The sequence below is a fragment of the Chiloscyllium punctatum genome, chromosome 37 (genome assembly GCF_047496795.1).
Source record: "Chiloscyllium punctatum isolate Juve2018m chromosome 37, sChiPun1.3, whole genome shotgun sequence".
Lineage (NCBI taxonomy): Eukaryota > Metazoa > Chordata > Chondrichthyes > Orectolobiformes > Hemiscylliidae > Chiloscyllium > Chiloscyllium punctatum.
The window spans coordinates 32,509,211-32,581,299 of record NC_092775.1 but is presented as its reverse complement, the minus strand read 5'-3'; the positions used below and the strand labels follow the sequence as shown (position 1 = coordinate 32,581,299).

General features: G+C 45.6%; 1 protein-coding gene across 1 annotated transcript; it reads right to left on the bottom strand.

Annotated features, from left to right (window-relative positions):
• Positions 1-23,458: 23,458 nt before the first annotated feature.
• LOC140462978 (plasmanylethanolamine desaturase 1-like) lies at positions 23,459-50,811 on the bottom strand. Its single transcript, XM_072556552.1, has 6 exons — positions 50,609-50,811; positions 44,095-44,214; positions 40,401-40,492; positions 38,331-38,475; positions 28,066-28,278; positions 23,459-27,253 (listed from the first exon to the last, which is right to left on the bottom strand). The coding sequence occupies exons 1-6, from the start codon at positions 50,790-50,792 to the stop codon at positions 27,132-27,134; spliced, it is 876 nt and encodes a 291-aa protein (XP_072412653.1). The 5' UTR covers positions 50,793-50,811; the 3' UTR covers positions 23,459-27,131.
• Positions 50,812-72,089: the final 21,278 nt, after the last annotated feature.

Genomic DNA, 72,089 nt, shown 5'->3' with positions numbered 1-72,089 from the left:
ACTGAGCTCGATCCACTCTGACTAAGCTCGATCAGCTCCCCTCCTGCTCTGACTGAGCTCAATCTGCTCCTCTCCCGCTCTGACTGAGCTCGATCCGCTCCCCTTCCGCTCCGACTGAACTCGATCCACTCCTATCCCGCTCCGACTGAGCTCAATCCGCTCCTCTCCCGCTCCGACTGAACTCGATCCGCTCCTCTCCCGCTGCGACTGAGCTCGATCCGCTCCTCTCCTGCTCCAACTGAGCTCGATCAACTCCTCTCCTGCTCCAACTGAGCTCGATCCGCTCCTCTCCCGCTCCGACTGAACTTGATCCGCTCCTCTCCCGCTCCGACAGAACTCGGTCCGCTCCTCTCCCGGACTGACTGAGCTCGATCCGCTCTGACTGAGCTCGATCCGCTCCCCTCCCGCTCCGACTGAACTCGATCCGTTCCCCTCCTGCTCTGACTGAGCTCAATCTGATCCTCTCCCGCTCCGACAGCTCGATCCGCTCCTCTCCCGCTCCGACTGAGCTCAATCCGCTCCTCTCGTGCTCTGACTGAGCTCAATCAGCTCCTCTCCTGCTCCGACTGAGCTCGATCCGCTCCTCTCCCGCTCGGAGTGAGCTCGATCTGCTCCTCTCCCGCTCCGACTGAGCTCGATCCATTCCTCTCCTGCTCTGACTGAGCTCGATCTGCTCCCCTCCCTCTCCGACTGAGTTCGATCCACTCCTCTCCTCCTCGAACTGCGCTCGATCCGCTCCTCTCCCGCTCTGACTGACCTCGATCCACTCCTCTCCCGCTCCGACTGAGCTTGATGAGGTCCTCTCCTGCTCCCACTGAGCTCGATCCGCTCCGACTGAGTCAATCCGCTCCCCTCCCGCTCCGACTGAGGTCGATCCGCTCCTCTCCTGCTCTGTCTGAGCACGATCAGTTCCTCTCCCGCTCCGACTGAGCTCGATCCGCTCCTCTCCCACTCTGACTGAGCTCGATCCACTCCACCCCGCTCCGAATGAGCTCGATCCGCTCCTCTCCCGCTCCGACTGAGTTCGATCCGCTCCTCTCCTGCTCGAACTGCGCTCGATTCACTCTGACTGAGCTCAATCTGCTCCGACTGATCTCAATCCGCTCCTCTCCCACTCGGACTGAGCTCGATACACTCTGACTAATCTCAATCCGCTCCTCTCCCGCTCTGACTGAGCTCGATCCACTCCTCTCCCGCTCCGACAGAGATCGATCCGCTCCCCTTCCGCTCCGACTGATCTCAATCCGCTCCTCTCCCGCTCCGACTGAGCTCGATCCACTCCTCTCCTGCTCTGACTGAGCTCAATCCTCTCCTCTCCCGCTCCGACTGAGCTCGATCCGCTACTCTCCGGCTCTGACTGAGCTCGATCAGGTCCTCTCCCGCTCTGACTGAGCTCAATCTGCTCCTCTCCCGCTCCGACTGAGCTCGATCCGCTCCTCTCCCGCTCCGCTCCTCTCCCGCTCCGACTGAGATCGATCCGCTCCGACTGAGCTCGATCCGCTCCTCTCCTGCTCCGACTGAGCTCGCTCCGCTCCGACTGAACTCGATCCGCTCCGACTGAACGCGATCCGCTCCTCTCCCGCTCCGACTGAACTCGATGCGCTCCGACTGAACTCGATCCGCTCCTCTCCCACTCCGACTGAACTCGATCCGCTCCTCCCCTGCTCCGACTGAGCTCGATCAGCTCCTCTCCCACTCCGACTGAGTTTGATCCGTTCCTCTCCCGCTCCTACTGAGCAAGATCCGTTCCTCTCCCGCTCTGACTGAGCTCGATCAGCTCCTCTCCCGCTCCTACTGAGCTCGATCCGTTCCTCTCCCGCTCCGACTGAGCAAGATCCGCACCTCTCCCGCTCCGGCTAAGCTCGATCAGCACCTCTCCCGCTCCCACTGAGATCGATCCGCTCCCCTCCCGCTCCGACTAAGCTCGATCCGCTCCTCTCCCGTTCTGACTGAGCTCAATCCACTCCAACTGAGCTCGTTCTGCTCCTCTCCCGCTCTGTCTGAGCTCAATCCGCTCCCCTTCCGCTCCGACTGAACTCGATCCGCTCCGACTGAACTCGATCCGCTCCTCTCCCGTTGCGTCTAAGTTTGATCAGCTCCTATCCCGCTCCGACTGAGCTCGATCCGCTCCGACTGAGCTCCATACGCTCCACTCCTGCTCCAACTGAGCTCGATCAACTCCTCTCCCGCTCTGACTGAGCTCAATCCGCTTCTCCCGCTCTGACTGAGCTCGATGCGCTCCTCTCCCGGACTGACTGAGCTCGATCCGCTCTGACTGAGCTCGATCCGCTCCCCTCCCACTCCGACTGAACTCGATCCGTTCCCCTCCGGCTCTGACTGAGCTCAATCTGCTCCTCTCCCGCTCCGACTGAGCTCGATCCGCTCCTCTCCCGCTCCGACTGAGATTGATCCGCTCCGACTGAGCTCGATCCGCTCCTCTCCCGCTCTGACTGAGCTCGTTCCGCTCCGACTGAACTCGATCCGCTCCGACTGAACTCGATCCGCTCCTCTCCCGCTCTGACTGAACTCGATCCGCTCCGACTGAACTCTATCCGCTCCTCCCCCGCTCCGACTGAACTCGATCCGCTCCTCTCCTGCTCCGACTGAGCTCGATCAGCTCCTCTCCCGCTCCGAGTGAGCTCGATCAGCACCTCTCCCGCTCCCACTGAGATCGATCCGCTCCCCTCCCGCTCCGACTGTGCTCGATCCGCTCCTCTCCTGCTCTGACTGAGCTCAATCCGTTCCTCTCCTGCTCTGACTGACCTCGATCCACTCCTCTCCCGTTCCGACTGAGCTTGATCAGGTCCTCTCCCGCTCCCACTGAGCTCGATCCGCTCCGACTGAGCTCAATCTGCTCCTCTCCCGCTGCGACTGAGCCCGATCCGCTCCTCTCCTGGTCTGTCTGAGCTCGATCAGCTCCTCTCCCGCTCCAACTGAGCTCGATCAGTTCCTCTCCTGCTCTGACTGAGCTCAATCCGCTCCTCTCCCGCTCTGACTGAGCTCGATCCACTCCCCCCCGCTCCGAATGAGCTCGATCCGCTCCCCTCCCGCTCTGACTGAGTTCGATCCGCTCCTCTCCTGCTCGAACTGCGCTCGATCCACTCTGACTGAGCTCAATCTGCTCCGACTGATCTCAATCCGCTCCTCTCCCACTCGGACTGAGCTCGATACACTCTGACTGATCTCAATCCGCTCCTCTCCCGCTCCGACTGAGCTCGATCCATTCCTCTCCCGCTCTGACTGATCTCAATCCGCTCCTCTCCCGGACTGACTGAGCTCGATCCGCTCTGACTGAGCTCGCTCCGCTCCCCTCCCACTCCGACTGAACTCGATCCGTTCCCCTCCTGCTCTGACTGAGCTCAATCTGCTCCTCTCCCGCTCCGACTGAGCTCGATCCGCTCCTCTCCCGCTCCGACTGAGCTCGATCCGCTCCTCTCCCGCACCGACTGAGATCGATCCGCTCCGACTGAGCTCGATCCGCTCCTCTCCCGCTCTGACTGAGCTCGCTCCGCTCCGACTGAACTCGATCCGCTCCGACTGAACTCGATCAGCTCCTCTCCCGCTCCGACTCAACTCGATCCGCTCCGACTGAACTCGATCCGCTCCTCTCCCGCTCCGACTGAACTCGATCCGCTCCTCTCCCGCTCCGACTGAGCTCGATCCGCTCCTCTCCCGCTCCGACTGAGCTCGCTCCGCTCCGACTGAACTCGATCCGCTCCGACTGAACTCGATCCGCTCCTCTCCCGCTCCGACTGAACTCGATCCGCTCCTCTCCTGCTCCGACTGAGCTCGATCAGCTCCTCTCCCACTCCGAGTGAGCTCGATCAATTCCTCTCCCGCTCCGACTGAACAAGATCCGCTCCTCTCCCGCTCCGAGTGAGCTCGATCAACTCCTCTCCCGCTCCTACTGAGCAAGATCAGCTCCTCTCCCGCTCCGACTGAGCTCGATCAGCACCTCTCCCGCTCCCACTGAGATCGATCCGCTCCCCTCCCGCTCCGACTGTGCTCGATCCGCTCCTCTCCTGCTCTGACTGAGCTCAATCCGTTCCTCTCCTGCTCTGACTGAGCTCAATCCGTTCCTCTCCCGCTCTGACTGAGCTCGATCCGCTCCCCTTCCGCTCCGACTGAGCTCGATCCGCTCCGACTGAACTCGATCCGCTCATCTCCTGCTCCGACTGAACTCAATCCGCTCCTCTCCCGCTCCGACTGAACTTGATCCGCTCCTCTCCCACTCCGACTGAGCTCGATCAGCTCCTCTCCCGCTCCGACTGAGCTCGATCAGCTCCTCTCCTGCTCTGACTGAGCTCAATCCGTTCCTCGCCCGCTCTGACTGAGCTTGATCCACTCCCCTTCCGCTCCGACTGAACTCGATCCACTCCGATCCCGCTCCGACTGAGCTCGATCCGCTCCTCTCCCGCTCCGACTAAACTCGATCCGCTCCTCTCCCGCTGCGACTAAGCTCGATCCGCTCCGACTGTGCTCCATACACTCCACTCCTGCTCCAACTGAGCTCGATCAATTCCTCTCCTGCTCCGACTGAGCTCGATCCACTCCTCTCCCGCTCTGACTGAGCTAGATCCGCTCCTCTCCCGCTCCGAGTGAGCTCGATCAGCTCCTCTCCCGCTCCGACTGAGCTCGATCAGCTCCTCTCCCGCTCCGACTGAGCTCGATCTGCTCCTCTCCCGCTCCGACTGAGTTCGATCCGCTCCTCTCCTGCTCGAACTGCGGTCGATCCACTCTGACTGAGCTCAATCTGCTCCGACTGATCTCAATCCGCTCCTATTCCGCTCCGACTGAGCTCGATACACTCTGACTGAGCTCAATCTGCTCCGACTGATCTCAATCCGCTCCTCTCCCGTTCTGACTGAGCTCGATCTGCTCCTCTCCCGCTCCGACTGAACTCGATCCGCTCCTCTCCCGCTGCGACTAAGCTCGATCCGCTCCTCTCCCGCTCCGACTGAGTTCGATCCGCTCCACTCCTGCTCGAACTGCGGTCGATCCACTCTGACTGAGCTCAATCTGCTCCGACTGATCTCAATCCGCTCCTATCCCACTCCGACTGAGCTCGATACACTCTGACTGAGCTCAGTCTGCTCCCCTCCCACTCTGACTGACCTCAATCAGCTCGTCTCCCGCTCCGACTGAGCTCGATCCGTTCCTCTCCCGCTCCGACTGAGCTCGATCAGGTTCACTCCCGCTCCAGCTAAGCTCGATCAGCACCTCTCCCGCTCCGACTGAGCTCGGTCCGCTCCCCTCCAGCTCCGACTGAGCCCGATCCGCTCCTCTCCTGCTCTGTCTGAGCTCGATCAACTCCTCTCCCGCTCCCATTGAGCTCGATCCGTTCCTCTCCCGCTCTGATTGAGCTCGATCAGCTCCTCTCCCTCTCCAACTGAGCTCGATCAGGTCTTCTCCCACTCCGACTGAGCTCGATCAGCTCCTCTCCCGCTCCGACTGAGCTCGATCAGCTCCTCTCCCGCTCCGACTGAGCTCGATCAGCTCCTCTCCTGCTCTGACTGAGCTCAATCCGTTCCTCTCCCGCTCTGACTGAGCTCGATCCACTCCCCTTCCGCTCCGACTGAACTCAATCCGCTCCTCTCCCACTGCGACTGAGTTCGATCCGCTCCGACTGAACTCGATCCACTCCGATCCCGCTCCGACTGAGCTCAATCCGCTCCTCTCCCGCTCCGACTAAACTCGATCCACTCCTCTCCCGCTGCGACTAAGCTCGATCCGCTCCGACTGTGCTCCATACACTCCACTCCTGCTCCAACTGAGCTCGATCAATTCCTTTCCCGCTCTGACTGAGCTCGATCCGCTCCTCTCCCGCTCCGCTCCTCTCCCGCTCCGACTGAGATCGATCCGCTCCGACTGAGCTTGATCCGCTCCTCTCCCGCTCCGACTGAACTCGATCCGCTCCGACTGAACGCGATCCGCTCCGACAGAACTCGATGCGCTCCGACTGGACTCGATCCGCTCCTCTCCCACTCCGACTGAACTCGATCCGCTCCTCCCCTGCTCCGACTGAGCTCGATCAGCTCCTCTCCCACTCCGACTGAGCTTGATCCGTTCCTCTCCCGCTCCTACTGAGCAAGATCCGCTCCTCTCCCGCTCTGACTGAGCTCGATCAACTCCTCTCCCGCTCTGACTGAGCTCGATCAGCTCCTCTCCCGCTCCTACTGAGCTCGATCCGTTCCTCTCCCGCTCCGACTGAGCAAGATCCGCACCTCTCCCGCTCCGGCTAAGCTCGATCAGCAACTCTCCCGCTCCCACTGAGATCGATCCGCTCCCCTCCCGCTCCGACTGAGCTCGATCCACTACTCTCCCGTTCTGACTGAGCTCAATCCACTCCAACTGAGCTCGTTCTGCTCCTCTCCCGCTCTGACTGAGCTCAATCCGCTCCCCTCCCGCTCCGACTGAGCTCGATCCGCTCCTCTCCTGCTCTGTCTGAGCTCAATCCGCTCCCCTTCCGCTCCGACTGAACTCGATCCGCTCCTCTCCCGCTCCGACTGAGCTCGCTCCGCTCCGACTGAACTCGATCCACTCCTCTCCCGCTGCGTCTAAGTTTGATCAGCTCCTATCCCGCTCCGACTGAGCTCGATCCGCTCCGACTGAGCTCCATACGGTCCACTCCTGCTCCAACTGAGCTCGATCAACTCCTCTCCCGCTCCAACTGAGCTCGATCAACTCCTCTCCCGCTCTGACTGAGCTCAATCCGCTTCTCCCGCTCTGACTGAGCTCGATGCACTCCTCTCCCGGACTGACTGAGCTCGATCCGCTCTGACTGAGCTCGATCCGCTCCCCTCCCACTCCGACTGAACTCGATCCGTTCCCCTCCGGCTCTGACTGAGCTCAATCTGCTCCTCTCCCGCTCCGACTGAGCTCGATCCGCTCCTCTCCCGCTCCGACTGAGATTGATCCGCTCCGACTGAGCTCGATCCGCTCCTCTCCCGCTCTGACTGAGCTCGCTCCGCTCCGACTGAACTCGATCCGCTCCGACTGAACTCGATCCGCTCCTCTCCTGCTCCGACTGAGCTCGATCAGCTCCTCTCCCACTCCGAGTGAGCTCGATCAATTCCTCTCCCGCTCCGACTGAACAAGATCCGCTCCTCTCCCGCTCCGAGTGAGCTCGATCAACTCCTCTCCCGCTCCGACTGAGCTCGATCAGCACCTCTCCCGCTCCCACTGAGATCGATACGCTCCCCTCCCGCTCCGACTGTGCTCAATCCGCTCCTCTCCTGTTCTGACTGAGCTCGATCTGCTCCTCTCCCGCTCTGACTGAGCTCGATCTGCTCCTCTCCCGCTCTGACTGAGCTCGATCTGCTCCTCTCCCGCTCTGACTGAGCTCGATCTGCTCCTCTCCCGCTCTGACTGAGCTCGATCCGCTCCCCTTCCGCTCCGACTGAGCTCGATCCACTCCGACTGAGCTCCATACGCTCCTCTCCTGCTCCGACTGAGCTCGATCCATTCCTCTCCCGCTCTGACTGAGCTCGATCTGCTCCCCTCCCTCTCCGACTGAGTTTGATCCACTCCTCTCCTGCTCGAACTGCGCTCGATCCGCTCCTCTCCCGCTCTGACTGACCTCGATCCACTCCTCTCCCGCTCCGACTGAGCTTGATCAGCTCCTCTCCCGCTCCCACTGAGCTCGATCCACTCCGACTGAGCTCAATCTGCTCCTCTCCCGCTCCGACTGAGCTCGGTCCGCTCCCCTCCCGCTCCGACTGAGCTCGATCCGCTCCTCTCCTGCTCTGTCTGAACTCGATCAGCTCCTCTCCCGCTCCAACTGAGCTCGATCAGTTCCTCTCCTGCTCTGACTGAGCTCGATCCACTCCCCCCCGCTCCGAATGAGCTCGATCCGCTCCCCTCCCGCTCCGACTGAGTTCGATCCGCTCCTCTCCTGCTCGAACTGCGCTCGATCCGCTCCGACTGTGCTCCATACACTCCACTCCTGCTCCAACTGAGCTCGATCAATTCCTCTCCCGCTCTGACTGAGCTCGATCAACTCCTCTCCCACTCGGACTGAGCTCGATACACTCTGACTGATCTCAATCCGCTCCTCTCCCGCTCCGACTGAGCTCGATCCATTCCTCTCCCGCTCTGACTGATCTCAATCCGCTCCTCTCCCGCTCTGACTGAGCTCGTTCAGCTCCTCTCCCGCTCTGACTGAGCTCGATGCGCTCCTCTCCCGGACTGACTGAGCTCGATCCGCTCTGACTGAGCTCGCTCCGCTCCCCTCCCACTCCGACTGAACTCGATCCGTTCCCCTCCTGCTCTGACTGAGCTCAATCTGCTCCTCTCCCGCTCCGACTGAGCTCGATCCGCTCCTCTCCCGCTCCGACTGAGGTCGATCCGCTCCAACTGAGCTCGATCCGCTCCGACTGAACTCGATCCGCTCCTCTCCCGCTCCGACTGAACTCGATCCGCTCCGACTGAACTCGATCCGCTCCTCTCCCGCTCCGACTGAACTCGATCCGCTCCTCTCCTGCTCCGAGTGAGCTCGATCAATTCCTCTCCCGCTCCGACTGAACAAGATCCGCTCCTCTCCCGCTCCGAGTGAGCTCGATCAACTCCTCTCCCGCTCCTACTGAGCTCGATCAGCACCTCTCCCGCTCCCACTGAGATCGATCCGCTCCCCTCCCGCTCCGACTGTGCTCGATCCGCTCCTCTCCTGCTCTGACTGAGCTCAATCCGTTCCTCTCCTGCTCTGACTGAGCTCAATCCGTTCCTCTCCTGCTCTGACTGAGCTCGATCCGCTCCTCTCCCGCTCTGACTGAGCTCGATCCGCTCCCCTTCCGCTCCGACTGAGCTTGATCCGCTCCGACTGAACTCGATCCGCTCATCTCCTGCTCCGACTGAACTCGATCAGCTCCTCTCCCACTCCGACTGAGCTCGATCAACTCCTCTCCTGCTCCGACTGAGCAAGATCAGCTCCTCTCCCGCTCCGACTGAGCTCGATCAGCACCTCTCCCGCTCCCACTGAGATCGATCCGCTCCCCTCCCGCTCCGACTGAACTCGATCCGCTCCTCTCCTGCTCTGACTGAGCTCAATCCGTTCCTCTCCTGCTCTGACTGAGCTCGATCCGCTCCCCTTCCACTCCGACTGAGCTCGATCCGCTCCTCTCCCGCTCTGACTGAGCTTGATCCGTTCCTCTCCCGCTCCTACTGAACAAGATCCGCTCCTCTCCCGCTCTGACTGAGCTCGATCAGCTCCTCTCCCGCTCCTACTGAGCTCGATCCGTTCCTCTCCCGCTCCGACTGAGCAAGATCCGCTCCTCTCCCGCTCCGGCTAAGCTCGATCAGCTCCTCTCCCGCTCAGACTGAGCTCGATCCGCTCCTCTCCCGTTCTGACTGAGCTCGATCCGCTCCTCTCCCGCTCAGACTGAGCTCGATCCACTCCTCTCCCGTTCTGACTGAGCTCGATCCGCTCCTCTCCCGCTCCGACTGAGCTCGATCCACTCCTCTCCCGCTCTGACTGAGCTCGATCCGCTCCTCTCCCGCCCTGACTGAGCTCGATCCACTCCTCTCCCGCTCTGACTGAGCTCGATCCGCTCCTCTCCCGCTCAGACTGAGCTCGATCCGCTCCTCTCCCGCTCAGACTGAGCTCGATTCTCTCCTCTCCCGTTCTGACTGAGCTCGATCCGCTCCTCTCCCGCTCAGACTGAGCTCGATCCACTCCTCTCCCGTTCTGACTGAGCTCGATCCGCTCCTCTCCCACTCTGACTGAGCTCAATCCGCTCCCCTTCCGCTCCGACTGAGCTCGATCCGCTCCTCTCCCGCTCCGACTGAGCTCGATCCGCTCCGACTGAGCTCCATACGCACCACTCCTGCTCCAACTGAGCTCGATCCACTCCTCTCCCGTTCTGACTGAGCTCGATCCGCTCCTCTCCCACTCTGACTGAGCTCGATCCACTCCCCTTCCGCTCCGACTGAACTCGATCCGCTCCGACTGAACTCGATCCGCTCCGACTGAGCTCGATCCGCTCCCCTTCCGCTCCGACTGAGCTCGATCCGCTCCGACTGAACTCGATCCGCTCCTCTCCCGCTCTGACTGAGCTCGATCCGCTCCCCTTCCGCTCTGACTGAGCTCGATCCGCTCCGACTGAACTCGATCCGCTCCGACTGAGCTCGATCCGCTCCGACTGAGCTCCATACGCTTCACTCCTGCTCCAACTGAGCTCGATCCACTCCTCTCCCGCTCTGACTGAGCTCGATCTGCTCCCCTCCCTCTCCGACTGAGTTCGATCCACTCCTCTCCTGCTCGAACTGCGCTCGATCCGCTCCTCTCCCGCTCTGACTGACCTCAATCCACTCCTCTCCCACTCCGACTGAGCTTGATCAGGTCCTCTCCCGCTCCCACTGAGCTCGATCCGCTCTGACTGAGCTCAATCTGCTCCTCTCCCGCTCCGACTGAGCTCGATCCGTTCCTCTCCCGCTCCGACTGAGCAAGATCCGCTCCTCTCCCGCTCCGGCTAAGCTCGATCAGCACCTCTCCCGCTCCCACTGAGATCGATCCGCTCCCCTCCCGCTCCGACTGAGCTCGATCCGCTCCTCTCCCGTTCTGACTGAGCTCGATCTGCTCCTCTCCCGTTCTGACTGAGCTCGATCCGCTCCTCTCCTGCTCTGTCTGAGCTCAATCCACTCCAACTGAGCTCGTTCTGCTCCTCTCCCGCTCCGACTGAACTCGATCCGCTCCTCTCCCGCTCCGACTGAGCTCGCTCCGCTCCGACTGATCGATCCGCTCCTCTCCCGCTGCGTCTAAGTTTGATCAGCTCCTATCCCGCTCCGACTGAGCTCGATCCGCTCCGACTGAGCTCCATACGCTCCACTCCTGCTCCAACTGAGCTCGATCAACTCCTCTCCCGCTCTGACTGAGCTCGTTCAGCTCCTCTCCCGCTCCCACTGAGCTCGATCCGCTCCTCTCCCGGACTGACTGAGCTCGATCCGCTCTGACTGAGCTCGATCCACTCCCCTCCCACTCCGACTGAACTCGATCCGCTCCGACTGAGCTCGATCCGCTCCTCTCCTGCTCTGACTGAGCTCAATCTGCTCCTCTCCCGCTCCGACTGAGCTCGATCAGCTCCTCTCCCGCTCCGACTGAGATCGATCCGCTCTGACTGAGCTCGATCCGCTCCTCTCCCGCTCTGACTGAGCTCGCTCCGCTCCGACTGAACGCGATCCGCTCCGACTGAACTCGATCCGCTCCTCTCCCGCTCCGACTGAACTCGATCCGCTCCTCTCCCGCTCTGACTGAGCTCGCTCCGCTCCGACTGAACTCGATCCGCTCCGACTGAACTCGATCCGCTCCTCTCCTGCTCCGACTGAGCTCGATCAGCTCCTCTCCCACTCCGAGTGAGCTCGATCAATTCCTCTCCCGCTCCGACTGAACAAGATCCGCTCCTCTCCCGCTCCGAGTGAGCTCGATCAACTCCTCTCCCGCTCCGACTGAGCTCGATCAGCACCTCTCCCGCTCCCACTGAGATCGATCCGCTCCCCTCCCGCTCCGACTGTGCTCGATCCGCTCCTCTCCTGTTCTGACTGAGCTCGATCTGCTCCTCTCCCGCTCTGACTGAGCTCGATCTGCTCCTCTCCCGCTCTGACTGAGCTCGATCTGCTCCTCTCCCGCTCTGACTGAGCTTGATCTGCTCCTCTCCCGCTCTGACTGAGCTCGATCCGCTCCCCTTCCGCTCCGACTGAGCTCGATCCACTCCGACTGAGCTCCATACGCTCCTCTCCTGCTCCGACTGAGCTCGATCCATTCCTCTCCCGCTCTGACTGAGCTCGATCTGCTCCCCTCCCTCTCCGACTGAGTTTGATCCACTCCTCTCCTGCTCGAACTGCGCTCGATCCGCTCCTCTCCCGCTCTGACTGACCTCGATCCACTCCTCTCCCGCTCCGACTGAGCTTGATCAGCTCCTCTCCCGCTCCCACTGAGCTCGATCCACTCCGACTGAGCTCAATCTGCTCCTCTCCCGCTCCGACTGAGCTCGGTCCGCTCCCCTCCCGCTCCGACTGAGCTCGATCCGCTCCTCTCCTGCTCTGTCTGAACTCGATCAGCTCCTCTCCCGCTCCAACTGAGCTCGATCAGTTCCTCTCCTGCTCTGACTGAGCTCGATCCACTCCCCCCCGCTCCGAATGAGCTCGATCCGCTCCCCTCCCGCTCCGACTGAGTTCGATCCGCTCCTCTCCTGCTCGAACTGCGCTCGATCCGCTCCGACTGTGCTCCATACACTCCACTCCTGTTCCAACTGAGCTCGATCAATTCCTCTCCCGCTCTGACTGAGCTCGATCAACTCCTCTCCCACTCGGACTGAGCTCGATACACTCTGACTGATCTCAATCCGCTCCTCTCCCGCTCCGACTGAGCTCGATCCATTCCTCTCCCGCTCTGACTGATCTCAATCCGCTCCTCTCCCGCTCTGACTGAGCTCGTTCAGCTCCTCTCCCGCTCTGACTGAGCTCGATGCGCTCCTCTCCCGGACTGACTGAGCTCGATCCGCTCTGACTGAGCTCGCTCCGCTCCCCTCCCACTCCGACTGAACTCGATCCGTTCCCCTCCTGCTCTGACTGAGCTCAATCTGCTCCTCTCCCGCTCCGACTGAGCTCGATCCGCTCCTCTCCCGCTCCGACTGAGGTCGATCCGCTCCAACTGAGCTCGATCCGCTCCGACTGAACTCGATCCGCTCCTCTCCCGCTCCGACTGAACTCGATCCGCTCCGACTGAACTCGATCCGCTCCTCTCCCGCTCCGACTGAACTCGATCCGCTCCTCTCCTGCTCCGAGTGAGCTCGATCAATTCCTCTCCCGCTCCGACTGAACAAGATCCGCTCCTCTCCCGCTCCGAGTGAGCTCGATCAACTCCTCTCCCGCTCCTACTGAGCTCGATCAGCACCTCTCCCGCTCCCACTGAGATCGATCCGCTCCCCTCCCGCTCCGACTGTGCTCGATCCGCTCCTCTCCTGCTCTGACTGAGCTCAATCCGTTCCTCTCCTGCTCTGACTGAGCTCGATCCGCTCCTCTCCCGCTCTGACTGAGCTCGATCCGCTCCCCTTCCGCTCCGACTGAGCTCGATCCGCTCCGACTGAACTCGATCCGCTCATCTCCTGCTCCGACTGAACTCGATCAGCTCCTCTCCCACTCCGACTGAGCTCGATCAACTCCTCTCCTGCTCCGACTGAGCAAGATCAGCTCCTCTCCCGCTCCGACTGAGCTCGATCAGCACCTCTCCCGCTCCCACTGAGATCGATCCGCTCCCCTCCCGCTCCGACTGAACTCGATCCGCTCCTCTCCTGCTCTGACTGAGCTCAATCCGTTCCTCTCCTGCTCTGACTGAGCTCGATCCGCTCCCCTTCCACTCCGACTGAGCTCGATCCGCTCCTCTCCCGCTCTGACTGAGCTTGATCCGTTCCTCTCCCGCTCCTACTGAACAAGATCCGCTCCTCTCCCGCTCTGACTGAGCTCGATCAGCTCCTCTCCCGCTCCTACTGAGCTCGATCCGTTCCTCTCCCGCTCCGACTGAGCAAGATCCGCTCCTCTCCCGCTCCGGCTAAGCTCGATCAGCACCTCTCCCGCTCTAACTGAGATCGATCCACTCCTCTCCCGTTCTGACTGAGCTCGATCCGCTCCTCTCCCGTTCTGACTGAGCTCGATCAGCTCCTCTCCCGCTCAGACTGAGCTCGATCCGCTCCTCTCCCGTTCTGACTGAGCTCGATCCGCTCCTCTCCCGCTCAGACTGAGCTCGATCCACTCCTCTCCCGTTCTGACTGAGCTCGATCCGCTCCTCTCCCGCTCCGACTGAGCTCGATCCACTCCTCTCCCGCTCTGACTGAGCTCGATCCGCTCCTCTCCCGCCCTGACTGAGCTCGATCCACTCCTCTCCCGCTCTGACTGAGCTCGATCCGCTCCTCTCCCGCTCAGACTGAGCTCGATTCTCTCCTCTCCCGTTCTGACTGAGCTCGATCCGCTCCTCTCCCGCTCAGACTGAGCTCGATCCACTCCTCTCCCGTTCTGACTGAGCTCGATCCGCTCCTCTCCCACTCTGACTGAGCTCAATCCGCTCCCCTTCCGCTCCGACTGAGCTCGATCCGCTCCTCTCCCGCTCCGACTGAGCTCGATCCGCTCCGACTGAGCTCCATACGCACCACTCCTGCTCCAACTGAGCTCGATCCACTCCTCTCCCGTTCTGACTGAGCTCGATCCGCTCCTCTCCCACTCTGACTGAGCTCGATCCACTCCCCTTCCGCTCCGACTGAACTCGATCCGCTCCGACTGAACTCGATCCGCTCCGACTGAGCTCGATCCGCTCCCCTTCCGCTCCGACTGAGCTCGATCCGCTCCGACTGAACTCGATCCGCTCCTCTCCCGCTCTGACTGAGCTCGATCCGCTCCCCTTCCGCTCTGACTGAGCTCGATCCGCTCCGACTGAACTCGATCCGCTCCGACTGAGCTCGATCCGCTCCGACTGAGCTCCATACGCTTCACTCCTGCTCCAACTGAGCTCGATCCACTCCTCTCCCGCTCTGACTGAGCTCGATCTGCTCCCCTCCCTCTCCGACTGAGTTCGATCCACTCCTCTCCTGCTCGAACTGCGCTCGATCCGCTCCTCTCCCGCTCTGACTGACCTCAATCCACTCCTCTCCCACTCCGACTGAGCTTGATCAGGTCCTCTCCCGCTCCCACTGAGCTCGATCCGCTCTGACTGAGCTCAATCTGCTCCTCTCCCGCTCCGACTGAGCTCGATCCGTTCCTCTCCCGCTCCGACTGAGCAAGATCCGCTCCTCTCCCGCTCCGGCTAAGCTCGATCAGCACCTCTCCCGCTCCCACTGAGATCGATCCGCTCCCCTCCCGCTCCGACTGAGCTCGATCCGCTCCTCTCCCGTTCTGACTGAGCTCGATCTGCTCCTCTCCCGTTCTGACTGAGCTCGATCCGCTCCTCTCCTGCTCTGTCTGAGCTCAATCCACTCCAACTGAGCTCGTTCTGCTCCTCTCCCGCTCCGACTGAACTCGATCCGCTCCTCTCCCGCTCCGACTGAGCTCGCTCCGCTCCGACTGATCGATCCGCTCCTCTCCCGCTGCGTCTAAGTTTGATCAGCTCCTATCCCGCTCCGACTGAGCTCGATCCGCTCCGACTGAGCTCCATACGCTCCACTCCTGCTCCAACTGAGCTCGATCAACTCCTCTCCCGCTCTGACTGAGCTCGATCCGCTCCTCTCCCTCTCTGACTGAGCTCGTTCAGCTCCTCTCCCGCTCCCACTGAGCTCGATCCGCTCCTCTCCCGGACTGACTGAGCTCGATCCGCTCTGACTGAGCTCGATCCACTCCCCTCCCACTCCGACTGAACTCGATCCGCTCCGACTGAGCTCGATCCGCTCCTCTCCTGCTCTGACTGAGCTCAATCTGCTCCTCTCCCGCTCCGACTGAGCTCGATCAGCTCCTCTCCCGCTCCGACTGAGATCGATCCGCTCTGACTGAGCTCGATCCGCTCCTCTCCCGCTCTGACTGAGCTCGCTCCGCTCCGACTGAACGCGATCCGCTCCGACTGAACTCGATCCGCTCCTCTCCCGCTCCGACTGAACTCGATCCGCTCCTCTCCTGCTCCGACTGAGCTCGATCAGCTCCTCTCCCGCTCCGAGTGAGCTCGATCAATTCCTCTCCCGCTCCTACTGAACAAGATCCGCTCCTCTCCCACTCTGACTGAGCTCGATCCGCTCCCCTTCCGCTCCGACTGAGCTCGATCCGCTCCGACTGAACTCGATCCGCTCCTCTCCCGCTGCGTCTAAGCTTGATCAGCTCCTATCCCGCTCCGACTGAGCTCGATCCGCTCCGACTGAGCTCCATACGCTCCACTCCTGCTCCAACTGAGCTCGATCAACTCCTCTCCCGCTCTGACTGAGCTCGATCAACTCCTCTCCCGCTCTGACTGAGCTTGATCCGCTCTGACTGAGCTCAATCCGCTCCCCTCCCACTCTGATTGAGCTCGATCTGCACCTCTCCCGGACTGACTGAGCTCGATCCGCTCTGACTGAGCTCGATACGCTCCCCTCCCACTCCGACTGAGCTCGATCCGCTCCTCTCCCGCTCCGACTGAGATCGATCCGCTCCGACTGAGCTCGATCCGCTCCTCTCCCGCTCTGACTGACGTCAATCCGCTCCTCTCCTGCTCTGACTGAGCTCGATCCGTTCCTCTCCCGCTCCGACTGAGCTCGATCAGCTCCTCTCCCGCTCTGACTGAGCTCGATCCGCTCCTCTCCCGCTCCGACTGAGCTCGATCAGCTCCTCTCCCGCTCTGACTGAGCTCAATCCGCTCTGACTGACCTCAATCCGCTCCTCTCCCGCTCTGACTGACCTCAATCCGCTCCTCTCCCGCTCTGACTGAGCTCGATCCGCTCCTCTCCCGCTCTGACTGAGCTCGATCCGCTCCTCTCCCGCTCTGACTGAGCTCGATCAGCTCCTCTCCCCCTCTGACTGAGCTGGATCCGCTCCGACTGAACTTGATCCGCTCCCCTTCCGCTCCGACTGAGCTCGATCCGCTCCTCTCCCGCTCCGACTGAGCTCGATCCGCTCCTCTCCCGCTCCGACTGAGCTCGATCCGCTCCTCTCCCGCTCCGAATGAACTCGATCCGCTCCTCTCCTGTTCCGACTGAGCTCCATCAGCTCCTCTCCTGCTCCGACTGAGCTTGATCCGTTCCTCTCCCGCTCTGACTGAGCTTGATCTGCTCCTGTCCTGCTCTGATTGACCTCGATCTGCTCTGACCTCCATGGATATCCAATCCCTCTACACCTCCATCCGCCATGACCAGGGCCTCCAAGCCCTCCGTGTTTTCCTCTCCAGACTTCCCCAACAGTACCCTTCCCCACCGACACTCTCATTCGTTTCACCGAACTGGTCCTCACTCTTAACAATTTCTCCTTTGAATCCTCCCACTTCCTCCAGACCAAAGGGGTAGCCATGGGCACACGTATGGGCCCCAGCTATGCCTGTCTCTTTGTTGGCTATGTAGAGCAGTTGATCTTCCGTAATTACACCGGCACCACTCCCCACCTCTTCCTCCGCTACATTGGTGACTGCATTGGTGCCACCTCGTGCTCCCGCGAGGAGGTTGAGCAATTCATCAACTTCACCAACACATTCCACCCTGACCTTAAATTTACCTGGACCATCTCTGACACCTCCCTCCCCTTCCTGGACCTCTCCATCTCCATTATGACAACCAAGTTTACACTGACATTTTTTACAAACCCACTGACTCCCACAGCTACGTGGATTACACCTCTTCCCACCCTACCTCTTGCAAAAATACCATCCCGTATTCCCAATTCCTCCGCCTCCACCGGATCTGCTCCCAGGAAGACCAGTTCCACCACAGAACACACCAGATGGCCTCCTTCTTTAGAGACCGCAATTTCCCTTCCCACATGGTTAATGATGCCCTCCAATGCATCTCGTCCACATCCCGCACCTCCGCCCTCAGACCCCACCCCTCCAACCATAACAAGGAGAGAACGCCCCTGGTGCTCACCTTCCACCCTACCAACCTTCGCATAAACCAAATCATCCGCCGACATTTCCGCCACCTCCAAACAGACCCCACCACCATGGATATATTTCCCTCCCCACCCCTTTCTGCCTTCTGCAAAGACTGGTCCCTCCGTGACTACCTGGTCAGGTCCATGTCCCCCTACAACCCACCCTCCCATTCTGGCACTTTCCCCTGCCACCGCAGGAACTGTAAAACCTGCGCCCACACCTCCTCCCTCACCTCTATCCAAGGCCCTAAAGGAGCCTTCCACATCCATCAAAGTCTTACTTGCACATCCACTAATATCATTTATTGTATCCGTTGCTCCCGATGCGGTCTCTTCTCTGTTGGGGAAACTGGGCGCCTCCTAGCAGAGCGCTTTAGGGAACATCTCCGGGTCACCCTCACCAATCAAACACACCGTGGCCCAACATTTCAACTCCCCCTCCCACTCTGCCGAGGACATGGAGGTCCTGGGCCTCCTTCACCGCCGCTCCCTCACCACCAGACGCCTGGAGGAAAAACGCCTCATCTTCCACCTCGGAACACTTCAACCTCAGGGCATCAATGTGGACTTCAACAGTTTCCTCATTTCCCCTTCCCCCACCTCACCCTAGTTCTACACTTCCAGCTCAGTAACTGTCCCCATGACTTGCCCAGACTTGTCCTACCTGCCTATCTCCTTTTCGACCTATCCACTCCACCCTCTCCTCCCTGACCTATTACCATCATCCCCTCCCCCACTCACCCATTGTATTCTATGCTACTTTCTCCCCATGCCCACCCTCCTCTAGCTTATCTCTCCACGCTTCAGGCTCACTGCCTTTATTTCTGATGAAGGGTTTTTGCCCGAAACGTTGATTTCGAAGCTCCTTGGATGCTGCCTCAACTGCTGTGCTCTTCCAGCACCACTAATCCAGAATCTGACTGAGCTCGACCCGCTCTGACTGAGCTCGACCCGCACTGACTGAGCTCAATCTGCTCTGACTGAGCTCGATCTGCTCCTCTCCCGCTCCGACTGAGCTCAATCTGCTCCTCTCCCGCTCCGACTGAGCTCAATCCGCTCCCCTCCCGCTCTGACTGAGCTCGATCTGCTCCTTTCCTGCTTCTGCTGTTGGTCTGACTGAGCTTCATCTGGGCTCCAGTCTTCAGGTTTTTATTTGGAGTCTCTGCTGCTGCCACTCACCCCAGAGTTCGCTCCATTCTTATCACTGCGCTAACCAAGCTGATAATGAAACAATATTTCACACCGTTCGCAATTACTCAGATAGTGAAGCAGTTATCAAACATAGAGCAGTATAGCACAGGAACAAGTCCTTTGGCCCACCATGTCTGCTGACCACAACACCATTCTAAATTAATCCCATCTTTCAGCACAGGGTTCATATCCCTCTATTCTCTGCCTGTTCATATGTCTGGCAGAATGCTTCTTAAATATGGTTATCCTAACAAGCTTGTAGATGGTGGGTGGCATGATAGCTCAGTGGTTAGCACTACAGTCTCACAGAGTCAGGAACCTGGGCTCAATTCCAGCTTCAGGCAACTGTCTATTTGGGTTTCCTTCCACAATCCAAAAGATGTGCAGGCCAGGTGGATTGGCCAAGCTAAATTACCCCATAGTGTCAGGCGCATTAATCAGAGGGAAATGGAACTGGATGGGTTACTCTTCGGAGGGTCTGTGTGGACTGGTGGGACCGAATGGCCTGTTTCCACACTTTAGGAAATCTAGCCTAACCGTTTCTATCATTTCCAGGCACCCACCACCCTCTGTGTTAAAAGAAACTTGCTTTGCACATGTCTTTTCAACATTCTCCCTTTCACTTTAAACCTACACCCCCTAGAATGTGACATTTCTACCCTAGGAGCCCTTGCCAAATGTGGCAAGATTTGCAATAATAACTAGGTTTGGACTGGCAAGTAGCCAGTACTGTTTATGCCACAAGTGTCAGGCAATGACCACCTTCAACAGAAGAGAATCTAACCATTGCCTATTGGCATTCAGTGGATTACTTTCACTGATCCTCACTGTCAACATCTTGAGGTTAATGTTGATCATCAGTTGAACTGGACTTGCCAGTTAAATGTCTACAAGAGCAGGTCAGATGCTAGTAATCCTTCAGCGAGTAACTCTGCTCATGAGACCGCAATACCTATTAACCATGTATAAGGCACAGTTCAGGAGTGTGATGGAATACTCCCTACTTACCTGGATAAGGGCAGCTCCAACAACACTCAAGAAGCTTGACATCATTTCAGGCAGAGTATTCTGTCCACCCCCTCCAGCATTGATACTCACTAGCTACAAATTAGACTAGATTAAATTAACTACAGTGCAGAAACTGGCAATTCGGCCCAACAAGCCCATTCTGACCCTCCGAAGCGTAACCCACCTGGACCCATTCCCCTACCCTATATTTACTTATGCACCTAACACGATAGGCAATTTAACTTGGCTAATTCATCTAACATGTACATCTTTGGATTGTGGGAGGAAACCGGAGCACCCAAAGGAAACCCATGCAGATGCGGGGAGAATGTGCAAACCCCACACAGACAGTTGCCCAAGGCTGAAATTGAACCCGGTTCCCTGATGCTGTGAGGCAGCAGTGTTAACCATCGAGTCACCATGCTGCCCGTAGATGCCCTGCAGTAATTCACCCAGGCTCCTTAGACAGTATCTTCCAAATCCACAACCACTCAACTAGAGGGACAGATGAAGCAGGTACAAGCAAATACTACAACCTGCAAGTTCCTGTCCAAGCTGCTCACCACCCTGCCTTTGAAATACATTGCTCTTTCTTCAGTGTTGCTGCACCAAAATTCTGGAACATCCTCCTTAATGGCATTGTCGGTCCACCTTCACCAAACGGACTGCAGTCAGTCAAAAAGGCAGCCCATCACAACCTTCTTAAGGGCAACTAGAGTTGGACAATAAATTCTAGCCCAGCTGGAAGTAGCACGTTTCCACAAATGAAAAGAAATGTACACATGGAAGCAAAGAAGAAAGCTGAGATATTGAATAAATATCAAGGAAATGATATCCAGTCCAAGGCTAATGAGGTAATTAGTGTCTGTTTACCCATCCACATTTCCAAAGAGTTAGGAAGTTTGGTCTATGCTTATGCTCCCACTCTTCCCATTTATCAGGTATATTAGAAGGATTTATCGGCTGACAATCAACCTGTTCAGCAATGTTAAAAAGCATACTTTCCATGGCCGATCAGTTCTCATGTGGTTCTCAAAACTTGTCCTTCTGGCCCAGGGGAAAAGACACCACCACTGTACCACAAAACAACTTAGCACACCAGAAGGATTCAAAATCGATAAAGAAGTCAGTATTAGATATGCTGTTTATACTTAAAGTTGACAAAACACGCAGAACAAATGAGATACATCAAAGGATACTGCAGCAACAAAAAGTGGAAATTGTAAATTAACTAATCATTATTTTCCAATCTTCTCTAGGCTCAGTCGGTGTCAGAGGATTGGAACATTGTAAATATAGAGATAAGTCCAGGAACCACAGGCTATTCAGCCTAATTTTAGCTATGGCGATCTTTTAGAAACAATAAGTCGGAACAAAGTTTGTCACAAATTAAGGAAAGGCAATGTGATTTTCAAGGGAAAACCATGTTTAACTGACTTGCTGGATTTTTCTGAAGTAACCGAGATGGTTAATGAGGGTATGCAGTTGATCTCATGTGCATAGACTTCTGAAAGGCATTTGATAGTGTTGCACAACAGAGCAACATTATGACTCTGGAAGGGAACGCTTACAATAACATATAATATAAGGAGTACAACTCTTAGAGATGTGGAGGAGCAGAATAACCAGTGTGCAAATATTATGACCCCAGCTGATGCACCTGCTGGACAGGCCAGATCCTGAAAAGAAATCTGGCTTGGTACATCATTTTAAAATTAATTTAACATATGGATCTTTCACTAAATGGATGCAAATTTCATTTTAACAGTGAAACATTTTTAATACACAAAATAGTAAAAACTAAGCAGTCTATATAAAAGTTTAAAATTTTCAAAACAAGTCAATCAGAATCCCATTTATTCCCTAAAACCACGTTACCGTCAATAAAGAAATTCAGAGTAATTTCCCTTCCCAATCAAGTATCTAAGTTGAACTTTACTGCTTCATGAGTTTCAGTCCTGTGATTAGCAAAGCCTTTTTCTTTGAGTCTCACAACCAAGATCTTGGACATCCTTAGTACTGAATAACAAATGCAGGTTTCCAACCAAACACTCCTGGAATTTTACACAAACCATACTTTTTTACGGAGATAACTTGTTTGCTTAACTGCTCTCAACAAAGTACTTTTTCCTAGAAGAAACAATAATTGTATTTGAATTCAGTCAGGGCCCCTTTAAACTGCCCGGAAACCCAAGCCAATATCTTTCAACTGTTTTCTTTCTCCTGTTGTAAACCCTTATAATATAAACAAACATCATTAACACTCCGGGAGATACAGATTTTAAAGTCATGGTTCTGGAAAGACTGACCTAATTATTTTTTAAACCACTCACAAAGACAGAACATAAGTCAAATGCCTTTAAACTACAAACTCTTAAAATAGAGATATGTTGATTCTAAACCTTCCATCACAACGTACATAAGTTATCGAACATAAGAGCAGGGTGAGTAATAAAGCATTCAACGTCCTAATGATAAATCTTTAGAATTCTCTACTCCAGAGGGCTAACGAAACTTAAATAATTAAGTTCAAAACCTCTGTCTTCTCCTTAATGGGGACATGTAATAGTTTGGGAATAAGGCATGTAGGAAGATGATTGGTCATAGTCTAAATTGACAGACCAGGTTTGTGGAACTGAATTATCTACTCCTGCTCCTGTGTTTCTAGCAAACAGGAGCAAGGAGGTGATATTGAACTTGAATAAGCCAAGCAGAATAAGCCCAATTTCTCTAATCTTTCTTTTTATCCGAAATCTTTTATTTCTGGTATCATTCTAGTGAGTCCGTTTTGCACTCTCTCCAGGACTTTAACATCTTTCCTTAAATAAGGTGCCCAGATCTGAACACAATATTCCAAAAGTATTCGGACCAATGATTGTTGAGGTTTAGCATTGCTTACATTTCATTCTTGTACAAAAAAAACTTCTATTCTTGACCTTTCTCTTACGCTGTTGCCAGGAATTAGTGTATGCTCTACTTTGCTCTCAAGGTTGACACAGACTTCAAAGGTTTACAAAGTTCCTCTCCAGTCATTCCTGCTGATTTGGACACTGATTTGATTTATTGTAGTCACATGTATCTAAGTACAGTGAAAACGTACAGTGCGAGCAGATCATAGTAAGCAAGGGCATAGAGCATTAAGTGCTCAGAGTGACACATACAAATTACACTGCATAAAGGGTGTGCAAAGATCAATTCATTAGAAGTTAGAAAGTCCATTCAGCAGTCTAATTAAACAGCAGGGAAGAAGCTATTCTTGAACATGTTGGTGTTCAAGCTTCTGTATCTTAACCTTAAGACCAACTAAAATATGCCTTACAGTACTATCAATGCAAAGTGTCACCTTACTCCTGTTGTAGCCCCTTTTTACAAAATCTTAATTGCCAATGCAATGTCAAACCTATTATTAGTCATCCTCCATTGTCCCAGAGGTGGTGATTAACCTTTGAGCTGTAGTCTTCTCTTCATCTGCCATCATACATTCTAATCATTTTCATGAACTGTGTTTCATAGCTTTAATTTTAGTCAGAGCTCATCTCTATTCTGTCTTATGCCACTGGTCTGAATCTATGCTTGTTGTCCCTACAGCCATGACAAACCATCTCTCTCCACAGAAGTTTCACCAGCATTCACCATGTTAGTATTAAAATCAAAACCCTTGCAAAAAGATTTTAAAAATATAAACAGCAACAACATCCCTCCTCTGATAAGGGAAAAGAAAAAATAAATCACTGGACAATTTACATTTGATCAATTTATTTTTCAATTTTATTTCACAAGTTATAAAATTACATGTTTTCCATACATGTCACATTTATAATTCCTACAAGCTAATGGTGAGCAGAATACACAAAATCAGGATTAGGTTTTGGTAGCCGAATAATGGAGCTGCTAGTTTTTGGAGGTTAGTTTATGGACACAAAGCTTCAGAACTTGGTGCTGAGTTAAAAGGAGTACAACCAGAGCTAGGAAACCAGAATTCTTCCAGTGATCAAGCTTAAAAAAAGAAGCCCAATGATCAGCTTTTTAACTGAATGTGACTTGCAGGGTTCGAAGTTTTGTTACAGCTCTAATTGAAAAATCAAAACATCAATTCAGCATTTTAAGTGAAATGCTTCTTTCAAAAGTATCCACAGATCCTGCACAGTCATGCTGATTTTCCATGTTCGTTGCACGAGCTCATGTTTCATGTGGTTAATTGGAAAAAAAAGGATCTGCCAGTACTGCTCGCACTGTACTTAGGTACAAGTGACTAAAGAAAAGTGATTTCAGATCAAATATTAAGTTCAGTGAAAGAACTCAAATCTAATATGTGCAAAAGTTAATTTTCAAATGGGTTTTGTTTGGTAGCCTTTAATATTGTGTAATTAAATGACCGTGAGCTTGCAAACTGTAAACAGTTATATTTAAATATATTACTGGTAACCATCATGCTCACTTGACAAGTGAATCTAAAAAAAACAAAAAACATGACTGACCAGGAATTTGTGGGGATTGGAATTAGAATATAGGATAAACAACATTAAAGTTTAGCTATTGAAGTAGTATTAAGCTTTGGAAGGATAGGCTAGTAAAACAAAAATCAGTTTTACTAGGCTAAATGCAAGCCCTGTTATTTTTGTAAAGTAAAAGCATTTCAATTTTAATGGAAGTAGGAATAGATGTTATAGCCAACACTGGCATTTTTAATGCTTTTTTCCCCCCAAAATAAAAAAATACATGTTCAACATCATACACCTGTATAGTACCTTTTACATAGAAAAACAGACCAAGGCCCTCAAGTCATGTTTGGGGGAGATGTTAACAGGGCTTATCCAAATGCTTGATGAAGGTAATGAGATGGATATGATGAAAGCTTCAAAAGGTTGGGGAGAAGGTACAGAGGAAGATATCAAGAAGGGAATGCCAGAGAACAGAGATCCAGATAGCTAAGGCAAAAATATTGGGGCAGAACACAAGTGTCAAGAGTAGAGTTCAGGAGAAAAGGTTTTTGGGGCTAGAAAAGGTTACAATAAAAGCCAAGAAAGGATTAAAAGAATAAGAATTTTAAATTTGAGGGTCTGGGACATAGCTGAGGGTGGCATGGCGGCTCACAGGACAAGGGACCCAGGTTCGATTCCCGCCTTGGGAGACTGTGTGGAGTTTGCATATTCTCCCTGTGTCTGCACAGATATCCTCTAGGTGCTCTGGTTTCCTCCCATAATCTAAAGATGTGCAGGGCAAGTGAAATGGCCATGCTAAAATTGCCCAGTGTTAGGTGCATTAGCCAGGGGTAAATATATAGGGTTGGAAATTGGGTTTGGGTGGGTTCTTCTTCAGAGGGGCTGTGGGGACTTGTTGGACCAAATGACCTGTTTCCATACTGTAGGGAATCTAATCTAATATGGAAATGATCGTTAAGCAGAATCTGATGGGAGATTAGATCAATTTCCACATAGCAGCACAGATAACTGACACTTCACATGCTTTCTGAACACACAACAAATCAAGTTACTGTCCTTGCAGAAAAAAAATTAAAGAATTCACTACTTAGCCATGCAATGCAAAAGTAATTAGGGGCATGCTGTATAAGATGTGGAGTATGGGTTTTTTTGGGTGACAGAAGGTAGCCAAAATGAAAGTCACACATGGAGGTTGAAGGGTCCCTTTGTGAATACAGAGTGAAGAAAACAAGGATCTTTAGCCAACAGTAATTTTAAAAAGAGGCAGAATAAAATAAATAGCTTGAAGCAAGACAAAAAGAGGAGACAGAAGTGTGATTTGAGAAAGGGACACTACCACAGGCATAGGAGTTGGGGGTAAGCAAAGTATGAAGATAGTGGAAGTTTTATCAAGAGGGAAATTTCAGTAAAATCCAAGATGTCAGGACAATTGTGTACAATATCATTGATATCAAGGGATCCATTGAGAGTGAATGGATAGTCTGGAGGTGAGCTTGTTGGTCTACTTGCAAGAGTTCAAAATGGTAATATTGGATATAGTGAGAAGGATAGCAATGTCAGAGAAAGGAGAAATTGTGCTGCTGCACATGAAGAGGGATGGCTCAGTGGTCCCTTCAGAAAATGCCAAAATAGACAGAGGCAAGCTGTTTGTCTGGAATTGTGGCAAGACAATAGGAAAGCAAAGTTACTAAAAAGATAGAAATAAAACGAGAGCGCACCTGGGGAGGGGAGGACAGGAGAGCAAGGCAATAAAATAGTATTTAGACAGAGATAATGAACTCAGGACAGAGCGAGCTGAAAAATTTTGTACATAGAGAATAAATATTAAATGCACAATCTGCAGTAAAGAGCCAAGAACTTAACGTTCTAAAAATGGGAATTCCCTTACTATGGTTTGTGTCTAGAATTTATGCACATTTGCTCATCCTGTTAGTGATATCATGATAACATCTCTAATGAGGCAGACTCCAAGTAGTCATTATAGAAGGCCTTGGCTTTATTTACAGTAGTTACACTATTTGAGTGATATTAAACTATACAGGCAATTGTCCAGTACAATGCAAATATTCCTTAGTTACATAACCTTAATTGACACATTTACAAATACTTGGAATGGCTCAATTTGTTATTTGGCAATTATAATTGAAGCCAGAAAACTACACAAAACTGAACAACAGGTACTGAAAAATCAATAAAAAGTTAAATTGCTCATTAAGTGCAAAGGAACTTATATTCCTAGGTCTTAAAACGCCTTAGAATCTGGTGTTGGAAATGCCTTTGGTTATAAACCTTTTTAAAAGCTTCCACAACAGATCTATATTGTAAGACACTAGACAGTGGAATGGAGACTTTAGAAATATTAGCATTGAGCCACTCTGCAAGAAGAGTGAAATTTGTCCTGTATTTAAAGCAGCTGTGGTAAAGAAACAGATCCAGGTCAAACTGCCTGACACTATATGCAAGCACTTGTAAAGTATGACTTCAAATTCAACAACAACTACTGTGCAGTTGTACATTTTAAATATGTATATACATTCAAAATAGTAAAAGTTAAATATTTCTGGCAAACAAGTTATTTTAAGGCCTTTTCATTATTATAGTACACAAAACAAGCAAGCACCATATGGACACTGCAACTTTGTCAGCAAGTCCATCCCTAAAAGAGATGCCAATATTTCCACGTGCACAATGGTGTCCATAAACATTTCTATTGACCTCAACGTCAAGTGCAACACACATGGTGTTCATAGTATTCTATGTGAATGTTAAACTTGAAAAAACGAATGGCTACAAAGGACTACTATTCAAATGTTTTCAAGTTCCACCAAACATCTTCAGTTGAGTCCTTTTTTTTTTAAAGCAGTAGAATGCGCTTCCAGGGTACATCATTTTCAAATTGCAGTCGTAGATTTGGCTGGTGCAATTAGTTGGCAAAAACGTAGTTTAAAAAGTCAAAAGATTGGCAAGATATTACTTTGTTTTCTGAGCCCACTTGAAATCATCTGTTCTGGGTTTATTTCCGGTTAATCCTTCAATAATGCCCTCTAGTGTTTTCCAGAATCCTATTCTCTCCAGGGGATAGTTCAGCCAACCTTAAAAAAAATATTAAAATATAAACATTATTCAACTCCATTTAAAAAAAAAATCTGGCAGAATATTATTAAATAGAACAATGATTACAAATACCCTTACTGCTATCTTGAGCTACTGAGGAATGTGGACATACAAACTTAGGTTTAGACAGTATTAATTTCATACTGGTTTACTGAAATATATCAAGCTACTGATGTATTTTACTCGTTAATCTGTATTTTCCCAACATTTCAGAAATTACAAATCATATCTTCAAGATCAGTCAGGCAACCTGTACTGAAGCTTCAAGCTATGTGGCCCTTTCCGTGAGCTATCCTCAGAAAAATTACAGTACTGAAAGAGGCCCATTCAGCCTAAATCCATTCTGACGAAGCAACTAGTCATTCATTCTAATCCTGCATTCAAACAGCTGGTCTGTAGCTTTGTTTTAGGTGCAGATTCTGGTTCCTTTCAAGACCCTAAGAGTTTCCACCTCAACCAATCTGGACAGTGAATTCCAAATACCCACGCTGGGTTTGAAAGAACTCCAACATTAATATGAATATTAACCCATTTAGTAGTGTTAGCTAAGGGGTAAATGTAGGGGTATGGGTGGGTTGCGCTTCGGCGGGGCGGTGTGGACTTGTTGGGCCGAAGGGCCTGTTTCCACACTAAGTAATCTAATCTAATCTAATCTAATCTTTTCTCCAGAAACCAGAGTTAGAAAAGTGATCCAGATTTTGATTCCATTGCTACGAATGTAGAAAGCAGTAAAGAGGTTAATTTTACATATATCGTATATACATGCAGCTGACGGATACCAATTGCTGACCTGTGGTAATGCAGAAGTAGGTTTCATGTGGAGACACGTGATGAATACGATGATGTTTGCGGGGTAGAATAATGTGCCAGTCCTGTAAAAAGCAGACCCATGATGGAAGTCCAAAATATGTGTGAGACCATTTGTGAATCTGATTGGTCAATGTGACAAATAATCCAACAGAGAAGACATAGCACTCCCAAGGATATAGATCATACATGGCTTCTGTAAACAAAGACATATTTTCATGAGATGTGAATGTACAGAAAGATAATGGATATCAAAGAAGAATGTTTTGAAATTGCACATACATTACACAACATGAAGACATTTTTAAAAACCATTTAGAAGTAAATGGTGATTTTAAGATGACTGTAAATCTTATCAAAAATCAGCACACCCTTAAGATTTGTAACCAATTTTATAACCATTGTCCTGAGCAAGGAGTGAAAAAGCCACTATTTGTACAAGGTGAATTTTCTTAGAGGTAAAAGGATACAAACTGATCAAAACATCCTCAACCTGCTTAAAAAATGATTAGTCAGAAAAAAAGCTTGCTTGCTATGAACATAAAATGAGATGGAGTTAATACGAAGACAAAACTGCAGAATTGCATACCTTGTATCCTTCTTTAAAAAAGATGTAATGATAAGCCTTGCAATTAGAGGCTAGTCAGTTTAACCTTGTTAGTGGAGAATTTTGAGAAGTGATCATTTTAAACAAAAACAATTAGACTATATTACTTAGTGTGGAAACAGTCCACACCAACTCTCCGAAGACAACCCACCCAGACCCATTCCCCTACTTTTACCCCTTCATCTAACACTACAGACAATTTAGCATGGCCAATTCAACTAACCTGCACATCTGTGGGAGGAAACCGGAGCACCCGTAGGAAACCCACGCAGACATGGGGAGAATGTGCCAGAGGCAGGAATTGAACCCAGGTCTCTGGTGCTGAGGGGCAGCAATGCTAACCACTGTGCCGCCCTGTGGTGTTATTTCAACAAGTGCAGATCAATTAGGGAATGTTACATGGACTTAAGGATAAATCATGACTGTGCTTGATATTTTGAGGTGGCAATCAAAGGGTCATGAAAGGTTGATATGGTACCTGTTCCAGAGGTGTATCGGAAGAGACTGAAAATACCTATAGATGGTCTTTAAAAAGTTGTTTGATAAAGTGGCACACAACAGACTTGAGCAAAACTTTGGCTCAAAAAAGGAAAAGGAGCAAAATGAATACAAAATTAACTCAATTGACAGGATGAAGAGAATTTACTGGTGAATGGTTGTTATTTTTGGGCTGCAATAGAGTTTATAGCAGAGCTCACCACAGGCTAGAATTAGTACTACTGCTCTTTTGGATATGTATTGATAACCTTTATGTTGGTGAACAGGGCATTATTATTTCAATACTTTTGGATAATACAAAACTTCATTCTCCTGGTTCACAATAATTCAATGGACTTCAAAAGGAAGTAGGCAAGAATGGGCAGATGAAATTTAATGCAAAGAACTGTGAAGTGATCTAGGTTAGTAGGAAGAATGAATACAGCTGATCTAAAGACATTGCAGGAGTAGAGTGTGTATGCTTGCAAAAATCAATTAGTTGTGTCAAGGTAAATGGAGAGAACAATTATTAAAAACTGCAGTATCGAGGGCTTCATTGAAAGTGTCAGACAGCAAAAAAAAAGTTATGTTAAGCCTGCTTAAAATACTGGTTTGGCCACTGAAAAAGTGCATCTAGTTCTGAGCACTAAATTTTAGTAAAGATGTGAACGCATTAAAAGAGGGTCCAGAAAAAAAAACTCAAGAATGATTCCAGAATAAGGTACTTAACTGTGGAAACTGGAAATGGTTCAGAAAAGATTCACAAGAATGTTGCCATGGTTGGACGGTTTGAGCTATAGGGAGAGGCTGAATAGGCTAGGGCGGTTTTCTCTGGAGTGTCAGAGGCTGAGTGGTGACCTTAGAGATTTATAAAATCATGAGAGGAATGGATAGAATAAGTAGACATGATCTTCTCCCCGAGTCCAGAACTGGAGGGCATAGGTTTAGGGCAATGGGGGAAAAAACGATATAAAAGTGACCTAAGGGGCAACTTTTTCATGCAGAGGGTGGTACATGTATGGAATGAACTGCCAGGAGGGAGTGGTGAAGGCTAGTACAATTACAATTACAACATTTAAAAGACATCTGGATGGGTATATGAGTAGGAAGAGTTTGGAGGAATATGGGCCAAGTGCTGGAAAATGGGATTAGATTAGGATATCTGGTCAGCATAGATGAGTTGGACCGAAGGGTCTGTTTCTATGCTGTATATCTCTATGATTCTAAGTTATAGATAGTTGAGATTTGATAGAAGTATTCAAAATCACAACTGGGAAGAGTGAATAGAAATAAACTATTTCCATTTATGAAAAGACTGAGAACCTGAGGGCAGACTTACGTCGCTGGCAAAGGAAGCAACAGCAACCTAACGGAGGGGAAAAAATTTCCAGTCTGCAGTTAAGACCTGGAATGCACTGACTGAAAATGTGGCACAGGCAGGTTCAATCGATTTTTCCGAAAGGGAATTGTTCAATCCCAAAAGAAAAACAAAATTACAGGTTACAGAACAGCAAAGGGACGATGGCTATCTGAAGGAGCAAACAGAAACAACAGACTGAACAGACTGCTGCTGTGCTGTAACCATGTTCATGCTTTGAAATCCACAAGTTGAGTTCCAAGTCAGCAGCCCAGGTATTTAAAAATCAGCTCGTGTTGATAAGATTTCAAATGCATATCCATCCAGTGTAAATTTCACTCCAAACTATGGCAGTAAACAAGCAGGCCAACTCAAAAGTTTGTAGAAATGGGGAGAAAATGTTCCTTGGTATATAACAGGCATTTTGAGGGACGACACATTTATTTCATTGCATCTATTCAAAACGGTTGACAACTCCTTTCTATACACTCTTCTGCTTAAGTTCATTCCTTGAACGAAGGCAGTCGCAACACCTTAAACCTGTAGTATCCTTCATCATGTCACATGCCCATTTTTACTCCTCACCTCTAATGCTGCACTCATTAAAACCAAATATATTCCATCTATCACCATCCTCTACTCTTGTTCTGTGCAATGTCTTTGGAATGGTTTGAAACAAGCTTTGGTTTTCTCAGTGCACAAATGTAAATAAAACCCATAAAGTCCATTCTGCATGGATGCTGTCAGTCGGGCAGAACCCAAGCTTGGGATTCTGTTTGAGTGCAAGAAAAAAATTTATTATTAAAAGCTATTTTATTTTGCTACTTACTGAACATTACTTGGCTAAGTCACCTCTGAAGAATAGATAATTCTAATACTTCCTCAACTCCCCTCTTCACTATCTACATATGCAAAGATATTAACTTCATCTACAGATTCTTCAGAGTCCTTCTCCACCTATGTCCCTCTCTACAGCCTCTATGCTCATGAACAACCTGTTCTATGAAACATTCATTTCAGCAGATGATATGGTCAGTCAAATCACCTGTGATTTCTGGAATTTTGAAACATTGTTCTGATCAGATCATCAATAAGCCCCAGTAGATACACCAGTTCCACATAATGGTCAAACAAAAACAAGATTCAAATATAAGTTCAATGTATATTTTTACATCCTTAAAAACAGTTGAGTTCTTGGTCATAGAAAACTTGCATCTGAAAATGGAATCCAAATGATGCTCACTTAATGTCATCAATAGATTCTCTATAACCATCAAGGGATGAGAATTCTTTTTGTCCTATTGAGCTTAATTCCAATTTATCGATATGATAAGACCTTGGTTACCCAGGGGTTTTCAAGAGTGTCGAGTCAGGGCAGAAACTCTGAAGGGTCTCAGATAAAGCAGTAACCTTTATGCTGAAAGTAAAAATGTGATCCCGTCACCATTCAAGATTAAAGAACAAAGCTTTGCACCATATATCCTAGATTACCATTTTAAATGAGTGAATAACTTGGTTTAAGATTAACTAAAAACCTTCAGGCAGCTTGTGTGCATTTCATACACAGCTTTTTAAAATATTGCTAAGTTTGCAGTTTCTGATGAATTACTGAAAAATGTATCAAAACTCGCAAGTGACATGTTAGAAAACTTCATGCATTAATACAAGTAAACAGATATTTGCATAGCCTTGAAACTCCCTATAACCCTGCAGGTGGTGCTCTGCGGTAATTTTTGGACAGTGAAATGAGAAAGCACAAGAGAATTTTTAAAATAACATCCGTTGTATTAAATTGAACAAACATTGAATTAAATGGGATGATATCAAAGTTCATTAATCAAGTACCAAACACTCCAGTGTCACACTGCCAATTGGTACAGTACTGATGGTATTTGAGCAATAATGTTGAACGGTAAATATAATTGTTATGGATTGAAAATAGGCAGAGTTTGACATCTGAATTTTAGGGCATGAAGGGGTACGGTTTTCTGACTTCTAATAATCAGAAGTTCTTGATGAGTTAATGATCTGATAGTTCTTCATAACCTTCTGAAAAAGTAGTACAGGAAGTTATTTTAAGAAGTTTTCAAAGAAAGTGCAGAATAATTCAGATTCTTGTTCACATTTCCCACTTAATCATACAGGCCAAAAGCTACAATGCATGATGACTAGGCACTTCTGTCTAGGGGTAGGTTAAAAATAGTACCTTTCACTGGCTGATGCAATAACAGAGATCCAGCTCTCAGCTGGGCAGTGGGACAGATTGGGGAAGCTGGCCATCCTCATTTCCTTTCATCTTGTAAAGAAAATTTATGAATTCACTGGAAAAATGTTGCATTGAGAAAATTGGATGTCGCAAAAGGAAACATCAATTTCATCAGCAATTAAATATGATGTTTATTCACTTCATAGTACTTCCTGGAGACTTTGAAGAAATTAAGTGATAGCAGTAAGTGAAAATTTGCTTTAAAAAAGGTAGAATGTTTAAGGCATTTATAGAAAGCTGATAATTTTATAAAATATGGACTATTCATTTCTGATTCCATCATCCAACTTAATACCAAAGACTTTCACGGGCTGAAGTGGTTTTAAAAAGAGATCAAAATCACTGACTTCAAGTAGCCATAGACATCAACTGATTCACACAAGTGACCAAGTTTCAGGAAACCAATGCAGATTAGACAAGAGGCAGCCAACCATAATTAAAACATTTTATCCAAAGGCAATGAAACCAAACAGTAACCCTACCCACCCCCCACCCCCCGTAGGTGTGAAATGCCCTTCATCTCAAATTGATTTATAGCTCAGAATGTTCAAATGTTAGAGATTGATTCATCCTACAATTAACAAGCCTAAAGATAGAACTTGCACAGAGATGGAATTTCCAAACAAGCTTGTACTTCAAGGAGCTGTTTTTGACAAACAGATGAAATGCCAGATGCAACACAGTGTGGCTGAAAACTCTCTCTGGAAGAGTTCCCATTGGCAATACTGATTGGAAAGAGGCATCAGGACACAGAACAACTAATATTTTGTTCTGAAGATCCCAGAAATAAATTAACCAACCTTGGTCTCAAGTTAAATTCTTACACCTCAAGGACACTCAAAAGACTCAACTGTATTTTATTTTATTGACTGAATGAGTGGGGTAATTCCACAAATGCTATATTGCTTGATCCAATGTTACCAGAGGTAAAAATGGCTCTTTCAATCAAAGATGAAATAGATTTTTCATAATTTGTGTATTAAAACAATTAAATACACATTGTTAAAAGGTATTGCTGCAGCCTTAAAAGCTATCAACATTTTGTTTTTACAACTAACTGCAGAGGCAACTTACTCCTCGTCATCAGCTTGTTTCAAAATCTATTTTTGTTTACTGCCAAGCACATAGGCATAATGACTTCATAGAAAGCTGGAAACTATAGGCCAGTTAGCATAATATCCATCATAGGGAATTGCTAGATTGCAGTATTAAAGCAGATTAAAGCAGGAGCAACATGATCAGGCAGTGAACATTCTTTTCTGAAAGGAAAATAGTTTAAACATTTATTAGCACTTTTTGAGGAAGTAAAAAGACATAAGGGGAGTATTGTAGACTGTATTAGGATTATGATAGAGCACATGATGTACAGGGCAATATATTAACATTGTTAAACAAGCAATATTTTATCAAACAGTAAATAAGGATTTTAAAAAGTTATTTTTGTTTAGTTAGCTTCACTGATTTTTTTTAAAAAACCTTGCATGACATGTAGCTGTTGCTGGCCGGGCCAATATTTATTCCCCATTCTTACTTGCTCTTGTGAAAGTGGTCATAGTGAGCAGTCGTCTTGATCCACTGCATCCATTTGATGTAGGTACACCCAAAGGCTGTTAGAGTTCCAGGATTTTAAACCAGCGACACTTAAGGAATGGTAATATATGTCTGAGAAATAGGAACTTGCAAGTGATGGCAATCTCATATGACTGTTTATTCTGGTCCTTTTCGATGGTAGTGGTTGTGGGTTTGGAAGGTGCAAGGTTGGGCGCCAGGGTGGATCGGTGATTAGCACTGCTGCCTCAGCACTAGCGACCAAAGTTCAATTCCAGCCCTGGGCAACTGTGTGTGGAGTTTGCACATTCTGCCTGTGTTTATGTGGGTTTCTGCATGGTGCACCGGTTTCCTCCCACAGACCAAAGATGGGCAGGTTAAGTGGATTGCCATGCTAAATTGTTCATAGTGTCCAGGAATTAGCAGGCTAGATAGATTAGCCATGGTAAATATATGAGGGTAGGATGCGGTTCAAAAGGCCAGTGCAGACTTGATGGACCAAATGGCCTCTTTCTGCACTTTTGGAATTCTGTGATTCTACAAGGAATATTGATGAATTTGTGTGGTGCTTCTTCTGGGTGGCACATGACTGCTGAGCATCTGTGGTGAAGAAATGGTCACTCCTGTGTGATATCAGAAAGCAATATGGAATTTAAGGTGACATGGTGGCTCAGTGATTAGCATTGCTGCCTCACAGCACCAGGGACCCAGGTTCGATTCTACCCTCGGGCAACTGGGTGTGAAGTTTGCATATTCTCACCATGTCTGTGTGGGTTTCCTCTGGGTGCTCCGGTTTCCTCCCAAAGTTCAAAGATGTGCGGTTTAGGTGAACTGACCATGCTAAATTGCCCAGTGTTCAAGGGTGTGTAGGTTAGGTACATTAGTCAGGGGGAAATGTAGAGTAATAGGTTAGGGAAATGGGTCTGGGTGGGTTACTCTTCAGAGGGTCAGTGTGGACTTATTGGGCCAAATGCTTTGTTTCCACACTGTTGGGATTCTATGGAAACACTGCAACAAGATCTCAGTTTGTTCATTCTTCTCACCTCCCTCCCCAAAATTAGTTTTTTTTTCCTGACTCAGTAATGGTCAATCTGTAGAAGTGTGCAAAAGACAGCTGTTGGTTTCTTACTGAAGCTTTCCCCCGATTGTTGAGTCTCTAATGGTCATGAGTTTGAACACTGACCTGAGTCAACCCCAGCTGGAATGGCCGACACTAGAATTAATGGGCCGACAAATGTTCCCTGCTGGAACAAACATCAGTGCTCTCCAGTGACAGCCAAATACCTTTAGCTATTATTGAAAATTAACAGCCTATGTTGTATAAAAATAAATTGGGAAAAATCCATCTCTAGTCCATTGCATCTCTTCATTATTTGTAAGTATTCTACTTGGTTAACACTGAACATATTGCCTCGGTGAATTCTGGCAAGAGATGAAAATCTCTTTTGCTGTCTGTCTGTCACACCTGCAGAACATATCCACAGCAGCTGAAAATGCCTAGCACACAAGGTTTAGGTAAAATTTTCCACACGAGTCTAAAGCAGAACTCAAAGATACAGAAAGAAAGACACACCTCTTCATGGGAACTTCATGGCACTGAAACATGAAAGTGGTTGAACAGCTTTGCATACCTAGTCTGAATAAACATATAAAAACATTTCAGAATCAGCTTTTTATATAGAATTATCTGTATTAAGAAAGGAAGGTGTGCTGTTTTGTCCCATCACCTGCAAGTCCATGGGATCAAGCCCATTCTGGGAATTTGAGCACAATCTAGCAACATTAGTGCAATATTGAGATGTCCACATCACACTTAGTTGGATATAAAAGTTGCCATGGCACACTACCGCATAACAGGAGCGCTCTATGACCTGTCCAACATCCATACATAATCAATCTGACTCAAAGTAGGAGATATTGCAGTAAAACTTTCAGGTAATATCAAATTGGAGTTATAGCGAAAGTAGACAATCCCATAAAAAGATAGAAAGGTAAAGAATTGGCAGGTTCATGGTAAATAAATTCCAGTCGTCATATCGAATTTTATCTTGAATAGGAATAACAATTACTCCATGCATGATAAAAAACTTAATGGAGCACAGAGAGAGAGATCCTGTTAAATGTATTAGGTTCTTAAAGCAGACTAAAATAAAAACAACTGCAAGATATTAGAAATCTGAAACAAAAACTGCTGGAGATACTCAGGTCTGTCCAAAACTGTGGGGAGAGAAAGAGAGTTAATGTTTTGAATTCAGTGACCCTTCTTCAGACCTGTTCTGAAGTTACCTCTTTCACTCTCCAGATGCTGCCAGACCCAAGTTCCTCCAGCAATTCCCATTTTGTCTCAAAATATTTTACTTTGTTCGATAATCCATGCTACAGTTTGAAGCACCAAAGAGAGCAAGCGAGTGATTTAAAGGAAATGAAAAGGTTGCAACAATCATGGAATATCAAGTTGTGGCTGTTTTCTTTTAGAGAGAAGGCCATGAGGAAAGCTGAAAGGAGATTTTTAAATATATGCAGGTTTGATAGATTTCTGCATAGCCATCTCAATTTTAGTCCAGAATCCTGGTTGTAAATACAAGGAATCAGATAAAAGAACATCAGACAAACTTCTCCGGTACAAAGAAAAATGTGAGAAAGTGAAATACATAAGCAATAACAAACTCTGTTCAACTGTTCAAAAATTAACAGATGATTTGCAGTTTGCTGAGAACCCTTCAGGATTTACACATTCCACAGCTAACAGTTTTTAAAGAGGGCCATGGACAAAATGTAATGATCAAAGTTTGGGAGAAGATTTGTAGCTCGGGTGCTCGTTGTTGTGGTTCTGTTCACTGAGTTGTTGCAACACAAATTCCCAGCAAACAGAACCACAACAAAAATGTCATGACATTACTGTACCAGCATCCATCCATCCATCTACATAGTTCATACTGAAGCACAATGTACTAATTTGAGCAATTGTGCTGAATCAAGAATAATCTGCATTAACATAATTGTCTCATTGAATACTAAATTTCTTGGAGTCTAAATGCAAGTCTAATCAGACACCGAACACGAATGTCAACAATTATACTTTTCCTTTCCCAATTTCCCCTCTGCCTTCCTCTCAGACAGCAACTGCATGCTGGAGGACTGGCGTGTATCAGCAAGTATCAGACTCACTATTTGACAGATTTCACAGCAAATGCTAACATAGTATCAGATAACATAGTATATCAGAGCAGGATGTAATTCTGTAGTCAGCTGAGTACTTACAGAAAAGGGCTACTGGATAGCACAACAAACTTCGTTTTAAGTTGCACACTCAAACCAGCAAAATTATACACCTAAAATTTCCAGAGGTTTAGGGTAATATTATGACGTCCAAGTAGTCAATTGATGGTGCAAGTGAGAAGACAGTCTGCCAACAAGCTTTATTTCAGGCAAAGTTGCATTTATTTAAATAATCTATGCTATATATAAAGTTTAACAGTGATACATATACCCTCCACATTTTGTTTCTATTACTTTGTGCGTTTTTACATCAATTATGTGGACCTCTTGATCAACTAGCACACTCCTGGTCCTAGCAAAATGTTTGCTGTAATTCCGATTGGCAACTCTTGTCAATTCAAACATCATGTGTCCACACAACTCACCTGCCTCCACCCCACCCCTTTTATCTGCAGCTCCCTTACAGCCAACCCCAGTCCTGAAAAAGGGTTACACCCACAAGTTCTCCACTTCCTGATGCTGCCTGACTTGCTGCGTTCCTCATGCTTGTCTATCTTGGATTCCAGCATCTGCAGTTTTTGTCTCTAACGAAATTGGTTAACTCAGCATGATCCTGGGACAGAAACCCAGGACTTTGTTTTGATTGGCTCATTTGCTCCCTAGATAAATCCACTCAGTTGGGGAAGCTTTTAAGAGGGATGAAATATTGTGATTAATCCCACAGTTCTTTGACAATCAGTGCATTTGAAAAATTCATGCACTCAATCAACATACCTGGAGATACAGTTAAAAACGTGTATGCCATGTTAGCCAGGGGGATCACAGTAAGCATGCAATTATCGCCATTTGTTTCAATGAAGTCATGCCTTGTTATAGCAGTAGGATCAATGTGATGTTCTCTGAATGGTCTGATGAAAGCCTGAAAAAAAGGAGGGAAATATAACTGCAGAAACACAAACTTTGCATAGTAACTTGAGAACATTTTTGCTGTAAAGGTGCACCTACATTATAATATCACCACTTTAACAGTGCATAGTCTCAGTATGATAAAAGTACACAACACGTAAATAAATGCCTGGATTGTTTGATCAGAATAACGGTGAGGCTTTATGGCTATCTTGAGTAAAGCAGATAAGAATTTTCAGAGCACATCCTGCCATGGCTCAAGGCAATGGCTCGCCAATACCTTTTTACAGGCAGATAAGGTTGTACAACAAAAGCTGGCTGTACCAGCAAATGTCCACATTCTAGGAACAAATAAAATTGTAGAATTACAAGTTCCAGGTATTTGTACTTATTTACTATTGACAATTTGCTTCAGAATTGAATTGTTAGCAGAATTTAGCTTTTCATCATCTATAAATAAACATCAAGACTGAGGATGTCAGTGCAATTTGGCATCAGCATTCATGTGCCAAGTCTAACTTTGCCAAAATCAATATAGAGTTAGCTTTGTCACCTAGATTTATTATTTCCAGTGAATTATGAAGGCAACTTTCAAAGGCTGGGAAGTAGCAGGGAAAGATTTGTTTGATGCACATTTACCCACAGCGAAGAGCCAAGGATTCTTAAAATGGATCACAAAAATACACTAAATTACTACAACAACTGCCAGAAATAACTGGTGGATGTGCCCAATGCAGACTCTAAAGTACCACCCTAAAGCAATATCAAGAGAACACTGCAATTGAGCAGTGTGGCCAGCTGATGATCAAACCAAGGTAGAGGTACACTTTGAATGGCAAACATATAAACACATCAATAACCATATGAACAAGTAGTTAAGGAGTCAGACCCGCCACTTCCTGGTACACAACTCAAATGGGTGTTTAATTGCAAATGTGAATGCATTTCACAACAGAGAAATAAAACTAGCCAGAGATTTTACAGAAACAAGGTAGGCAGTTTGCAGGTTATGGACAAAACACCCATAGCGGCAGTGGGGAGATTGGAGGTGGGAGGGTGTTTGGGAGAATTGGAAGAGTTGGGAAGAGATAGTCAAAAAGGAGCACATTCACAGAACTTAAGACTTTGCGAACTGTTAAAAACAGCCTGGGATAAAACATTGGAGAAAGTTATTGGTATAGTTGATCAAGGTTGCGCGTTGATATGCAAACAAAGACATGAATTTGGAAAGATAAGGGAAACAGGAGACAGTGTCAATGAGACTGATCAGGTGGAAAAAGCGCAAGATGAAGATGTTGGAACTTTGGATAAGATTCTTTAAAAAAAGGAGCAATTTAGGAAACAGGATTAAAGTCAGGTGTAGGAAGTAAGCAAAACATGGAAAAGAAAAATTAACAGAGGAGACAGGCCAGTTGCAATGGGGCAAGGCAGAAAGTTGAAAAGCTTGAACTTGAACTCTGTTTTGTTACTAAGACACTGAATCTGAATGGCGATTTGCTAATCAGAACATGAGACTACACATCTTGGTCAGCCTCAGTGAGCACCTGGGAAGGAAAACGATGATGATCAGGAAAACGCAGGCAGAGGTTTTAAAAGAACTACTTAAGATATTAGTTTTCCCAATTTTTAAATTCGGTTGCATCACAGCATTTCAATTAGGCCGTTTACTACACAAAAATTGATGGGAGAACTCTGATTTAGTCATCAAGATTGAGGCTCTGTTCTATTCCCTCTACTACTCTCCCAGTTTTGAAGTCTTCATGCGCTTCCTCACCCTAGTAAATTATAATGGGAGAAGAGCATAATGTAATTCACAAGTTATAAACAGAAAAGAAAGAAAGGTATTGCAGATCACAAAAACAAATTGAACATTAATACATACACTGGTTTTTTCATTTGATTGACGAAAATCAGAAAAATATAAGTTTGGATATATACCTTGCCAAGTATAGGCAGGTCAACAGAACCCCACGTGTCTGCTCCCCAGTGGACTAATCCTGATGCAAAATCAGCAGTAACCATCCCTGCAACTGGATTAAAACAATTTCAAACATGAGTCCGCTATACAAAAACTTACAAGATGTATACACCTTAAGTGTTTAAGGATTATTAACATATTCTTCAAATAAAAATCTATCCAAAAGCTGTGTATTTTATAATTAATAATTTACAGTAATGAACTCCTGTTTAACAACTTGTATTTACATAACACTTAAAATGTAGAAAAATATTGCGAAGTACTTATCAAAAGGATACAAAACAAAGGTTATTCATGAGAAAAGCATGATTAAAAAAAAGAGTTAAAAGTCAGGTGTGGATTTCTTCACCAATCCTCTGCTCAGAGATTTAGGGAGAGCACTCCAGAGCTTAGGATTCAAACAACTGATGACATGTTTGTCAATGATAGAGTGAAGGAAGTCAGCAACGTGCATGTCAGTGTAAGTTGGAAAAATGACAAGTTGTCAGCAATGTGGCAGACCTGCAGATGGCAATGCCATGAAATAATTTAACTTTAAAAATAGAAGAAACAATTTTAGAGAAATAGTAGAGGACTATGTGGAGGAATGAGGTAGTTAAATGATTAAAGGCAGGACAAGTTGAAAATTGTTCATTTGAGTATTTTAGGATAGAGGGATAGAAAAAGGAGATTATATTAAACTTGTGTGAAATGCTCATTTAGCCTCAGCTGGCATAACCTAACCTACACATCCTGAACATTATGGGCAATTTAGCATGGATAATTCACCTAACCTGCATATCTTTGGATGTGGGAACAAGCCGCAGCACCTGGAGGAAACCCACGCAGACACGGGGAGAATGCGCAAACTCCACACAGACAGTTGCCTGAGGCGGGAATTGAACCCGGGTCTCTGGCACTGTGAGGCAGCAGTGCTAACCACTAGCTCTAAAGGTAGAAGATAGAGGGTGGTGGTGGAGGGTTTGCCTTTCAAACTGAAGGCCTGTGACCAGTGGTGTACCATAAGGATCAGAGCTGATGCACTGCTTTTCATCATTAACATAAGGATTTGGATGTGAGCATAAGAGGTATCGTTAATAAGTTTGCAGATGGCACCATAATTGGAACTGTAGTGGACAAAGAAGGTTACTTCAGAGTACGGGATCTTGATCAGATGGGCCAATGGGACAAGGAGTGGCAGATGGAGTTTAATTTAGATAAGTGAGAGATGCTGCATTTTGGAAAGGCAAATTAGGGCAGGACTTATACACTTAACGGTAAGGTCCTCGAGAGTGTTGCTGAACAAAGAGACATTGAGTGCACATTTATAGTTCCTTGAAAATGGAGTCGCAGGTAGATAGGATAGTGAAGGCTGCATTTGGTATGCTTTCCTTTATTGGTCAGAGCATTGAGTATAGGAGTTGGGAGGTCATGTGGCTGAACAGGACATTGGTCAGGCCACTGTTGGAATATTGTGTGCAATTCTGGTCTCCTTCCTATCAGAAAGATATTGTGAAACTTGAAAGGGTCCAGAAAAGATTTACAAGGATGTTACCAGAGTTGGAGGATTTGAGTTCTAGGGAGAGGCTGAACAGGCTGGGGCAGTTTTCCCTGGAGCATCAGAAGCTGAGGGGTGACCTTATAGAGGTTTATAAAATCATGAGGAGCATGGATGGGTCTTTTCCCTGGGGTAGGGGAGTGCAGAACTAGATATCATTGGTTTCAGGTGAGAGGGGAAAGATTTAGAAGGGACCGAAAGGGCAACATTTTCATGCAGAGTGCAATGAGCTGCCAGAGGAAGTAGTGGAGGCTGATATAAATACAACATTGGATTGCTACATTACTGTGTTTTTGTAGCTATTAGAGAGACTTGGTTAGGAGAAGGACAAGTCTGGGAGTTTAACATTACAGGATTTAGATAATTCAGGTAAGAGAGAGGAATGTAAAATTGGGTTGTCGTGTTATGATTAGGGGAATATCACAGCTGTACTGAGGAAGGACACCTTGGAGGGTTCATCCAGTGAGGACATATAGGTAGAACTGAACATTACGAAGCGTGCAATCACTGATGCAGTTGCACCACACACCTTCCAACTGCCAACATGACAGAGGGGAACAGATGTGTGGACAGATTATGGAAAAAAAAAATCTAAAAACAGTAGGTTTGTTATGATGGGTGATTTTAACTTCCCCTACATTAACTGGGACTCAGTTCCAGAAGCTGGGGATGGATTTCTTAGGTATGTCCAGGAGGGTTTCTTGGAATGATCCTGTCTGTCTACTTAATACAAATAGTCCAGATCGGGAAGGAGCCATATGAGACCTGGTATTGGGGAAGGAGCCAAAGATGATCAAAGATTCAGTGATGGAGTATTTCAGGAACACCTAAAGTTCTAAGTTACTTATGAATAGGATAAAAGTCTCTTCAGGTGAAAGAATTAAACTGGGGAAAGGCTAACTACCACAATATTACACAGAAACTGAGGAATGGAGATTCACGGTATCCACGTGTAGGAATGTTTTAAAGGCCAGGTAATTAGAGTGCGGGATCAGCATGTTCCTGTGAAATGAAGAATAAAGATGGCAAGATTCAGAAACCTTGGATGATGCAAAATTGAGAATTTAGTCAAAAAGAACAAAAGCATATGTAAAGTTTAGGAAACTGAAGTCAGAGGGAGCCCTCAAAAATGTAAAGAAAGCAGGAAAGAATTTAAACAATGAATTAGGAGAGCTAAAAGGGACTATGAAATGTCTTTGGCAAATAGCAAAACGAAAATCCCAAGGCATTTTCTATGTACATAAGGAGCAAGAGAATAGCTGGTGAAAGGGTAGGGCCACTCAGGGACAAAAAAGGAGCCAGAGGAAGTGGGTGAGGTCCTTAATAAATGATTTGCATTGATATTCATTGGAATGTATAAAGCTATTTGACCAGATTTGGGGTGGCTCTTAAATTTTACCACACAGTCTCCAGACTTGTTTCTTGTGCCCAGTCCTTAGGTCAATGCCAAGTGGTTTGTCTTTTCAGGGGAGACAATGGCCTAGTTGTATTATTGCTGGACTGTTAATCCTGAGACCCAGATTAGAATTCAATTTTAAAAGTTCTGGAATTAAGAGTCTAACGATGACCATGAATCCATTGCCGATTGTCTTAAAAACCCATGTGGTTCACTAACCATCTTTAGGAAGGAAACTGCCATCCTTCCCTGGTCTGGCCTACATGCGACTCCAGACCCATTGCTGCGTTTGTCTAGAACCAGAGGATGCAATCTCAGAGGAAATTAGAACGGAGGTGAGGAGGAATTTCTTCTCCGAGGATAGTGTTTGTGGAATTCTTTACTGCAGAACATTGAAGAAACTGGGACATTAAGTATATTTAAGACCGAGATAGATCTTTAATCAGTAAGGAATTAAGGGAGAAGGGAGGAAGGGTTTGAGGACTATCAGATCAGCCATAATCTTAATGAATGGTGGAGCAAACTCAATGGGCCAAAAGGCCTACTTCTGCTCCTGTTTCTTGTGACCTTAGAGGGGCAGAGGTGGGCAACGTTATGGAGGCAGGAGGATGCGATCACTTATGGCATGTAAAGCTCAATTTGGGATCAAATAGGATGGAATTTTGGGCTACATTTCTATTGCAGAGTACATTAAACATTTACTTGCGAAGCGTCTACTTACTAATTCCAATAAGGATCAAATGGATGTGGTCCCAGCTGAAATTCATCACCAGATGATAGAAATTGCAGTTCATGAGGGCAACGTTTAGAATAACACATACCCATTCTTGAAATCGTTTAACTGTGGGAGAAGAAAAGAGAATTATTTAAGTTTTAACTGAGCAAAGAATGCAAAACTTATTCAAAATCTTTATCAATGGTTTTAAGTCTGCCTTCTCAGTACAAACCTAGCTTGCCATTTATTCTATAATCTGAAAATTGTCCCAGTCTGTACATCAGAACCTGAATTCTGATCCTGTCAGCTATCCCAGACATGGAACGAAAACCTTGCTCTGTGTAGTGTGCAACAACGACATCACATTTGGAAAAAAAAAGCATTCACACACAGGCATCTTCTGGCTCACTTATCAGAAAAAAGGTGGTGAAAGAACTGACTCCATATGGATGGCTTAATCATAAAAACTAAAATTGTTGACCATTACATAGAGTCCCATTCAGCAATAAAGAAAGTGTCTGCTTACCCAAATCGATCATCAGTGCATAAATCCCAATCAGGGAAATTGGATGATGCCATACAGAAATTAAACACCATCCTTGATAAATCATTGTCCTGTAACCCAAGGGAAACAAGTCAATTCTCCTTGGTGATTTCAAGGCCAGAATTGGCCTAGAAAAGCAACTTGGACACAATGTAGGGAAAGCAAACTGCAAGGGTCATCATTCTGCGATGTTAGAACACCCTCGCTCCAGACAGTGGCACCTGCTTGGCAACATCATCTGAGCATGGGACTCCAAGGTCTTTAAATTCACTCTCAGAATGGGGCCATTGCTGACTGGGCCTGCATTCATGGCACATTCCTAGTTGCCCTGAGGGGTAGTGGTAGTGAGTTGCCTTCTTGAACTGCTGCATTCTCACTTGTCTGTGCTATGACAGGAACTGACAAATGCTGCACTAGTCACCAGCTACTGTAGTCTACTATCTCTATCACCCTGCCAACCTTGAAATTGTTGTGCCAACAGGTAATTCAATAGTAACAGACTCAAAGTAAACCTAGTTGGTTCAGTGCCTCATAGCTAACGTGGCAATGCTCAATGAACAGAAACAGTCTGTGTTAAATCCCTATGTAGTACCTGCAAAGAGATTGTCTACAAGGAAACACCAAGACTCATTTGATAAAAACAATTAGGAGCTAGTAAAATTGCAAGTGCAATGTATTCCTGAACCTGAAACTTGACAAATGCTCAAGGGAAAGAAAACAATCTAAAGACAAATGACGGCTGAGGTCCAACAAAAACAAGCGTGATCCAAGAACAGGTGGTGATAGAGAAAGGGCAAAAAACACACAGCTCACTGATAGCCTTGACATGCATGGATCCTTCAGCCCAGTCACAGCCCATCTATGGGCAAGCAACCAAGGACATACCCAACTAACAATGGAGCAACATGCATGAAGTTCAGAAAGAGTGAGCACTTATTGGAAGGAGCAAATGATGGTCTTACTAACAGCATGCTACTCATCATCATCTCCACACTACAGGTCGAAAAGGCCACCCGATAACTGGGAACCAACAAGGCCACTTGCACAGACAAAATTCCTGCCAAGAGATAACAATTTGTGACAATTTTTTCAGAAAGGAAGCAAGATTCAATTGTAGGAACTACAGGGGAATTCCCCTTACTGTTTGCCGCAGGAAGGTCACTGTCAAAATGCTTCTCAATCACCCCCTCCTATTAGCTGAACAACGTCCACCAGAGTTGAATTGAGAATTTTGTTCATCAAGGGGCATTTGTCAGGATGTTCACAAAACAAATTCAAGCACAGAAAGCAGTAGTAATTGCTAGATATGGCATGTTTTAATCCCCAAAGGCCTTCAACTCTCAACTGGGAGGGACTATGCATTCTGTTCAAATTTGGTTGCCTGCAAAAATTAGTCATCTGCTGCATGATTGCATGCAAGTAGTGATCTTCATGAACAATGTGCACAAACCGGTGTCAAATAATACTTTGTCATCATTAAAATATTCTTATTCATCTTCTTTGCCATAACACCCATCCCATATCCATGAATCTTCCTATTATTATGGGCCTAATCTACAGGATGTGGGAATCTATTCAATCTGCACCACCTCCACTCTACAATTAACACCACCACAACCTCCACTGAGCTCCTTTACATAGACTCTTATGTTCATAGTGACTAGGCTCCAAACTACCATCACTGTATTCACAAGAGAAATGGGCCTTGGGTTAAACATCCAGAAGAAAACAGAAGGCCGTCTACCAGTCGTTCCTGCCACACAATGTCACTGGTCAGTATGGAACATTTTCCATACTTTATTAGCCTTCTCTCAGTGAGGGCAGAAAGCAATTCAACACCACAAGAAGCTTGACACCAACCAGGACAAAATCAGCCCGCTTGATCGACACAATATCCACAAGTATCCATTCCCTCCACCACTGACATTCAGAAGCAGCAGTGTGTATGTACTACCTACAAGGTGCACTGCAGAAACTCAGATTCTCAGACAGCACCTTCCATATTCACAATCACTTCGATTTAGTAGGTCGAGGGCAGCAGATATATGGGAACACCACCACCTTCAAATTCCCCTCCAAGCCACTCACCATGCTGGCTTGGAAATATATTGCCATTCTTTCACGGTCGCTGAGTCAAAATCCTGGAATTCCCTGCCTAACAGCATTGTGGGCCAACCCACAGCAGCTCAAGAAGGCAGCTCACCTTCTCAAGGGCAACTAGGTTTGGGCAATAGATGCTGGCAGCCAGCAATGCCCACATCCCACAAGTGAATTTTTTTAAAAACTAAATCAGTGTCCGGAGAAGACTTGTGATGATGTTGCTACTTTAACAAGGTTAATTGTGTTTTTCCTCCCAGAAAGGTTGTAAAAGCAGCGATTCCAAGAAGTCTGGCTTGGGTGGGTTTTAGGGCTAGTTTGACTGTAGGTAACAGATACTGCCTCAGGAAAACAGCTTTCAAGTTTTTAAAGGAAACACTTATACAATGAAAGGGGAATAGCCAGTTCTCCCAGCTCAGCTTTACTCTGGTTTGGTTTTAGCAGTTCACAGAAAGCAGGCAGTCAGTTTGAGGCTGCTAGTCCAAGAAACAGCTACATGGAAGAAGGTTTCCACGCTGAGTCCCTCTTTTCTCTCAAGACCCTGCATCTGATTTTACCTTTTGTGCCAAGGGGTGTTTATGGAGAGTGTTGCAAGTATTTCCAGCAGATGGAGAACAAGTGCAAACAATGGAAGGGGCACATGAAAACAACAGCATGCTACCTACCCGGCTTGAGTGAACACTATTTATCCCCCAACCTCAGATCCAGCAGCGTTTACAGATCCAGCATTGGACCATTTCGTCACCTCAAGATCCACACCAGAGCGGCAAAAAGCAATCAATCAATTTCAAAGAATATCTGAGAAGAATATTCTGAAGTACAGTATGAAATTAAGTATTTTATCTGTCTATAGAGTATTTTGGCATAACAATCTTTCAGATAAGCAAGTAGTGCGCTTGTGAATCCTCTCAATTCTTTCGGCAAGCTCTGGAAACTGAATATTAAGGAAAATACTAGTTTCTCAACATTGAGCAACCAAGGCAGAATTAAAATAGTGGCGCTAATTAAAGTATTAGTTTTGGGATATGCTATGAAACTTTGGAAAGGATTTTCTGTTTAAAATGTGGCTAGTACATACCAGTTTGTGTTTTGATATTCAGACTCCAATGTTACATGTGACTAAGCTCCAGTGAATTCCAGGAAGGCCGAGAAGAAACTCAAGAACACAGTGCAATCCAGCATAATCCACTAACACCAATAGTGTTCACACAGTGGACACTGACACATTCCTTTATCAAATGTTCCTTATGCTAAAGCTCTCAATAATTTATGACACTTACTGTCAGTTTTTACTGCAGATGGCCATCAGATGAACAATTGTCAAATCAAGTGAATATGAATATCAGGTGATAACAATACCTATTAGTTAGCCAACATCTCATTTGACAAGTCATAACTTTAAAATATTTAGATATATTCACAATTTAAGGGATCAAAATATTGAAAAACCAAATCTACGGACAATACAAAATTTAGCTAATTCCAAGGAAGATTGTGACAGAGTAAAAGACATTGTTAGCAAAATTCAGAATGGATGTATAAATGGGAAATTGCAAGATGTTGCATCTTTGTGTGAGAAATAAGATGAGCCTTGAGAACATAGAGTTTGAAATTGGGGTACAGATTCATAAATTGTTTAAAACGGTAACATAACTCAAAGCCATAAAACAATGCAAATAAGGAGCTGGAACTGATCAAAGGAATGAGATTCAAAGCAGACATGTTAAACTTACATAAAGTCTTGGCTAGCCCACAGCTCTGGTTTTCAGCATACAAAAAGGTACAATATAAATTGAAAGCCTCCTTAACTGTGAATAAGAGTTGAATGAATATTTATAATTCTAAAGTATGAAAATAGAGGCAAGTTTGGCATTATCCTTGAGCTCCAAATATTTGTGCTAATATGTATTTATTCTTAAATTATTGGGTAATTCCAGCAGATCTGGAGTGGCATTCAGGGTAGATGTGGCAAGGTTGGCAGAATTAATTTCCTAAAAAGAATACTTTTGAACCTATGAGGTTCACAAATGTGAATCCATGTTCTCAGGCTGGCCTTTGGATTACTAGCCCAGTGACATTATCACTGTAGCATCATCTCCAACGTGGCCATAAAAAATATCCACAGCACTAAAAAGTGTATGGTGATCTCCCCAAGTGTCCTGTCAGACATTTCTCTCTCAGCCAACATCACTAAAACAGATCATTTGGTCATTTTGTCAGAACCACATGCAGGACCCAACTGTGCTTCTTAAAACAGTGATTACACTTCAAACATGTTTTGTTTACTGGATGTAAATGATTTTGCCCTATCTGGAGGTCATGCAAAAAGCCATATAAAATGAAGGTGTGTGTTCAGTATTAAAGAGGAGGTCAGGAATCATAGCACTGTAATCACTCAAAAAAGGTTGCAATCTCTTGCACAGCAAGCTAGTCACCTTTCTATATAGAAATTTGTGGCTAATAACCTAGTCCACTGGAATTTATTTTGCTGTCATTTAGTGGTAATTCTTTGAAAAAAATTGGAATCCTAACTTTGCAGTGGCTTAGTGGTTAGCACTGCTGCCTCACAGCACCAGGGACCTGAGTTTGATTCCAGTCTCAGGTGACTGTCAGCGTGGAATTTGCACATTCCCCCCATGTGTCCGTGGGTCTCCTCTGGCTTCCTCCCACAATCTAGGTGAATTGGCTATGCTAAGTTGCCCATAGTATTCAGGGATGTGTAAGTTAGGTGCATTAGTCAGGGGTAAATATAGAGTAATAGGGGATGGGTCTGCATTGGTTACTCTTCAGCGGGTCAGTGGAGCCAAATGGCCTGTTTCCACACTGTAGGTATTCTATGAAACCTGTTAGACTAATAGACCTATTTCCCCTTTCTTAAAATGATTGAAGAATTGTGAATGTCACAACCTAGAAACAAATCAAATCAATTTGGGTTTGTGAATATTCATTTTAAAAGACAGGAATGGAAATTGCTTGGTGCTAGGAGTTTCTCATATTTTAAATGAAAATGTGGTATAGTTGCTTCACCCATGAACAGGCTTGACTAACTTACTTGTGGATGATTTCTCTCTCATCCACTTGAAGCCAGCTTTTCCCAAACCCAAGAGTTTAGGTCACTGTTTCATCTTTCTCAGGGAAAGAAAATCTTCCTTGCCTTTTCAACTCTAAAGTATGAGCTCAGCACAACACAGGTCACCACCCAGGTTGTAATCACCTAATTCTACACAGCCTGTAGATTAAATCGAGAACACTTTTGGATAGAGCAGTCTCAAGAGCAGCCTGATCCAGATCTTAAACAAACAAACACAAACAGTGTTGCAATCATAAGACAGTTAAATGGAAACTGGAACCTCAACCTTATTATTCCACCCTCAACATCTACGGTATTCTCATCTTGGAACAGTTTCTACCTCGTCCACAAGAGGGAAGATCAGGTCACCCCCACTTTTCCCAACCCTTTATACTAGCCACGATCGGTGCAAACTTGATGGACCGAATGGCCTAATGCTGCTCCTATATCATGGTCTTATAGAAAGTCACAGTTTTCCATCAGCTTTAGGTGGAAGTCTCATTGCGGCTTTAAATGTGAGACTGCTTCCCCCACCCACTCACTCACTGTGGGTTTCCCATGACCAGAGCGATTCGTTGCACCAGTGGATCGCCCCAGTTGCAGTAGCTTCAGGAAGTCAGCTCATTCGCCGAACCATCAGCTCCCCCTCTCCCCTGCAGTCCCATTGACACCCCGTTTCCCGGACATGACGGTAATCACTGCCACCCAAAAGAGCACCGGTGAGACCGTGGTAGAAGTGCTGGCCGAGGAGACGGTGTTTGAGGCGGCTGGGAGGGAACCTCTCATTCCACCTCCCATTGCTGTCTTACCGGGAGAGTACAGCTGCGCCAGCTCCTTGGCGCCGGGATGTTGAGGGCCCCATCGGGGTGTGGCCGGATCGCCGCCCTCCTGCCAAGTGACCTGACCCGGGCTGTTAGCGGCAGCCGCGGCCCCTGGCCCGGTGCTGGACCCAGACTCAGGTTCAGGCTCGCTCCAGGTCGACACACTCGCCATCTTCCTGTAGCCCAGCACGCTCCTGTGACTCAGCCAATCACAGGCAGACATCCGCCCTGGGACGTCACAAAGCCCACCAGCACCACCAATCCGAACGCACCATCTCCCCGATTCAACCAATCAGAATGTCGTCTGCTGCTGGGCGCTGGCCAATCGGGACTGGCATAACCCATGACGCGTGGGTCAGCTGAGGACAGCATCAATCCAAAGTCAGAGCTTTAACAAGGTGGGAAGGTGGACTTTGAGTGTGTCTGTGCAATGTTGGCCTTTAACCTTGTCTGCTGCCATGGTATTTCAAGTGTTCATTTAAATATTTATTGCGAGTTGCTATGCACATTGTCCTTTTAAACAGAGATTTCTAGGTACACACTATCTTCTGGATGAACGAAAACATTTCCTCCAATTCCCTCTAAAATTTTCTGCTCCGTACCTTAAAACTATGCTCCTTAATTACTGAGCCTCTATTAAGTGCAAAACATTTCAGCCTGCCTTCCCTATCCTATGCCTTCAACTTTGTACACCCCAAGTAGGTCCTCCCCCAGCCAATGAGTTGCTCCAGCCCAGATAACATTCTGATGAATCTCCTCTGCACCCTTTCTAGTGCAATCATATCCTTCCTACAGTGAGGAGACCTGAACTGTACACTATTTCAGCTGTGGCTAGACATTATATACAGCTCCATCATAAGTACTTTGCTCTTATACTCAGTGCCTTGATTAATAAAGGGAAGTACACCATATGTTTCTTAACCACTTTATCCAACTATTTGGCTACAAGGATTTATGTACATGTGCACCACGGTCGCTATCAAAACTTCTGTACTTAATACAGTCCTACCCTACAATGTGTAGTCTCTTGCCTCATTAGTCCTCCCAAATGCATTACTTCACTTTTTATTAAATTCAGATTTCATCATCACAGCCATGTTGCCAGAACATTAACTTGGATTACTAATCCAGTGACATTACCACCATGTCACCATCTCCCCATATAGTCACACTTTATGGGCTCGAAGGTACTTTGAGATGCTTGGGTACCTTTGAAAATGTGCCTCATTATAGCTTAATGGTTAAGGTCAGAGAAAGTGGAAACAATGGATAAGTGGCAGCATGGAAAACTAGCTGGCTTCCAGAAATCAGACAATGAGAGTGAAGGGTGATTACACATAGTGGCAGAATGTAGAAAGTGGTGTTCCATAAAGATCAGACATGGGATCACTGCAGTTCATAATTTCCATTGGGACCCAGACCCCAATGGAAAGTATGAACTGCAGTGATCAGAAAACCTCTCCAACCTGGTGAAGATCTTGGAAGTGGCCTGAAATTGCAGTTATCACCCCTGAACACAGCACTTACTATTTATGCAGGAGCAGGAATCAGCTAAAGCATCACATGTATGCCTTTCCCAGAGACATCTAGAGTAATAGATGGTCAAAGTCATCCATGCCAACCAGAGATCCTAATTAATTCTGGTCCTATTTTCCAGCACTTGGCCCATATCCCTCCAAACCCTTCCTATTCATATACCCACCCAGATGCCTTTCAAATATTGTAATTGTACCAGCCTCCACCACTTCCTCTGGCAGCTAATTCCATACATGTACCACCCTCTGTGTGAAAAGTTGCCCCTTAGGAACCTTGTATATCATTCCGCTCTCAAACTAAATCAATGCCCATTAATTCTGGATTTCCCCAACCCAGGGAAAAGACCTTGTCCATTTATCACATCCATGCCCCTCTATAAAGTCACCCCTCAGACTCCAACATTCCAGGGGAAAACAGCCCCAGCCGATTCAGCCTTTCCCTATAGCTCAAGTCCTCCAGTCCTGGCAACATCCTTGTAAATCTTTTCTGAACCCTTTCAAGTTTCACAACATCCTTCCAATAGGAAGGAGACCAGAATTGCACACAATATTCCAAAAGTGGCCTAGCTAATGTCCTGTACAGTCACACTATGACCCCCAAACTCCTATACTCAATGCCCTGATCAATAAAGGAACGCATACCAAATGCCTTCTTCACTATCCTAACTACCTGCAACTCTATTTTCAAGGAACTATGAACCTGCACTCCAAGGTCTCTTTGTTCAGCAATACTCCCCAGGACCTTACCATTAAATATATAAGTCCTGTCCTGATTTGCATTTATTTAAATTAAACTCCATCTGCCACTCCTTAGCCCAGTTGCACTCTGAGGTAACCTCCTCCGCTGTCCACTTCACCTCCAATTTTGGTGTCATCTGCAAACTTACTAACTATACCTCATATGTTCACATCTAAATCATTTATAGAAATGACAAAAAGTAGTGGACCCAGCACTGATCTTTGTGGCACACCATGGTCACAGGCCTCGAGTCTGAATGGCAACCCTCCACCACCACCTTTGAGCCAGTTCTGTATCCAAATGGTTAGCTCTCCCTGAATTCTGTGAGATCTAACTTTGCTAATCAGTCTCCCATGAGGAACCTTGTCAAAAGCCTTACTGAAGTCCTTACCGCTCTGCCCCCATCAGTCCTCTATGTTTGTCAGCTGTGTCCATTTAAACCCCATTTTGGAACCATGCTGCATGAAATCCAGAATACACAGAACAGAGCACCTCTGTTCCCAGTCCATTTTTTTTGGATAGCCAGGATGATCCTTTAGAGAGCTGAAATATCTCTGTGGATATGGTTGCAAGACACCTTTTAGGTGGAGTCATGTACCCTTTTGGAGGGAGGATTCAGCTACGCATTGGGAGGTTTTCAGATACCTTTTGGTATTACTAATTGAAGTAAAGGTTATATGTAAAAGGTACATAAATAATTTGAACTGTTAAAAGGCCTAAAAAGGATCTGTAAAGTCTGTCATGAGTTACCAAAAATTTTTGTCAATAAAGTGTCAATGTTGTCAAGTAATTTCAAGATCTATCAAGAAATTTCAAAGCAAACAGTGGATAGCTATTTTTTAAATAAAACATAAGGATTGAGGAGACTTTGGAATCAAGAAAGACAATTTCTAAATTTATGGGTGATAGTATAGAGTAATGTAGGGAATAGTACACAGGTTAGCACAACATCTAGGGCTGAAGGGCCTGTTCTGCGCTGTATTGTTCTACGTTCTATGTTCTATACAAAAATTGGGATGTTAGTCAATACTTAGCAGGACTACAACAAAATTATAGGAGAACATAATTAAACTTGCAGAATGGCCAAATAATTTACAATTACATTTCAATATTGATAAATGTGAAATAATACATTTGGTTGGATGATTGGGGACATCATCTATTACAATAAAATCTGGTGAGTCGGATCCCTGAGAACTATCCACAAAGTTGTGTTAAGTGGAACTCAAGATAGCCAAGGAGGTGATTTGCATAAATACATGCTGTGTCGTACACAAGATTGGCCAATGCAGAATTCCCATTTCAGAATTTCAGTCTATCATGGGCATCATTCTATTGGACTTTCTATTCAACAGCAGGAATGGCTGACAACTCTGGTACCACTTCAGCTTCTGCCATCCAAAGATGACTCAATTGGTTAGACCACACTTAGAGACATCAGGATGTGCAGCAGTTCTTATCCTCTTCCTCGAAAGGGAGACTGTCTGCTTGTTGAACTGTTCACGATGTTCATCTTGTGTTTCAGAATTGTTGACAAACTTGATGGTAGAGCTTTCCACTCCTTCACCTGTCCAGTTATCACTTCAAGCTATGGTTTTCCATTTGCTCTATCAACTTCACCTTCTGTCCAACTCACAACATAATTTTTTCACAGGCGTAGCCACACTGCAGGTACTTTCACAGTGAAATCTCAATATCAAAACATTGGCTTCTTCAATACTCTTTGATATTGTACTCTTGTGATGCCTAACTCTGCCGTGATTGAATGGTATAGTCACATGACAATCGCACACAAGGTTGGACAATGCAGAATTCCCATTTCAGAATTTCAGTCTATTATGGGCATCATTCTATTGGACTTGCTATTCAGGAATGGCTGACAACTCTGGTACCACTCTCGCTTCTGCCATCCAAAGTTGACTCATCATGATGTCACTGTACTGAGGAGGTACAAGATAAGATGAACATAATGATCCCAGACTGCAAGCACATCAATGACTAAAATTTTTGCCATGATTAGTAAAGCTGTAAGAAAAGCAAACCAAAATTAAGTTTTACATTAAGAGGTAAAGAATTAGAGGTATGGAAGATAGTAAATCTGCATTGAAATTGGTTAGACTACATTTAGAGTGCCATATGCATTTGTGGTTCCCATGTTATAAAAAACATGTAGGAACTGAAAAGGCTGACAAAGAACATTTACAAAACTGTTGAAAGTTGAAGACTGTATAGTGACAAAAGAGATATTTGAAATTATGAAAGATTTTGATAGAGTGAATACAGGGAGAATTTTCTTCTTATGGAGAAGCCTGAATTCAGAGGTAACTTATTTTCCCAAAGATTGATGAGAATGTGAGCTCATATCCAGAAGGAGTAGTTGAAGGAAATAGTTTAAATGCATGTAAAAAAAGGGGTAATCTAAACAAGCATCTGAGGGAGAAAGGAATAGAGAAGTTACAATAAGAGTTTGACTTGTACTGGTTGTGACAAATGATTTATTTCTGTGACAAATGATTAATTTAATGCCAAATTGAACTAAGCATGGAAGGAAGTTAGGGCTGAAATGGGAGGAGTGAGGGAGGCTAGGTGTAGATTTGACATGTACTAGAAAGATGAGGCTGGTGGGTATAGAAAATGGTGGAAGAATTGGGGAGAATAGGGGAGGTGACATAGGGCCTAAGCATGTGGGAGTAGGCTAAGAGCTTGTAGTGGGGAACAGATGGGAATGGAGGAGGGAGGAGCCATACAGGGACATTTTGGATTAATCTTTTTTCAATTTATCTCTCAGAGGATGCATCCATGTTGAGGGCACCATCTCCCCCTCTCAATGGAACTGCTGAGGTTACAGACTGTTGGCTCTATCTACACCCAGATCACTATCTTTAATTCAACATGGAGTCTGGAAATAGCCAATTCAAAGGCTGCCTTCAATAGCGCTGTTAAGCTATTCCCACTGCTGTCAAGTGTTGGCTTGGGATTTCTGTTTGATCTGAATGTCAGGGTTCTGAAGTTCACAATTCTGTCCACAGTCTTTAATTCCTGCAGCCTCCATGACAATTCCAAAGTGTTGGTTACACTCTGATAGGATATGCATGGCATGGTCTAGGTAGATTCGACAGAGAAAGAAAACAAATCTGGAGAAGGAATGATGTTCCTACAGGAAACAGAGAAAGAGGAAGTATAAACAAGGTTATTGTGGAAGTCTGTGGCATCATTGTAACTATCAGTGAATATTCTACTATTAGAAATAGAAATAGGGAGGTCAAAGAGCAATATGAAGATTCAAGGATGGGCCTTGTAATGGTAAAGGAGGATAATGGTTAAAAAGAAAAATTGGTGGCATTGTCTCACCCAGAGATAGAGCAGGAAGCAGTTTGACGGTAAGATTGAAACAAAGAATGTGCAACATATCCTACAAAAAAAAAGTCATAGCTAGAATCCAGGCTGTTTCCATATCAACATTTTTCATTAGGAAGGTGAAGTGCTTTAAAGGAAAAGCTGTTTAAGAATGGATTAAATTCAGTCAGATGGCGGTCTGACTGGTGGTTTAGGCCTCTGCTCAAGAATGAGAAGGCCCAGAAAGCCATCCAAACGATGTAGAGAGACCAAAGAGGAGATAGTTAAGGTCAAGACACTGCTTTTAGCTACAGAGGTGGATACTGTCAGAAAATCTATTATGGAAGTGAATATAATCAGCAGGAAGGCAATGACTACCCTAAGAGGAAGTATATTCCATGGTGCAGGCTTAAGATGAAATGATAGGCCTTTGAGCAGAGTCCTGATTATGGAATCAAGGAGGGAATCGAAATGGGCTGTGCATATTTGTTTCACTCTTAATTGAAAAGCTGCACTGACTTTAAATCATATATGAAGCTTTCTACCTTCCCTAATGATGAGTGTTAACCAGTGCAATCGTACCTGGCAGAAAGCCTCTTCTATTTAACTGATATGCAGCCACATGTTTTGATTTGGTTTCATGTGAAGTAATGGCTGTGCAGTTTGCTCTCACACCTGTTGCACAGCAAATATGAAAAACAGCTCAAAGACTTGCCTTGACAAAAACATCTTATCTCTTTATGTATATCACATGAAGAGTAGCTATATAAAGCATATGACAGTATTCTTTCCTAAAAGCAGTTTTCTCCTAAATTGCACCCAGAAATCCAAGTTCACATGTTCCTGATATTCCTGTGCATAAATTTATATTCCTTATGGCCCTTCAGGCGCAATAATGTGCAGCATAAACGGAATTGCATTGTTAATTAGATACAAAACAGAACAAATGATGAATGACTACAGAGGAACCTCGATTATCTGAATACCAATTATCCAAAAATCGGATTATCCGAAAGAGATCTCGAGGTCCCAATAGAAAATTTACATTAAAGACATGTTTCCAGCAGTGATCGCCTCTTTTGTTTACAGTGATTAAATAGGCACCGTCTCCAAATGACTGACCTCCTGCCCTCTCTCTCTCCCCACACTTTCCCTGGAGTTCTACAGGGGGTGTACCCTGAACACCCCTCCTTCCCCAGATAATCTCTCCAACATTGTCCTGTACAGGGCAAATGTGGAACCTGTCAAAAAGTTACAGTAAAAAGTTGTGTGTGTAGCTATATGTGTGTGTGTCTGTGTGCGTGTGTGTGTGTGTGGTGCGCGCACGCTATTTGGAGACTCAACCCACAAAGGCAACTGCAGCAGCAGTAGCAACAGTCTTGTTGTTGGTGTACAGTCTGCTGCCCCGGAGAGGGGGCAGGGGTCGATGGGGGTGCGCAAGGGTTGGTGCAGGCAGTGTTGGACGGGGTTGGGGGGGCAGTGTTGGACAGGCTTGGGGGGCGGTGTTGGATGGGGTTGGGGGCAGGCAGGGTGTGGTGTTGAAGAGGGTTGGGGGGGGCGTGGTGTTGGACAAGGTTGGAGGTGGGTGGGGATGGTGTTGGGACGGGTTGGGGGCGGTGTTGGACAGGGTTGGGGGTGGGTAGAAGGTGATGTTGGATGGGATTGGGGGGTGGGCAAGGAGCAATGTTGGATGGGGTTGGGGGGTTGCGGGTGGCAGTGTTGGGGTGGGGGGAGGTGGGGGGGGGGTAGGGGCTCGCATGCTGTGTGCTGCTGCATTCTTCTGAATGAGGAGTAGACTTTAAAAACTTCGAGCCCCTGAGGAAAGGCATTTAATCGATTAACCGAATAATCGATTATCCAAACGAAATAGTGCCCGCCCATCTCGTTCGGATATTCATGGTTCCCTGTATTTGGATATCAAACCCAGCAAAAAATGGCCTTTATGATCTGAGGTTCTAAGGTGACTTTCTGTGCAGCAAAGAACGTTAAAATGCAGCTTAATACAGTTTATTTGTTGAAAGTTAAAAACTGTTTATGGCATTCACAGGGAAAGATTATTTTCTCTGAGAGTTAATCACGAAAACTTCATCGATTTGAATCAGAGTATGAGGAGCGGTTTAGGGAACAAATGTTTCCATGTAGAGTTGTAGAAGGTTTGCCATAGAAAGAAATTGAGCAGAGAGCATTATATGTTTGAATGGAAAAGTGGATAAATATGTCGCTAGAAGATACAGTGTTATGGGGCAAGGACACGTGTTGGATTAGTTTGGGACTTTTCTAGGAATGTGACAGCACAGCATAATGGGCTGACTGGCCTCCTTCCATGGTGTAAACTTCTATAATATTGTAGGAGAATGTTTTCAGTAAAATGGCAGAGAAAAAAAGCCACCATGAATTATTTATGTACACATCTGCTAATTATAACAGTAGTTTATGTTTAGTGCCCTGTGTGGATGTAATGGTCAAAACTATTTAAATTTTCGTTTAGAACACTTGAAAGTACTATATAATTCAAGGAAGTAACTCATACTGAATTTGTGTCAAATGATTCCACATAAACTGATGTAGTGAAACACCATTAGTTAATTATTGAAAGTAATGTATATTTTATAATTAAAGCCTGTCCATTAGTGCCAGCAAAATAAAGTATCAGGTTTACATCGCACTATTTTGTCATGTCTACGTGGAATGCCACATGACTCATACCTACTGATGAAGCAAAAGGAAATTTATTTGCTGTTTTGTGTAAGTTTGCATCATTTTTACAGCTCAAATTCCATTACCTTCCATATGAATTGATTCCTATCCAATGACAAAGGCTGAATACTATCTGAGACTGTAAATATAATTGTAGAAGCTTATCAGCTATCAGCTAACCAACTTGAAAATTACTGAAGCAGGGTGCTTTTATAGCACCCTGTCAGGTACAAGGACTTGCAAAATACTTCATGATGTAATAGATGACTATCATGACCACTGTAAAGTATGACTTTTCAATCAATGCTTTTAAAAACCGAGTAAACATAATATTAAAATGGCTGCAAGTGATGTTTAGCATCTTGTGCTTTAGACAGTCTGAACCTCAAAAATGGACATTTGCAGACATCTGTGGAATTCATGGACCCTTTTATTTACAGACAGGTCAAAATAAAATAACTATATTTCAGCTGGCCTTTCTCTCCATTTCACCATAGGCAGAAAAAACCCATCAAAACTCAATGTGATGGATGTGAATGGATGCTTTTGACCTTTCATTGTATTGTGATGGCTTCCCTCATTTATGCTAGACTGGATGAATCTCCAAATGTCAAACAACAAAACAGGATACAATAATTAGACTCAACATACACATCCACGTTTGTTTGGAAAAAAGGACTTTCAACTCTGGAAATCACATGAGAGGAAACCATTTTGTTATTTGCTTTATATCAACGAGAAGGTGCTTGCAGACAGAAAGTTCCACCAAAAGCCATTAAATAAATGATAAGCAGTGAAGGTAACAAATAGCAATGCCTGAAAATCAGAAATCGTAACAGAGGTGGACTTTTTTTATTTGTTTCAAATTCAAGTTCAACCAAGAAGTAACTTCTTAGAACTTTGATTACAAGAAACCTCACAGCCTTCTAAGAATGTTTTATTTTAAAAGATTCTCATCATCTATTAAACTTCTGGCCTGCCATGAAAGACACTGCATTTTTAAAAAAATCAACCTATTCAGACATGTTATTTCAGATCTCAGAGCAGGTGGGACTTGAAATCAGTTCTTCTTGTCCAGAGGTAAAGGCACCACAACTGCACCACAAGAGAGTAGTGAAATAAAGTTGTTTTCTAATAAACCTGTTCAGGGATGTTATTATACACCTGGAACAGATGGGACTTGAAGCTGGGCCTCCTGGCTTAGAGGTAGTGACAGTACTACTCCACTACAAGTTCTGAATAAGGGTAACTAGACCTGAAGCATTGACCCTGCTTTCCTTCCATAGATGCTGCCAGACCTACTGAGTTTTTCCAACAATTTCTGTTTTTGCATTAGAAGAAGACTGACTTAACTTAGAGCTTTAAGAGCATATCCATAAGGACCTGACTGACTTTTACAGATGCACCATAGAAAGCATTCTATCTGGGTGCATCATGGCTTGGTACGGCAACTGCACTTCCCAGGACAGTAAGAAACTATAACAAGTTGTGAACACAGCCCAGACCATCACTCAAGCCAACTTCCCATCCATGGACTCTATCTACATTCCTCATTAGCATGGAAAGGTAGCCAGCATCATCAAAGATCCCACCCACCCTAGTAATACTCCTTTCCAATCTTTTCCATCAGGCAAAAAATATAAAAGCTTAAACACAAGACAAGCTTCTTCCCTGCTGTTATTGGACTGCTGAATGGAAATTTTTAATTTCAAGTCTAATGTTGATCTTGCTGTTGTGCACCTCCTGCGCAGCCATAACCTTGTATGCCTCATTCTGTCTAAAGACCCTATGACTCGTATGTCCTTGTAAGTTACAATCTGCTTGTACTGCATGCAGAACAAAACTTTTCACTGTACTTAGGTACTTTAACAACAATAAATCAAGTCAAATTTAATGGTTTATATTTTCACCTGTATCTAATCTTTGCATGTGTGAAAGCTGAGCGAGCGAGAAGTTGCTTGCTAAAGGTCAGGAGTAAATATGCAATAACATGTAACCTCAATTTTAATGCTCAATAAAAGGTTGGGAGACTCACTCTGAGGAATAGAAAATGCACATCTCTTGTTTATAAATGTGGTCATCCGTAGTAAAAGAGAACACATATATTTTGTCTTTGATATAACATTCTAGACCTGAATAACAGATTGTGAGAAGACTAAAGAGGGGAGAAAAGGGCAATATAGAAGATCTTTGTAAGGCATTTATTGTATGTGGATGTATCGCGGGAAGTGCCATATGAGATATATAAGATGATTAGCAGAAGGCAAATCTGGAAATCTATTTTAAGTTACATTTCAATTGCAAGAGAGTGCAGCATGATCGTAAGGTGCTTAAAGGTGAATCTAAGACAGAAGACAAAATCTCAGGAAGGTGACAGTCTTACCTTCTAAGATAGAAAGTTCAGGGCAATGTTTCTACTTTTGGCTGTTTTAAAAAAGAATAAGCTATATATCACCTCTCATCTTTTAGTTCAAAGACATTACATTTTTCTCATTTACCCTCAATACGCAATGTTCTGACAGTGGGAATCAGGGGCTTTTTGTGCATTGTGACTAGGGTCTATCACTTGGATCAGGGACCAAATGAATCATATTTAATCCTCAAAATATGGTCAGTTATTTGCTGAGTTAACTGTATAGTTCAGCATTTTGGTAATTTTATTAATTTCTGGTCCACAATTACTAATGTGCTCGATATTAAATCTAATCTTACTCTCAAATCTATTTCAATATCACCTTTAGCTAAGTCAACACACGTGTCAAGCATATTGTGAAATTTTAGAGACCAAACTTAGGACACAGTCGCCTGTTCCCAACAACCAGATACTTACTAACCTGTGGTGTGACCTAGGAATTTTTGGGAGTCCAATTTTCTAGGCTCCTCAACTTCAGCACAAATGTTGATTCTTGAGTAAGTAAGTTATCCAGAATTTTGTTTTTAATGAAGAGATTTATTATTCCTCAACCAAATCTACATTATTCATAACATTAGTCAGATGCATTGCGTCACACTTAAAAAGCACAATAAAGATCAATTTCTTTTGTACTATGTATGGCACTCTGAGAGCCTCATTAACATTTGGAAAACAGATCATATTTACAATATACATTTATATTTACTGTCAAACATCCTCTGATTCCAGATCGTGGATGCATTATGGTCGAACACTATTACCTTTTGGCCTTTTCCCTGGATGTGCAAATCTGCAACACTCAATCATGGGCAGTTCTTAAATTCTAAGACCAGGAAGATTAGACAGACCAAAGAATGTCTTTCTCTGTATCGATGGCCCTCCACCAAAGGTTCATACTTGTGGAAGCCCACATACTTCACCTGACTGAGTCGGTGGCTGCCATTGCAACACCTAAATTTCTTCACTAGAAAAGAGTGGGATCTCACTGGTTCTGTTCCATTTGTAATTTGTCATTTGCTATTTATTAGATGGATAGAAATTTGTCTTCTTACAAGGCTGGAGGTTTGTAAAAAGCTGATCTGACCAAGTGCCTGACGCATTTCCACGATGAAGTCCATGTGATCATTTATTTACTTACTGGAAAAAAATCCTGCTAAAATTTCACATTTTCCAAAAACAATAATTTTATACGTTCTAACTGTAACTATTTCCTACCATGTGTTACTCTTTATTCTAGATACACTCCTTTCTCTTCTTCCTTCTCCGCTACTTTGATGTGTTTGGAGGGCCCTTTAAAAACTGTAATTATCATGAGAGCTACTAAAATTTGTATCATCCTTCTTAACTCCTTAGTGCAGCGTATGGGTTGGAGATACTCTGCATCAGTGTTGTAAAAGATCAGATAGCTCCAATCAACTTTTCAGAGGCTCTGAAAATATCAAATTTCAAATATCTGCTGAATAATAGTTACCACTACTCAGGAATCCACACATGCCTTTAATTCCTCTATTTGCATCTTCTTGTGACAGACATGGTGTCAATGGTCTATTGTGGACTCTTCCCATTTTATTACAACAGAAATGAAAACCAGCTTTGACCTCTTAAATTGCGATTTATAGGAGCTTCCCTGTAGTGCAACCAATTCTACACCCTTCATGAAATAATAGCACACTCCTCATCTTCTATTTCTAGGGCCTTATGTTCACCAGTGTACATTTCTTTCCCCAACGAAAACCCTTCATACCTCCTAATTCTGCTTAGGTGACTGATGCTCCAACAAATAGAATTTCATGACTGAGTTGATGGCAATGGCCCAAAACAGTTGATCAATGAGCCAGATTATTCATTGAAAGAGTTGGTGTCTTCCCCCTAACAATTTTAAAAACACTCAGGTTAGTTAGCTGTGTAATAACTTACAACACACCTTGAAGTAAAAGCAGTTCAATATATGATCACCACAATATTTTGTGACAATTCAGATAACACTCTGTGGTCTCTTTTACTGCTTTGATTTTGGCACCTTACTTCCTATTTCATTATCTGCTACAGCTTTTTTCTGTTGTCTATTCCCCCATCGATGGCAGTTCTTAGCTATTTGTTGTATATGCTATTTATTTTCCATTGCTAGAGCACTGAATTAAAGTCTTATGTAACTCGCAAAGGCCACTCACATCTTTTCACATTTACTATTGTAGATTATTTATAAAAATCTTTTATTCAAAACCTTATATTCCAAATAATACGCCTTTTCTTTGTAATCTATTATTAACCTGATATATTGTTATTTCTGGAGGTTCCTTGGGAAGATATTAATATTCATTTCACCTAGATGATGAAACTGAGAGGCCCGAACGAGGTAAGAACCTAAGTCATATTGTAATCATTCCTACAGGATGTTCAGTTGAGTCTAGAGTCATAGAGTCATAGTTGAAACACCTTTGGGCAAACGTTCAGACTTAAATGGGTGGTAGATCTGAGGCTGGCCTGAAACTAGGCCTCATTAATCTGAATTAAATTTTTGTTAGCCATGTGCTGAAGATAAGTGCCAAGATTATGGGAATTGGTATACTGTGGAATTGATGAGCAGCATCTTTGCTCCATCTGTCTCTACAATAATTTTTTAAATAACATTAAGTCTTTTTGGTGACCTCTGTTTAGATTGCAATGATCACCGAAGAATTCAGAGCAGAGTAGGCATGGACAATGCTTCATTTGGATGTTGTTAAACTCAAAAGGGTGCAGAAAAGGTTCACAAGGATGTTACTGGGGTTGGAGGGTTTGAGCTGCAGGGAGAGGCTGAATAAGCTGGGGCAATTTTCCTGGGAGCTTCAGAGGCTGAGGAGTGACCTAATCAAGGTTTATAAAATTACGAAGGTCCTGGATGGGCTGAATAGACAAGGTCCTTTTTCCAGGGTTTGAGAGTCCAAAACTAGAGAGCATAGGTTTGAGTTGAGTGGGGAAAGATATAAAAGGGATCTAAGGGACAACATTTTCATGCAGAGGATGGTGCATGTATGGAATGAGCTACCAGAGGAAGTGTTGGAAGCTGGTACAATTACAACATTTAGAAGGCACCTTGATAGGTACATAAATAGGAGGGGTTTAGAGGGATATGAGCCAAATGGAGCAAATTTAATTTAGGATATCTGATTGGCATGGACAAGTTGGACTGAAGTGTATGTTTCCATGCTGCATAACTCCATGACTCTAAAATGCCAACACACAACAGACACTAGCTTCTCATATCTGTTTGTAGTGGTCCCAATCCCTGTGTTAGATAGCCGCCAGAAAAATATTGGATTGGGACCATTTCTTGTGCCTTTTGGGTGAGGGACTTTGATCCTCAGAATCATTCTCCTTGTACTCCTTTTATACCTGTTTTAAATGCTGCTGCAGAATTAACACAATGTTTCTCCTTGTCAATGGTGATATATCAGCACTGGTGGTGTTCCTGCTGCTGTCCTGTCTCCTCCATAAAACATGAGGCCCATTTCAGGGAACATGAGCAGTTGAATCATACATCCAAGTGGAAAACCTTCCCCTCTGCTAATTCACGACATGAGAAGAATTATGTTTTTAGTGTTACCCACCCCTCGCCCCACTCATAAAACATGGATACTGTTATCATTCTTTTCCTGCCCTCCTGAAACTGTTGACTGCTTTCTACAATGCTGTTAGCTGATTACTTCAGTCTACCTCATTTGCTTGCTAACTACTTGCTTCTACTTCAATGCTGATCATTCACCATTGGCTCATTGGAACTATGGAAATCTAAATAGAATTGAATTTTCATCTGGGCATGGAGGCAAGTTTGAGTGCATGAATAGCCACACCATTTTGGAGAATATTCAATTTCCTTCAACTTTTCTGACCCAGTGGCATTTTCCTGTAATGTTTTACTGGATTGAGAATACCTAATGCAAAATACCGAATGGCAGAAGTCTGATCCTTGTCCATTTCATATCCCTGCAGCATATTATTGCTGTGGTCAGCCTTGTTGAGCATTGGTTGGTGTGGCATTGCTTTCTCTCCAGTTCAGGTTAATGTTATGGTGAGAGGTTGTTTTAGTCCCAAGAAATGTGAAATATTTTCCATTGCATTGCATGGAATCTGAGGATTGTACATTGTACATACAGGGTTAATGTCCATGGAGATAACATGGGAGAGGACTATAGGGTCAGTGTGGGGTGAAAAGGATAATTTGAGGGGCATGGAAAATACATGGGGAGTAACAAGATTACATGGGGTGACAAGGAAGATCTGAGGAGCATGGGCCAGCTTGGGGGTAGTGGGGGTTTGTGTTGAGAGGTGTGATGTGAGGTTTAGGAGACCTTTAAACATTGTTGTGAGCTCGGTTATTCTATCAGGGAACTGAGCCAGGCCTTCCGACTTTTCACTTCTGCACTCTGCTCCCCGCACACTCCAGCACAGTTCACAAACTGCACTGCCAACCAGACCCCAGTATGAAAGGATAAAAATAAAGACAAGCACAGGTTAAAGCCACAAATTGTCTAAAACAGTCCAGAGCAAGATTTAGCCCTGCTGTCCTTGATGCAGGCAGCTTCAAACCTGCTGCTTGTGATGCTGACAATTTCTAACAAGATCAGCATTACCTGCGAGAGTCACCCACTGCTCAGGATTTTGGACATCAGCCCAAATATCTGCTAATTTATCATTGTTTGAAATATTCACAAGGCTTCAACAGAACATAAAGAGATGAAAGAGTATGATGCATGAAAAAGCCCATAAAAACAAACAGATGCAGTACAAATTGTCAGCTGGAGCAATAGAGCAATAAGAAATAAAAGATAAATGGCAAAATTGAGTTTTGAAGTGACAAGTATTTTGTGATTGAACTGGTACAGGATAAAAGAGGGATCAGCAGGCACCAGAGTCAAAGTGCCTGCACTCACCAATATGCAATCAACACAACACTTAGATCTACTTGCAAAACAGTAACAGAGAGGAATTAACTCCATAGGATCTGGTCAGCATGGAGCCAATTACAGATCTGTGCCATCTGCTGCAAAGAGCACACAGCCAAGCTACACTACAGGAACAATACTGGCAGGTAAGATCACTGTTCTCAATGTTTGTGCATTACCAGAAGTTATGTGGTGGTATCCTATGAGGATAGTGCCTCACTGAGGCGAACAGGTTAACTTATTTTTTAATTCATTCACAAGATGAGGGCATCATTGGGCAGGCCAACATTTATTAATCAACCCTACCTGCTCAGAGAGTAGCTACATGTCAGCCACATTGAAGTCACATGGAGGCCAGAGCAGATCAGGATGCCAGTTTCCTTCGCTAAAGATCACGAGTGAACGAAATGGGGTTTTCCTGGCTTTCAGCAATGATTCATGGTTATCACTCATAATTCCAGATTCTTTTTATTGATTTCAAATTCCACCACCAGCCATGGCAGGATTCAAACCCGTGTCCCAGGATATACCAGTTATAACACCACTAGCCATGCTTTTAATATCACTTTTCTTCAACTTTTGAGAGCATCATGCACCAAGTGCAGTTTGGGTTGGGAGAAGAGTTTAGAAGTTGGCAAAATTACATGCATTAAACTCAGTACTCCATGAGTATTTTTGGATCAGGGAAGAGCAATCATTTTAAAGTTCTGAAAAATGCCTCTGAATTAGGATACTCTGTCAAGTGGGTGGCATGGTGTCACAGTGGTTAGCACTGCAGCCTCACAGTGCCAGAGACCTGGGTTCAATTCCCAACTCAGGCGACTGACTGTGTGGAGTTTGCACATTCTCCCTGTGTCTGTGTGGGTTTCCTCCGGGTGCTCTGGTTTCCTCTCACTGTCCAAAGATGTGCAGGTCAGGTGAGTTGGCCATGCTAAATTACCCATAGTGTTAGGTGTAGGGGCATGGGTGGGTTGCGCGTTGGTGTGGACTTGTTGGGCTGAAGGGCCTGTTTCCACTCTGTAAGTAATCTAATCTAAACTATTAGTGATAGAGGAATGCACTGCAAATGAGGTTATCTAGCAAACATTTTCAATAGATCTCAGAAGTAATTCTACAGCATTAAAATGTTGTCTGTGGCCACATTCACTGCCATTCAGTGCTGTATATGCTGTGGGTACTGGTTGTAGATTGGACCACAGCAGTTCTTCCAAAACTTTGTGATTGTAATATAGTGGACTGGAGCATTTCAGCTATGAAGAGAGATTAGATAGGCTGGGGTTCTTTTTATAGCAGAGAAGGCAGAGTGGGGACTGATTTGAGATGTACAAAATTATGAGGGACACAGAAAGGGGAGAGAGAAAGAAGCTTAGTAGAGGAGTCAATACCAGGGACCATAGAATAAAAGAGCAGGAGATTTAGAAGGAATTTAAAGAAGAATTTATTTTCAAACAGAGGATGAAGGGTACCTGGAATTCACTGCCTGAAATGATGGTAGAGGTAGGAACAATCAGAATATTTAGGGACCTAAGGGGCAAATTTTTCACGCAGAGGGTAATACATGAGCTGCCAGAGGCAGTGGTGGAGGCTGGGACAATTTCAACATTTAAAAGGCATTTGGATGGGTATATGAAGAGGAAGGGTTTGGAGGGATATGGGCCAGGTGCTGGCAGGTAGGACTAGATTGGGTTGGGATATCTAGTTGACATGGACGAATTGGAACAAAGGGTCTGTTTCCATGTCTGTTACATCTCTATGACTCTATGATAAGTATTTAGATGGTCACTTGAAGCATCATACCATACAGACTAGAGGCCAAGTGCTGGATAACAAGACTGGAGTAAATAGATGCTTGATGACTGGCACAGACAAAATGAGGCAAAGTGCTTCTTCCTTTGCAGTCAAAACATCATAAAATGTAGTCTAAAACTTGAACTAGTAACCCTTAATGTGCCAGAAGAGATAACAGCACCTTGCAATCCCCTAAGCCATTGACTACTGAACTGAGGTCCAGCTACCATGGAGTATCACGATGGATTGCTGACTGGTCACTTTCCTGGACTTTGGATGAGACTTTCCGGCACAGTGCAGGCCTTTCCATTCAAGATGATGTGTGGTACTGCCACATGTGGAGTCACCTGGTTATCTCCAAGTACACAGCATGTGATGAAGCTGGAAAAGAAAGCTGAAGGCAGTTGCAAGATCCAAATAATGTCGAGGAGCACAGAAGCTAGAGAACTCAAGGAAAGTTTGATATTGAGAGAAAAGATTGGCCAGTAAAACCTCAGTCCATGAACGAGAGGATAGTATGAGGGGGTTGGGCCATAAGATAACTTGTGCATGGGATGTGGAAGTTGTGGAGCGAGTTCTTGAGTATTTTGTCTCTCGTCACAAAAGAGAGGGCTGTTTAACATTCTCATCACAGAAAGAATGTGAACTATTACAAACAATTTGAGTAATGTGAGAGGTTGTACTCAAGGGATAGGCATTCACCAGGGTGGATTAATCATCGGGCCAAAAGGAATTGCATTCTAGGAAACGAGAGAGCAAATACCGATGTTTGAAGGAGCAATTTCCAGTTCTCTCCAAATACAGGTGAGGTAACAGAGGATTGGACACCAGGCAATGTTGTATGCTATTGTCTAAAAAGGGTGTGAACAAGACCAAACAAGAAAAGGAAAGTCAGCCTCAGGCGAAGAACAAGTAATTAGAATCAATTCTGAGAGGCAGGTTGATAGAAAGGCCTGGATTAGAGAGCATCCATGTGGTCTTGTTAGGGAAGGTCTTGTTAATTTGATTTGGATTTTATTACGGGAAGGTAGTGAGGATTGTTCGTGGTAGTGCTGTGGATGTCATCTACGTAGATTTTAGTGAGACATTTAACAAGGTGGCATAGTAGTCAGGAGAGTAACAGTAGGATACAGTGGAATATGGCAAGCTGGAACCAAGGTTGACTTAATGGCAGGAATGGTTGGTGTTCCTGTGAACAGAAGGTGGTTTCCAGGGACGCATTAGGGGTCGGTGTTGGTTACCTTTGCTGTTCACTGGGGCTAATGATTTGGACTTAGTGTGGGAGATGTGATTGGGAACCTGCAGATGACATGGGGAATGGCTGTATATTTGATTTGTGAAGAAGATAGCGTCATTTGAATGGCACTATATTGACTGGGCAAGAGGTGCCGAATAGAATTCAATTCAGAGAATTGAGAGCTGTGGGAGGGTAAGCAAGGAAGGGAATGCACAGTAAATGGAAGGATATTGAGAGGGCTGGACCGAAGAGACACTTCAGAGTGTACATCTACAACTCCTTGAAAATGACACGGTCGATGGTCTACAAGCATAGAGAATAGCTTCCTTTTTTTTGGGCAAGGTACAATACAAAAGCAGGGATATAATGCTGAAGCTGTACAAAGGGAGGGGTCCTGTTGTATACTGTGGTAACCCCCTTTGCCGCTGGGAGACCTGGGTTCAAGACCTGTTTCAAGGGTGTGCAATAACATCTCTGAACAAATAAACCTGCACTCCAAGGTCTCTATCTCCATGAAAGTGGAGTCCCAGTTCGACAGGATAGTAAATAAGGCCTTTGGTACACTTGTCTTTATTGGTCAGTGCATTGAGTACAGAGGAAACTCGAGTATCTGTATACCAATTATCCGAAAATCAGATTATCCGAAGGAGATCTTCCAGCAGTGATCGCGTCTTTTGTTTACAGTGATTAAACAGGCACTGTCTCCGAATGACTGACCTTCCACCCTCTCTCTGTCTCTCTCTCTCTCTCTCTCTCTCCCCCTTCCCACACTTTCCTTGGAGTTGTACAGAGGGGTGTACCCTAACCCCACTTCCCAGGAATAATCTCTCCAACATTGTCCTATGCAGAGCAAACATGGAACTTGTCAAAAATTTGCAGTAAAACGTTATGTGTGTGGCTGTGGCTGTGTGTGTATACGTGCTATTTGGAGACTTACCCCACAATAACAGCAGCAGCAATCTTATCGTTGGTGTGCAGTCCGGATAGGGGGCCTTGTGCGCTTTGTGCTGGGTGGGGGGGGGACGGGGTTGGACCGGGTTGGGGGCGGGGTCTCACGCACTGTGTGCTTCTGAATAGGGAACAGACTTTAAACCTCCGAGCCCCAGAGGAAAGGCATTTAATTGATTTTCTGAATAATCGATTATCCGAATGAAATAGTGCCCGCCCATCACGTTTGGATAATCGAGTTTTCATTGTATAAGAGTTGGGGGGGTCATGCTGTGGCTCTACAGGATATTGGTGAGGTCACTTTTGAGATATTGTGTTTAGTTCTGGTCTCCCTGCTATTGGAAGGATGTTGTAAAACTTGAAAGGGTTCATACAAGATTTAAAAGGATTGGAGGGTTTGAGCTATAGGGAGAGGCTGAACAGGCTGGGGCTGTTTTCCCTGGAGTGTTGGAGGCTGAGGGGTGACCTTATAGAGGTTTATAAAATCATGAGGGGCATGGATAGGATAAATAGACAAATTCTTTGCCCTGGGGTGGGGAGTCCAGAACTAAACAGTATAGGTTTAGGGTGAGAGGGGAAAGATATAAAAGGGACCTAAAGGGCAACTTTTTCACACAGAGGGTGGTGCGTGTATGGAATGAGCTGTCAGAGGAAGTGATGGAGGCTGGTTATAATTACAACATTTAAAAGACATCTGGATATGGGTATATGAATAGGAAGGGGTTATGGGCCAAGTGATGGCAAATGGGACTAGATTAGGTTGGGATATCTGGTCGGCATGGACAAGTTGGACTGAAGGGTCTGTTGACATGCTGTACATCTCAATGACTCTATGATCTGAGAAGAATACAAAGATATTTTACAGATCTTGGATGTCTTAGTCACAGATGAGATGCCAGCAGACTGGAGGTTAACTAATGTGGTGCCATTATTTAAGAAAAGTGGTAAGGAAATGCCAGGGAACTATAGACTGGTGAGCCTGATATTGGTGGTGAGCAAGTTGTTGGAGGGAAAGGATTTACATGTATTTGGAAAGACAAGGGCTGATGAGGGATAGTCGACATGGCTATGCATGTGGGAAATCATGTCTCACTAACTTGATTGAGTTTTTTGAAGAAGTTGGAGGCTGAGGGGTGACCTTTTAGAGGTTTACAAAATTATGAGGGGCATGGATAGGATAAATAGACAAATTCTTTTCCCTGGGATCGGGAGTCCAGAACTAGAGAGCATAGGTTTAGGATGAGAGGGGAAAGATATGAAAGAGACGTAAGGGGCAACTTTTTCACGCAGAGGGTGGTACATGTATGGAATGAGCTGCCAGAGGATGTGGTGGAGGCTGGTACAATTGAACCGAAGGGTCTGTTTCCATGCTGTACATCTATATGACTCTATGACTCTGTAAGTAATGAAGAGGATTGATGAGGGCAGAGCAGTGGATATGATCGGAATGGACCTCAGTAAGGCATTTGACAAGATTGCTCATCGTAAACAGGTTAGCAAGTTTAGGCCTCATGGAATACAGGGAGAACTAACCATTTGGATACAGAACTGACTTGAAAGTAGAAGACAGAAGGTTGTGGTGGAGGGTTGCCTTTCAGACTGGAGGCCTGTGACCAGTGGTGTGTCACAAGAATCGGTGCTGGGTCCACTGCTTTTTGTCATTTATATAACCGATTTGGATGTAAGCCTAGGAGATATAGTTAGTAAGTTTGCAGATGACACCAAAATTGGAGGTGTGGTGGACAGTGAAGAAGATTACCTCTGACTACAGGGAGAACTAGCCATTTGGATATAGAACTGGCTGGAAGGGAGAAGACAGAGGTTTGTGGTGGAGGGTTGCCTTTCAGACTG

Excerpts from the sequence above, each read along its gene's own strand:
- LOC140462978 (XM_072556552.1), bottom strand. The coding sequence starts at position 50,792 with ATGGCGAGTGTGTCGACCTGGAGCGAGCCTGAACCTGAGTCTGGGTCC. Across the intron at positions 38,476-40,400 it reads ACCTGCCTATACTTGGCAAG|GCTTTCATCAGACCATTCAG; the intron begins GTATATATCCAA and ends CCTTTTTTTCAG. Across the intron at positions 28,279-38,330 it reads GTTTTTAACTGTATCTCCAG|AAGCCATGTATGATCTATAT; the intron begins GTATGTTGATTG and ends CTTTGTTTACAG.